The 72089-nt window shown below is 44.2% G+C and overlaps 2 long non-coding RNA genes across 2 annotated transcripts; one reads left to right on the top strand and one right to left on the bottom strand.

Annotated features, from left to right (window-relative positions):
- Positions 1-28826: 28826 nt before the first annotated feature.
- LOC142777300 (uncharacterized) lies at positions 28827-51647 on the bottom strand. Its single transcript, XR_012888020.1, has 3 exons — positions 51575-51647; positions 43755-43936; positions 28827-29031 (listed from the first exon to the last, which is right to left on the bottom strand). It is a non-coding gene; the product is annotated as an uncharacterized LOC142777300 (long non-coding RNA).
- A 13560-nt stretch (positions 51648-65207) lies between these two features.
- On the top strand, positions 65208-67392 carry LOC142776378 (uncharacterized). Its single transcript, XR_012887495.1, has 2 exons — positions 65208-65563; positions 67236-67392. It is a non-coding gene; the product is annotated as an uncharacterized LOC142776378 (long non-coding RNA).
- Positions 67393-72089: the final 4697 nt, after the last annotated feature.

Below are 72089 nucleotides of genomic sequence, written 5' to 3'. Positions count from 1 at the left end.
CAGCGCCCACAATGTTGCTACTCCTTTCATCATGCACACAACAGAACAAGGTACAAGTATGTCCTTCTTAAAAGGTTCTTGCGCAGAGGCCCCACTACGAGGTCAACACAAGCATCATCAACCGCTGTGGAAAAAACTTGAACGGGTGTCAGGCACCAAGATGGTGCTATCACTTCATCAATCACACTAAGTGTGTTCCTGTCTTCGCCACGGTAGTCTTCTTCGGAAAGCGAGGGTGGAAACAAATTGTTTAGTGATATTTCCCCACTACCACAGTCAACGGAAGCACCGCATTGCTCCAGGAAATCGATACGAAGAATGACATCGTGCGAACAACGAGATAGAACCAGAAATTACGATACAAATACTTTTCCAGCCAATGAAACACTGACAGCACATACACCAAGAGGATTAAGCCACTCGCCGCCTACACCACGAAAGGTGATTGTATCGTCCCATGAAAACATAACTATGCGACCTAAGCGGTTTCTGAAAGCGAGGCTCATCACAGACACAGTCGCCCCAGTGTCAACTAACGCCATCGTCGGTATTCCATCAATCAACACATTCACTTTGTTTTTGATCATAACAATAGGCAGAGGTATATCTTGAAAAGACCGTCCGGCGACCTCACCTCCATTGGCCGTGGATGCTAGTTTCCCGGCGGCGGAGAAGAACGACGCAGAGGAGACGGCGAGCGACGAGAACGGTTGGATGGTGGTGTCAAACTCCGCTCGGATGCTGGCGAATCACTGCGTCTGGTCTCGCGCAAAAAAACGGTTCCTTGGAAACAAGTCGGTTGTCTGCAAGTCATATGAAGCACCGGGTCTTGGTGGCGAAGACATGGCGGGTGTCCTTCGTGATTGGCGCCGTTGTTGGTGGCAATACCGAGCAATATGCCCAGTGAAACCACAGTTGTAGCACGCGGGAGGGTCACGGTTTATACTATATTGAATGGAACGAATCCTGGGCCGCTGCTGTCGGTGAGGAAGTTCATTATCACGCAAAAAACGGGTTTCTGCCACTCTCTGGAATTCATTGTATTCGTCGTAAGTCACATCTTGGTAGTAGGGTTGGTACTGTCCTTGCCGCAGCGGGACGTAGTCCGGCTGAGAACCCTGAGTATAAGAATGTGGCTGTGCTCGTCGTGATCATGCGTCATAGGCAGGGCTTCTATCGTATAGACGTGGCTGATACTGAGGTGTGGCATCAGAATCCTCAAAGCCCTCCGCCACTCGGTGCGAGGAGAATGAAGCAACGTTTCACTCGAGCTCTGGTGGCTGATAGGGAGGATGAGTGCTTGGGCGGTTTGCCCCTTGTGCGTACAGGCCGAGTTCTTCACGTACGATCTGCCGGATATTTGTTGCAAGATCAAGTGCCTGGTTGCTGTCTATGCTCGCGATGGTCGTCACATTGGGCAGCCTGGCGAACTTTGGCGTGATGCGCCTCGTCTTTAGTTGCTCAAAATTTCGGCAATGACGAATGACATCGGTGACAGATGTCAAGGTGTCTTTCGCGATGAGGAAACTGTAAACATCCTCGGCGATTCTTTTTAGAATGTGCCCGACTTTGAGTTCCTCAGACATTCCGGAGTCAATGGTCCTACATAGCTTTATGACTTTCTCGATGTAGGTCGTGCAAGCTTCACCTGGCACTTGAGCGCGTTGCATTAGCGTCTGTTCTGCTTTTTTCTTTATCGTTGTTGGGTCGCCGAAACGCCCTTTGATTTAAGAAACAAATCTGTCCCACGTCGTTAGCGTTTCCTCCCGATTCTCGTACCACATTAATGCAGTATCGGTCAGAAAGAACACGACGTACAAAAGCTGAGAAGCGGCATCCCATTTGTTAGCGGCGCTCACCCGTTTGTAATGGATGAGCCAAGCCTCGACATCTTCATCTGGTCTGCCGGCAAAGGGACGAGCATCTCTCAGTTGTGGAGCCGAACTGGTCGGCGCAGAAGTCGAGAGGGGTCGGTGTTCATTTGCGTTGTGGGACATGTCCAGCCCAGATGGATTCGGTGGAATTCCAGCAATGCGACGGCTCCGTCGAAGAACTTGCGGTTCACTTTCCGTCTTCGAGTGTCGATTACCCAGCACGTCCACCACAACTGTAACAGCGAGCTGTGATAAGATGGTTTTATTTACAGGGGGTGAACGATGGTCATTTGCGGCAGCACACTGCGATCGTGCCAAGACTCTTCGTCTTCCTCTGCTTCTCTTCTCTACCTTTTTCTAGTCTGTTACATTCAACTGTAACAGCGAGCTGTGATGAGATGGTTTCATTTACAGGAGGTCAACGATGGTCGTTTGCGGCAGCACACTGCGATCGCGCCAAGACTCTTCGTCTTCCTCTGCTTCTCTTCTCTACCTTTTTCTAGTCTGTTACATTCCCCCGCAAGCAGACGAAGCCCGTAGGGCGAGTTATGATGCACAAAGAGGGTGGAAAGGTTTCAGGCGAGCCACGTGAGTGAGCTGCATTCTGCTCGATCGTCAACCATTGGACAAAAGACGAGCTATTACGTAAGTGAGCTGGCTTAGACGCTCCAAAACTACAAATGGGCCTGAATATCGTGACAGAAGCTTTTGACACAATCCACGCTTGCGTTGCGGTGTCCAAAGTAACACCAAGTCACCTTTTTCGAATAAAACCGGTTCGTGACGGTCGTCGTATCGTTCCTTCGAACGACGTTGAGAGGCCAGAGTACGAAGACGAGCGATTCGACGGGCTTCTTCCGCGAGGCACAGGGTGTTTGATACAGAGTCGTCATTGTGTAGAATGAAGGGTAAGAAAGTGTCTAGAGGGCTTAGTGGCAACCTTGCGGACAACAGATAAAATGGGCTGAAGTTCGTTGTTTCATGTTTTGCCGTGTTGTACGCGTACGTGATAAAAGGCAGCACTTCATCCCAGTTCTTATGATTGGAAGAAACGTACATGGCAAGCATGTTGGTCAGTGTTCTGTTTGTCCGTTCAACGAGGCCATTCGTCTGTGGGTGATACGGTGTGGAATGACGGAACTGTGTCGTGCACATGCGTAGTAATTCTTCAACGGCATCGACAGTGAACTGGCGGCCACGGTCGCTGATAATAACACACGGTGGGTCATGGCAAAAGACCACGGAGTGAAGCAAGAAGTCCGCCACGGATGCAGCGGTAGAAGAGGGAATAGCTGCGGTTTCGGCATACCGCGTAAGATGATCTACGCAGACGATTATCCAACGCTTCTTATTGTTAGATAACGGGAATGGACCCATAATGTCAATTCCTACTTGTTCAAAAGGTGTGCTGGGTGGTGTTAATGGCTGAAGGGGACCTGGTATAGCGGTGGCCGGGCGCTTGTGACGTTGGCACGTCTCGCAGCTAGCGACGTAACGCTTCGTCGTTTCGTACATCTTGGGCCAGTAAAAGCGTTCCTGCGTGCGGTTCAGCGTTCTAATGAAGCCGAAGTGACCGGACGTCGCATTGTAATGCATGGCACGTAGAACTTCGGAGCGAAGGCTCTCAGGGACAACTAGAAGAAAACCTGCTCCAGGTCTAGAGTAGTTAGTTTTATAGAGCAACTTGTCTCGGACCGTAAAGCGACCGCTGTGTTGGGAGGCATTTGCGGCGGCAAAAAGAGGATCCAAGTTGAGATCGTTGCGTTGTTCTCTCTGGAAATCGGCCGCGTTGGGGAACGTGCTTGTAACAGCAGCAAGGCAGTCGTCAAAATTCTCAGCATCGCAGTCAGTAGTCGCAAGAGGAATCCGGGAGAGGCAGTCTGCGTCAGCGTGACGATGGCCACTCTTGTACGACACCGTAAAGTCGTATTCCTGAAGTCGCAGTGCCCAACGTGCGAGGCGGCCAGAGGGGTCACGCAAACCGACCAGCCAGCATAACGAATGGTGATCGGTAATTATCTTAAATGGCCTCCCGTAAAGATAACAACGAAACTTCTGTACAGCGAAAACAGCTGCCAGACATTCCTGTTCCGTAACTGTGTAATTGCGTTCTGATTTGCTCAGGCAACGGCTGGCATATGCCATGACATGCTCTGCGCCATTGTGACGTTGTACAAGCACCGCGCCTACACCGATACCACTAGCGTCCATGTGGACCTCAGTCGGGCAAGATGGATCGAAGTGACGCAACAGTGGTGCTGACGTTAGTACAAACTTATGTTGTGAGAATGCGGCGTCACACTGCGATCGTGCCAAGACTCTTCGTCTTCCTCTGCTTCCCTTCTCTACCTTTTTCTAGTCTGTTACAATATATATATATAAATATATATATTAATATATATATATATATATATATATATATATATATATATATATATATATATATATATATATATATATATATATATATATATATATATATATACCGCGCATCTGCGTACTTCGCTGATTCTGTTATCGAAAGACGACAGTCTTCTGCCGACCGTCTTTTTTGTGCCTTGCGTTGCGTTTACAGCGGGGCCAAAAAAGCACTAGGGTGTTTAGAATTACGGATTTATGTATTTCATATTGAAGCAACGCACCATCTTATACCACGTATTGATGTTGCACCTACGATCTGTGTTACAATTGCCTTTTGATCAACAATGTTCACAAGTATGAACGCAGCCAAGGGTTCAAGATAGATGGGCATTTTATGTTCAGAAAAGCACGCTTAAGCTTGGTCCGGGTGGCTGAATCGCGTGAGAAACAGGCAAGCAGACAGACAGACCAGTATTTTTGCATTCAAGTTGCCCAAGATAGACTATCGTTTTTAAAGAATTATAGCATATCCACGGGGTGAATGAGGGAGAGTGGAGCGAAGCTGGGTCCGCACAACGCTGCCGCGTCCCTTCGCCTCCTGTACTTGTACGCCGGGATGTTGTCGGCGCCGCCACGCAGCTTCACCACACGCTTCAGCCTCGCGCGCTCGCACATCAGATTTCGGTCTTCGAGCGCGAGCTGCCGCCGCCTTGCGCCCACGCCTTTCTGCAGCCTTGTTCATCCATCGACCTTATGAACGCGCGTGCACGTCGAAACACTTTTATTTCACTACACCACACTCGTTAGCGTACGGCGCCGCCAACGAACACGCGATTGCCAACGTCTTCTTGTGACGTCATTCTTAGTCTCTGAAGCGCTCGCACATCAGGGTTCCGTCTTCGAGCGCGAGCCGCCGCCGCCTTGCGCCTATCATACTTTTCATGGGCAAACCGTGAATCATCCGCTGGCCGCTTCCGTCCGTCGTAAGTCTGCTTGACGCATGGATGGACGGACGCATGAACTGACGATGGGATGGAGGTACGGACGGACAGATGGTTGAATGCAAGACTAGATGGACACACGGACACACATATGGACGCACGAGAGGGCGAAAGGACGCACGGATGGACAAAGCAACAACGAAGGACGGCCGGTACCACGAACGGAATGAGGGACGCTTTGCCCCACTCTTCATAATTCACTCCATGGATACGCTGTGATTTTTATTATTTGTCACACTACAACTAACGTTCTCGATAGTATCGTAACATTTGCATTTTGCAGCGTATATGCGTTTTGTTATATGAGCAAGTACCGCCCTTTACGGTATGTTCAAGAACTGACGTGAGATGGCTACTTAGGATTAGGATGGGACGCTCAACCCACGCCTTGAGGAGCTTCACTCCTAAGAGATATATATAGGAGCGTGCGTTAGTACCATACGTGATGCACGTTTCCGTAAAGAAAACTAAACTCACTCTTCCAGCAGTTTGAAGTTGACCATCTGTTCTCGATAAAGGCGCCGCCTCTGCCGCTGGGACTTGTCTGCGCTGGAAGAACGTTGGCACGTGGGGCACGAAACCAGCCGACCCGCGAACAATCTCTGCGCATGCGCCGAGGACGACGTAGCCATCGTTAAGACACGTGCACAGTTTGTGTGTCAATAAGTGCGTCTATACCACCCCGCGCCAAGGGACACAGTGCGACTTTGCGATTTCATGATTAACCGTAAGTAAGCACCTTAGCACTAACCGCCACCTTGTTCCATCCCACGCTATACAAAATGAGTAACACTTGAGTATAGTGGATATTGCCTTGTAGACCATACTATCTACGCAGGGCTTACAGAGTCTCCACTGTAGAACATTCGTGCACAGCTACAACTTTGTCCATTGTTTCCGTTTTAGCGCTGACTTGTTGTCTTGAGTTAATATGCGCCAACAAGCCCAGCCAACTGCGGTCCTTAGTAACATTTCCTTTATCATATTTGTATGGTCCAGCCATAGTGACTGGACCATGACCATGAAACCCCAAAAATTAATGGAGAGACGATGAAAGTCAGGATAGTGAACAGTTATCTCTCACGAAGAGACCACCAAGCAAACCAGATTGATATGCGCAGAGAGGCGTAGCCAGGCAAGAAGTACGACCTAAATATTCCTTCATCGTCACTGCACACGTGTTAAATTTTGTTAATGTAACTGTTTTCTTAATCAACTCAATATAGAGAGTAGAAAGCGCTGCATCGGAAGCCGAACATAGGTACTCACCTTTTCAGACCTTGCTGATGACACTGCGGTTTCTCGAGCTGGCGGGAGAGAAAGGGAAGGGGCGTGCTCTTTTGCTTTTCTCACTACAAAAGCTGAACCATGGAGCGGAAACGCGAGCCCACAGCTTAGCGCAGCGGCACAATTAAACGGCGAAGTCAACTCGTCAGCAGTGGAACAGAATAAGCAAGCGACAACTCCACAATCGACAATGAGCTTACCCGTGAAGCACGTACGTTAGGTCAGGCCCGGTCGAAGGCGTCGGAATACTTCTTCCTTGTCTTTCGCTCGATAGCACGCGCAGAGCAACGTGCGGAACGCGATTGTCATAAATGATTATTTTGAGAAGTCGCCCTCTGGTAGCTCCTTAGAGTTGATTTCAGATATTTAAATCAAGTTCTATTTATGTTCACTAGTTATTTCATGTTTTCATTTTTTTTCATAGCTTAAAACAGGGCTAAATTGAACCCGTCACTAAATATTTTTCTTGTCGTGCAAAACGAGCGTCTTTCACGGAAGAAGAGAACGCTTGCACGAGGCACTTGCAGGCGTTCACGTGCTAGACAAGTGGTGGTCCGCGAACTCGCCAAAGTAAGGTAGAAAATCGAGGGGGCGGGAGGGGGGCTGACAGATTGCGGTGAAAGAGGCACTCAAAAACGGCCTATGCTTTCACTACGTTTTCCGCATTGGTAGAGTTACTATAAATGCTACCTTTAGGTATCTAAAGGCAGCATATACAGTAACTCTACACAACGACGCTGCCCGGAGCGTTTTTAAGCGCGAGACAGACGTGCGATTTTCCGTGCGATGCGGCGTGCGGCGTGCCGCATGCGACGTTTTGGAACACACAGCGGAGAGAGAGCCATCAGCAGCTGGCTCCACCCCCATGCGGCTCCTCGGCATGCGTGGTCGGACGACCTTGTATCCTCGTAATTAAGCTCAAAACAAACACCATTGCACCGCCATGCTTCGTTTTTCGATAAAAAAACCATAAACATTTTTCTTGAAGCAGTCTCCATCTCCATATCTTTTTTTTAGATTGCACTACAAGATACTGTCATGATCTAAACTTTAAACGTCATATAACGTACAAAGTTAATGCTCACTCAACCGTACCATTTTTTTGTTGACAACTGCGTAGAAGACTAGGAGTAGCGCAATCAACGTCAAGATATATTGTTTGTTCGAATAAAGGAACAAGTTGACGAGGGCCTTACCATGGAGACAGTGGCTCGTTCTTTGTACTACATTTGCATTTTTCTCAATAAAACATTGAAATCCATCCTCTGTAATAAACCCAGGCAACTTTATGTTCACGGCAAGAGGTCTGTGACTGACTGCGAAGTGGTTGGCCCGACTTTGGAAACCAACGTAAGCCTGGTCTTGTGGATTGACAGCGGCCTCACGCCGGGCGAAACCGGGACGTAACGTTAGCCCAACAGCGTTTTCCAACGAGCCCGAGTGCATGCTACACACTGGCCGTTGCCAACGTTCCTTGCTCTGTTTTTTTGTACTTTGTGCACATGACATTGGCTCAGTGCACATGTGATACGAAGTTAAACGTTTCTAAAGTACGCACTTGTAAGCATGTAAGTACGTAACCGGAAATAAAAGAAAGACGAACGTAAGCTTTCTAATTTAATATGATCATTCCACAATTGTATAAATGCACTATGTTTTCATACAACATTGTTAGCATAGAACGACTTGCAGCAGGCATTGTGCAACTTAATTATACAGTCGCTGGAGTAGTATTCCAGATAGATCAGTTCTCTCTATCGGTCAATTTTTGTGCTCTTGACCGTCAATATGCTTTCAGTGTGTGACGTTTTGCCACCACGATGTGAGGCTTGTATCGCTCTGTTAATTTCTAGGAAGAGCTGAAGTGATCAAACAGAACGTATATTACTTAGAGAAAGGCAGACTATTTACATGACTAAGTGCACAGTCTCATGCGTTTATAAGCTCTATTCGCACAATTTGGCAAACCGCCTGTGCGGGTATATACACATTTGGTAAAAAATGTGCACTTACAAAAATTATGTCAGTGCGTTTGAGATTCTGAAACGTGCTTGAAGCCCCAGAGCACACAATATTCTCGTAATATGTCGCTGGAAAACAAACACTGCAACAAATAAATTAGGGCAACACATCTGGCCTTCAAGGCGGGTCAGGCAGACATTTTTCAGTCGACGTTTACAGCCCGTTTGTTACATAATGTAACGTGAGAAAATTGCGTACGACTTTAGCAACCAAGCATGCATCTTACCAGACTTCCTTTCAGTACGACAACACCAGTGCGTCACGCTATTCACACTTTATTGAGTCCTTGTTGCAGTGCTTCTTGAAGGAAAAAAATACCAACATTTGTCACGGTCTTTTAGTATAAACAAATGAGCAAAAAATTACCAAATGCGTAGATTTACCTATTTACCTGTAAACGATCAGCGACGGCCTATACAAGAGCCGTTCACCTGACCAATTCTTATCCGTCAGCTAGAAGAGTCTATACCAGATGGACACATCAGTTGCACAAATTAAAGTGAATTTTGTAAAGAGAGAAAACTGGGAATATGCGTCAGGAAATTAATTGCCACTTGAGATTACGTATGAAATCCTCGGCGGCGGGACGCGTCTGCCTCTAGGAACATAGCAAAGTAAATGCTGCTCAATGCATGCGCGTCACATTGCATGGCAGTGCTTCAGCAAGTCCCCGGAACAAAATAGCGTTGTCTCCTTTCTAACGAAAAAAAAAGAAAAAGAGAAGAAAGCGAAAGGCCCGACGCACGCACCACGCCAACTGGTCCCAGCTGATTGATTGATATGTTGGGTTTAACGTCCCAAAACCACCATATGATTATGAGAGACGCCGTAGTGGAGGGCTGCGGAAATTTCTACCACCTGGGGTTCTTTAACGTGCACCCAAATCTGAGCAAACGGGCATACAACATTTCCGTCTCCATCGGAAATGCAGCCGTCGCAGCAGGGAATCGAACCCGCGACCTGCGGCTCAGCAGCCCAGTACCTTAGCCACTAGACCACCGCGGCGGGTCAACTGGTCCCAGCGACTCCGTGGCTAGCGCATTCCTTTCTTCCTTTCAAATGTTGTCAATCGACATATTCAGTCACGCATCCGCAGGAGCCAAACGCAGCGTGCAAAGCATTTGCAATTATGGTGCTAGTGGTTAGCAGAAGGCGCCTAATTTCTGCAGCCTGGAGAGCACAGCGCAGCGCCTTTAGGTAATGTCAGGCCGCGTCCTTACGGCTGCTGCGGTCGCGCAACTAAATCTGTTTTCTAAAGTGATTCTTGAAGAGAAAAGAATCCTGTACAGAATATACAGATTTAGTTGACTCGCTCTCTGCCGACTGGCTGTGCCCCCGTTATCTCCAACGACAGCGCAGCTCTGGGCGGCTAGCTCGCCCTATGTCATCTGTTGCCGGCGACAAGAGCTATCGCTGAGTGGTGTCCCGTCCTCGGGTCCTCGGACTCCTGCGGGAGGGGAAGTGATTTTAAATGAAAAGAAGAGAAAAGTGAGCCCCGTAACTGTCTCTAAGGGGGAGGACACCTCAAAAGTAGCTCACGAGGCGTGAGGGAAAAGAAGGATTGAAAGGTCCAGAGAGAAAAAGGAAGGAGAGAGCGAGGCGAAGGAACAACGAACGACGAAAGTGAGGAGAACGTAGGAAAGATGGAGACGGTCGCAGGAGCCCGAGGACGGGCCCCACTGGATGCACTGCGCCGTGCTCCTGACCAGGCTGCAGAAATAGGTGCCTTTCTCCTAACCACTACCACCACTGGCGAGAGCTCTTGTCGGCGACAGGAGGTAGTGTAGGGCGAATCCAGTCGGCCAGAGCTATGCTGTCGTCGTCGTCGTAGACCGGCGTCAGTAAATGGCATAGGACCAGCCCAGCCGGCTAGAGCTGCACCGTCGTCGGAGATCGCGAGGGCACGACCGGTTGGCACGGAATCCAGCGAGTGAGTCCGGACTCCTGCGAGTGTGTCCATCTTTTCTATCTCCTTTTTACTTCCGTAAAAGGTTGACGTGCTACGTGCCGCCATACAGGCTCATAAAAGAGGGTTCCTCACTCGCCGCCCGGGGTGAAGGTGGCACTGACTGACACTCCCACGTTTAAATATACTTATGAAACCTAATCAACTGGCTGGGGGGGAATAGCCGCCGTGATAGCTCAGTGGTAGAGCATCGAACGCGTTATTATATATATATATATATATATATATATATATATATATATATATATATATATATATATATATATATATATATATATATATATATATAGTACCGATTTGTCCGCCAATACGTGCGTTCATGCTCAAATTGTTAATGCCGGAAGAGTTCACCGCATGCCGTCACTGGACTGCTCCAGCCGTGGCCCTGCCCATCCCCACCTTTCGATCGCATCGGAATTGACACACAGGGCCCAATCCCATACACACCTGACGGGAATCGCTGGGTGGTTGTCGCTATTGATCATCTGACGCGGTATCCTGAGACTGCCCCGCTGCCATAGGCTATATCACGTGAAGTCGGCTTATTTATTCTTCACAAACTTGTTCTTCACCATGGCGCTCCTCGCGAGTTACTCAGCGACCGCGGACGCACGTTCCTCTCAGAAGCCGTACAAGACCTCCTGCGTGAGTGCAATGTTCTTCATCGAACAACCAGTGCGTACCATCCCCAAACTAATGGCACGACTGAACGCTTCAATCGCACATTAGGCGACATGCTGTTCATTTTTCTGCTGACCACACCAACTGGGACCCCATACTACCATTTGTCACCTATGCGTACAACAGCGCCACTCAGTCCATTACTGGATTTTCTTCCTTCTTTCGTCTATATGGCCGTGAACCCTCCTGATTTATGGATACCGTTCTGTTGTATCGCGCGGATACATTACAGTCTGCAACTCTCTCAGAAGTCGCAACCTATGCGGAAGAATGCAGGCAGCTAGCACGTTCATTAACCACCCAAGACCAAGCACACCAAAAGGACCGCCATGACGCCAACCTGCATCCCAAGTCATATTCGCCTGGAACATTGGTGTGGCTTCGCGTTGCCTCCTCAGCTCCAGGCCTTTCTTCAAAGCTGCTGCCTAAGTACGAATGCCCCTACCGCATCCTGCGTCAAGCATCCCCGGTAAACTATATTGTCGAGCCCGTACAGTCATCCACAGACCGCCGCCATCGTGGCCGTGAGACTGTTCACGTCGACCGACTGAAGCCTCACTATGACCAACCAGTCGTACCTGTGCCTTAGGTCGCCAGGATGGCTCCTTTTTCGCGGAGGAGTGATTTGTAGAATGGACAGGGGGCAATTATCAGTGCCAGCAAAAGACGAGGAAGAAGACTGTGGTTCGTGCTCGTGATAGCTCGGATTCGGATCGCTGAGCGCTTGACCTGTGTTCATTTTTTCAATTAACGCGTCGCGGACTCAACGCTCAACGCGTACTACCAATATATATATATATATATATATATATATATATATATATATATATATATATATATATATCGTAGAGGGTAGGGCCTAGCTGAAGGCATTGCTCACATTCCCCAAGACATTGCACTTATAATGCAAGACAGCAGAAGTGAAGTATTTAGGATCGATTTGTTTCTATAAGTAAACAAAAACAGTTAAAAATCAATTTCCCACTTGCGAAAGCAAGAAGAAAAAAATTTAACCCATTCCATCATGAAAATCGGTGGTGCGCGAAAAAGATCTGGTCTAAACAAGAAGGCGTGACAATGCGCATGAAAGCACATAAGCACGTCGTCTTTCTCATTCTGTGCCGTTTTCGTGTGCCACATGTTTCACTGACAACAAGCCCATTCTGACATCTTGTCAATGCAACTCTCTGTAGGTTCTTCTGTAGTCTTGAAACGGTGACGTGAAAACTGGCTGTGGTATATTGATATAAACTACAAAGACATCATCCACGTCTTTTAAACTACAACTATAAACTACAAAGACATCATCCACGTGGTGCCCTCTGTTTTTCAGAATGACGCTGATCTCCTTCAATACACGTGAAATAAATGCCATCAAAATCAAGCCGGCAGTTTACAGAAAAAAAGTGGGACACATACTTTTCACACTGGCTTATGAGAGTGTTTTCGAAAAGTGGGAAAACACTGTCTCATGAAGGCATCATTCCGTGATTACGTCAACAGGTATTTTGGGATGAAAAGACCAAAGCAAGTGGCGCAGGGTATTACTTCTCAAGCTGGGCAGAGGAAAGCTGTGCGGCCCTCAGCAACCGCAGTTGGGCCTCTTATGGGCCTTAAAAATGCTGTGATCTGCTTCTGTAAAGCTTACTTCACCGCATGCATCAATCACTTCTTTCTCCATTGGGACGTCCTTGCTTATATTGTTGAAATTTCAAGTGCAGACGTTGTCCCTCATTTATGCTTACTTTTCACGAGATATACGATATCAAGAAAATATTTTGATGCATGCCCCTGATTTAAAGCATGCTACCAATTACACAGAGTGAGCAAGTATGCGAAAGTTTCACTGACACAAGCCATATTGAAGTCGGTACCCAGTAGAGTCCGTATATCGCTATCACGTTCAACTCTTGAAGGTGAAGCTGAAGAATCACCCAGTTATCATGCGAGGCGAGAGAAGAAGCGAGTAACAGCTGCTCTGGGCAAAAATTTATAGTTGAAGGAAGCTGCATGTGTCGCTATAATGCCTACTTTATCTTCGAATAAAGACGTTGCTAGAACTTTCTGCTAAGTTTTTGTTTCTACAGCTTGCATTTCCAATAAATGCTTACAATGGTACCTTGCTTTCAAAGATTTTCTCCCTCCCTCTTTTTTGCAAGTGCACCACAGCAGCCTCATGGGAACGTAATAGGAATGACCTTGGCCCTCTAGGTTTCTATTGTTTATATAGTGCCCACAACATTCATCCATATGACTGTGGCAATAAAAAAGTACAGCAAACTTTGACAATGAATGTAAACATTTGAAGGAAGTCTGTCTGGTTGGGTATGAAACTGGGAGATGATATAGGCTCCAACCAAAACTTTTTAAGAGACCCGACGTTTCGGAACCGAGTTGGTTCCAACGAAGCGAACCCAGACACAGCTAAACAAGCTACTCGCGGAAATTTTCAAGCAATACCCGGATCTCAGAACACTTTACCAGCGACTAATCTGCCGTAACGGATCCGCACCGAGTTTTTATCGACTACCAAAAATTCACAAGCCTGACGTCCCCCTACGACCGATTGTAGACTTCACTTCCTCCCCATGCCGATCCCTTTCAAATTTCCTACACCGAATCTTCACCCCACTAACCCGGAAGACACCAACTGATGTCCGCGACGCCAGCCACTTCGTGCAGCTAGCGTCAGCTGCGAGCATCGGTTATGACGAGAGCATGGTCTCATTGGACGTCGTGTCATTGTTTACCGACGTGCCAGTTCCCTTAGCTGTCTCCTCTGCCCGTTCTGCGCTCGAGGAGGACGCAAACCTGAGTTAAAGGAATCCTTTGGCGGTTGACGAGCTCTGTCCTCTACTGGAGTACTACCTCTCCAGCACGTACTTCTCCTACAAAGGAACTATTTTCAGGCAGAACAGCGGAACCGCGATGGGAGCTTCTATCTCCGTCACGATGGCAAACCTGACCATGGAGTACATAGAAGAAAAAGCACTCAGCTCCCTCGCCGCGACCCAAGCTTTTTCTGCGTTATATGGACGATTGTTTTTGCGTCATTAAGACGTCTGAAGTTGAAAACTTCAGACAACACCTGAATTCTGTGCACCCAGCCATACATTTCACGACCGAGTGTCAGAGCGACCACTGCCTGCAATTTCTTTACGTCCAGGTGGCAAGAAAGCGCAACGGCCTGGAGTTCTCCGTTCATAGGAAGCCAAAGCACACTGGCCGCTACCTTCAATTTGATTCTTCCCACCTTGCCTGCCACAAGGCCTCGGTGTTACCACGCCACTCGAGAGAGCCAGGAACTTATGGTCTAATTACCCGGAGCGAAAGAAAGAAGAGGCCCGCGTAATTGCTGACCTCAGAAAAAAACGAATATCCAAAAAACTTCATCCGAGCGGCCACCCGCCGCGCAGAGCAACAGAGGATTAGGAAACGCCATTCAACTTCAATTGGCAGCCCCCCGAAACGCGTACCGGTTCCATACATTCATGGACTCAGCGAGACGTTGGCGCGGATCTTCAAGAGGGATGGGGTTCGCATCGCGCACGTGCTTTCGTGTACGCTGGGCCGCCTCCTCCCCCGTCCGAAAAACCGGCCAACAATTGACAGGAGCCCCGGTGTTGTTTACAAAATTCCCTGCGCCGAGTGCCCCTCTTCGTATATCAGCAAGACGAAAAACCTACCGGAATGACTGAAGCAACGCGCCAACGATGTGCGAAAGTTCTACAAAGAGCGCAGTGCAGTCGCCGAACATGCGGAGACATTGGACCACAAGATAAATTTCAAAGCGACGGCCATGCTCGAAAGCGAGCCGAACTGGAGGAGAAGGTTGTTACTCTAGCCATGGAACATTAAGGGAACAGCCCACAACATCTACCGCTCTCTCGGAACCCTTCCCCCGTGTACAAACACGGACTGCGCTCCACGGCAAAACAAGAGAGAGAGAGACAAAGAGAGGGGTCATTAGCCAACCCTCGAGTGTTTTGAAGACGCTGCTGCTACGTAGCCTATGCAGTCACCCCTGAAGAAGGAACCAAGTCGGTTCCGAAACATCGGGTCTCATAAAAACTTTTGGTTGGAGCCTATAGCATCTCCCAACTTCGACAATGCATGGGTAGTCTCAACTCATTCACTGCAAAAGCAGCATTACGTCGTGTGGTCTTAAGAGAACTGCGACCAACAATGCATCTCTTCATCTTTTTTTTTCACTTTTTTTCGTTTTAAATATTCTACCACGCTAGTAGATGCTTCCAAGCAGGCTTACGGTTCTAGTGCGAAGTAGAGGAATCGGAGAACGGGTGTCCAACACACGAGAAATAGGACCTCTGAACTGCCAAAGGGTGCCAGAAAGAATGAACCTTTATGTACATTAAATTCGCTTTTCATATAACTTTCAGTAAGAGTGTTCAGACATCAGAGCAACTCGAAATTTTATAACTTTTCATGGTCACAAACGTCAACCTCAGATTAGACAGAAGTAGAGTGTCAAGTGATGAGTTGACCTATAGACAGAAAGTGGCGGTCTATATAGCAAATGAAACATCAGAAGGCTCAGGCCACAAACAACTTCACCAGACTGCAGGACAATTATGTCTAATAAAACTGTACAGAACAAACATTACTGAAGTACTTCAACCTGGTTGATATGCACTTACTCGTTGAACCATTCGGAGCAGGACAGTTGTGTCTGCCGCTGCTCCGACATGTCTGTTAGGGGTCATTTCTGTATGTGCTACACGAGGGTGGGAGGGATGCTTTGAGCAGCCCAAGCAAATGTAAGGTTAGTACTTCCTATGCGCCAGGAGTAGGAATTTCAGTAGCACGTAGGCAACATGGCATGCAATTTTTTGAAGAAAGGATAAACTCTACCTTGAATTTTACTCTCGTAGAGGACCCCCTTTCCTGTTGTGTTTGAGGGGAAAGGCATATGTTTGTAGCGTGAAGCGCTGATGCACAAGCAGGCCCTTGAGTAAAATTGCTATATAGCACAAACATCAGGGGCGAGAGCCAAGAGCAAGTGACACACGCAAGTTCCAACTTTCAAGTGAAAGTTTTTATAAAGAAACACATGAAATGTATGGTATAGGGTAACCGTGTGCCTGCGCAGATATATAGCACACTTGTGCTACATAGAAATTCAATGGAGTACCAGTAGCTTGAGTTAGCACTTTTCCGAATGTCGGTTTGCAATCTTCTCAAGGCCTGGAGACTTTAAACTCGGCAGGGGTGGCTAAAATCGCTGCTCCGAAATTTCACGCATGGGCCAAGGCATTCACCTCATTTCTTTCCAACCTTTGGAGAGCTGGGCACCAGAAGACTGCGTAGTCATTCCACACTATTATGAGACAAGATTCTCAGAGGATGCTGTCTAAAGGAGCGACGTGTATTAACATACTTTTTGCACTGAAAGTATGCATCAATCTATTATTCAATCACTTACGCAGCAGCATAGCATGCTGTCGTCCTGGTTGCATGCTGTTGGCGCATGCTGTTGGTAGCATGCTGTTGGTAGCATGCTGTTGGCGCTGTTGTCCCATGGTACTGAAGATCTCAGGAGCGTCTGCATTAGGAGAGCGCACGCCGTAGCCTGCGTCAGCGTGTAATTGCTCGTTCTTAGCGTGTTTAATGTGTTTCTGAGCCTTTATCAGTGTATGCACACCTGCTAAATGCCACGGTGCACGAGTGAATACGCAGGCACCCCAAATTGCGTCGATACATTCACTGTTTCAAGAACCTGCCAAATCTAAAAAAATGTCAATCGGAATTTGCACGGATCTGCCTAGCTTCTCACTCAAGCAGCGTTTTGAGCTATGTTACACCATATGTGACTACTGGCGAACTACAATGAGAGAAGTATTAAAACTGCAAATAAATTATACGCTCGTTTTGTCGGCAATCCCTACAATGGGCAGAACACAGTGTTCCTCATATGAGCCTACATGCGCTCAATCGTTTCATGAGAAACCATTGTATAAGTAACGCTGTTACAATACTTATATCAGTGACGACTCAGTTTTACCATGCAAGTTCTGCGGAAGATAACAAATATTGCTTTCTAAAAGGCTTATTCTATATTGAACATAATAAAAACAAAACAACACACAAACATATTAAAAAGTGCCTATTGTATATATAGCCCGTTTGTTAATCTGCGTAAATTCATTGTAACCACTCCTCGCTTTGTATCAACAACTTAAATTGTGCTGCTTTCCAAATATTCTATTGGCGTAACGCTACTGCAAGCAAGAAAATTTATGAAGCACGTCATGAAGTATATTCTTAGTGCTGCTGCAAATGTTTTGTTAAGCAATCTGTGCAAACAGAACAATGACAAGCTTATGGCAAGTAAGCAAGAAAAAAAGCGAAAGCTAAAAACACAGCAACCTTGATCTTTAGCTGCAAATGCAGACCAGCATATATTGTTTTGTAATTGTACTATTTGTCTGCATGTGAAATTATTTGTTTGTAGATACTGGTATGCCAGGTTCATTTTGAAGTGTTGAAGGATGTATTAAAGAAATGAATGAATGAAAAAGTTTACTTTCATTTGTATTTATATATGTCTTGCTGACATGTATATATGTCTTGCTGACATAGATATTGCTGCATCAGTCCAGTTTGAAATACTTTCTGCATCCAATCTCAAAGTATCAAAGTCAGCACACCTCTGTTTACTAAATTCCCCACCGGTAACGATTATCAGGAAACACAAAAAAAAAGCTTAGATTTGTTTAGATAAATGCCTGAAAAAAATGGGATAGTGGGTTTGCATGCTGATAGCCACTGATCCACGGAAGCTAACTTTGCGCACCAGAAAGAAGACAAGATTATTGAAATATGTTATATTTAAAGCCTATTGCGTAAGAAAGAACCGATGCTGAGGGTTAATCTAACCCTTTCAGTCACGAATTATGGTCCACTGTCAGAAACACGTCAAATTCGCGTGGCATAATTCAAAGCCACTCCGTATTACATTCCAAGTAAGAAAAAAATAAAGTAAAACGTTTTTTACACTGACTTAAAGCAATTAAATTTAATAAGTGCATAACTAATTATTTAATCATTTTGCCACGAGTCAGCATCAGTACTTGCATAAACAAAATCCTCTATTAAGCCCGAAATACATACATTGTTTGTTTTTTGGTTACACTTGTTTTGAGCGAAGAACAAAAATATTTTTCACGTTGGTCTTGGATTGCGTCACGTGGAAGCATCGTTGAACATGGTATTGCATCCAGCAAAGTGATCCTCTGCAGCAATACGCAATAAAATGAAGTTAAATAATCGCTAACTGTCCTCTCAGGAGGCCTGCACGTGTTTGTCAGTAAGTTTTTAAAGCATATAATAAAACACGCGGTACGTGACGTGCCATTGAATTTGGCATCTCTATTTGTGTACACCGGGACTGAAAGGGCTAAATTCACGGGGCAGTTTGCATGGGAAACGACAGGTAGCGAACTCAATACCGTTTTGGCACAGTGAAGCCGACTGCCAGGCCGATCTCGCCTCAATGATGTCACGGCGGCGTAGTGAGGCTTCGAGTATTTAGGTGGTGCTGGCCTAGTGGAGTTCAACTGAGGTGTTAACGGTGCCCCATTTACACCTCATTGGTGCCCAATGGTGTTTCATTTGTTATACAATATTACCTCTAATAAACACTGTCTTGAAAAGACAATGATTTTTAAAAATATCCACAAAACGAAAATTATGCCTGAGACAACTATTGTAGGAAAAAAGAATTTTATTCCAAGACACAATGGATGAGGGCAAAATTTTAATACCTTTCCGAACGTTCGGATTCGGGGCTGCCACTATTACTTTCCGAGCTCTTCACTGACGAAGTTTGACTTGGTTGATCTGTCCTTTCTATGTCACTGTCTTCATCATCACATAAAATAGGCCTGCTTGTGCTGGTGTCCTAGAAGAAAATGGGGTTTACGTTTCAACTACTGCGCTTTCTTGGTGAAAAAAGACGCGATGATAAAAAAGAGCAACTCCGCTCGTCCGAGTACATTCGATCGCAGCCAGGGCTTGAAGGGTGGTAAAAAAAACAGGGATTGTAAAACATTGTGAACAATCTCACTTGGTAAGCACCATGTACCTTGATTTGAACAACCACCAATATGATCAACAGGGCCCTAATCAAGCAAAAGCTTCGATTGAAAGTACCCATCCATGTTGAAAAATATTCAGACTTACGCTATCCAAGCAAGCGCATGAAGTGGTTCTTGGTAGCAGGAACTGCGATTTAGGATTCGAGTAAGTCTTGTAGTGTCCTTTCTTCCTCTTCTTTGGACGGTGCTTCATTGCAATGCCTCGAAGCAACAAGCTGACACGGCTTATTTCACTAGAGGATACAAAGGACAGAAAACAAACCGCTTCCAGATGGCCACCCAACAGCCATATTGCGACTGCGTGCACGCTGCAGCCCTGCAGCCAGCCGACAAAGCAATGATTAAAACGGCACAATATTAAACATTCAATATAAAACTAAAATAATAGAAAATGTTTCTAAGTTTTCAGCATTTCTAACAAATAGTGAATCATCAGATGTTTGTAAATAAACTGTGAGATGCGTAGCTGCGGTCATCCCAAGCGCAGCTGGGTTCTCACCATGGTTTTCACAAACTAGTTTTTTTTCTGGTTTTTTCTTTCTGTGTAACCAGCTGAAGTGCACAAGTGTAAGTCCACTGCCCGCGTGTGCACTTTTGTTGTTGAAGATTGCGTGATGATTATCCATGTCAGAGTTTGCTACGAGGACGATAAACAACTTCATACTTTCCCAGTAGGCTATGTAAAAGATTTTGAACCGCGTAACCACTAAGATTTCAAATCCAAATATCTCTATCTAGTTAAATGGACCGACGACGATGGAGAAACAGATTCTGCCAGGGAGGTAAGCGTGCTCTTGTTTGATATATTGTCAGGGAAATGCATCCGCTTTTTGGCCTGGGCGGCTGTTCAGCACTGTCCGCCCGTTCATCAACTTCAAAGTATTTTTTGCCATAATCAAAGCTGGCATACTCAAGAGTTCGGTTTGTGATTCATTCACCACGCATGATTACAAAATTGTGTGGTGTGCCATTATGCCTGAAAGCCCAACAGCGTGAAGTATATTGGCTCACATCACCAGTCTGTCGGGCACTTTGAGGAAGAGTATTGAACTTTCCTTTGGGGCACCAGTACTGTACGCTCCTTTGCTTTCTGCATGACATTATGTTATAACGGTACTATGTGTTTGCTCGAGGTTCAATTTTTATCATGCAATTCGATAACGCCAGCAAAAGTGAATGCGAAAAAAGATGAGATGTGCCATTTGAAGCTGATGTGCGTAGAAATGTTAACTTTACAACCCGCCGGCACGTTTTACAGGTTGAGAGGATATTATTTTTCTCACAGTAGTTATTTTTCTCACAGTAATACCATTAAAAAGCAGTAATAAAATCAATATTGAATTTGTGTAAGCATGCTGCAATAGTCTGGTTCAAGGCAAGGGAAGAGAGCAAGGTATACCGTATTTACTCGCATAATCGGCGCACCCCTAGTTTGGTTGCGAGAATTCGATTTTTTTTTAATTCTGCGCATAATAGGTGCACCCCGAACTTGGCTGTGATCAGAAACAATTCTACCCCTCAGCGGTGCAGTTGGAACGCGGTCCCCGTACCCTGAAGAAAAAAAGAAGGCAAATTGACGAGCAAATAAAAAAAATTCGAAGTGCAACGACCTAACCAACGTGTTTGTCGAAATAAAACTTGAAAAAAAAGCGTCGATGAGCAAAAAAAAAGGCTGTTCCATCAATTACTGATACCCCCCAAATCGCCGCGCTTTTTGGAGGTCACGTGTACAATGCCGGGGGCTCGATCGCCATCACCACCATCAGAGAAAAAGAAAGAAACGCCATTTTGCAAGCGGTGTGCGTATGTTGTGGTCGTGTATTGAACTTTGGTTCCACCATGGGGAAGTACGCGAGCTACACGGCTGGGTTTAAACTGAAGGCAGTGCAGTACGCGCTGGAGCACGGCAACCGGGCTGCAAGCAGGCATTTCGGCGTTGGAAAAACCACTATTCGGTACTGGAGGGACCAAGAAGAAAAACTTAAGGTGACGAAGAAGACACGACGGGCTTTCCGCGGTGCCAAGACCGGCAGGTCCCGAATGTCGAAGAGCAACTGGTCCGGCATATACGGGAGCTACGACAAGACAGCTGTGCTGTGTCGTTGGATATTGTGCAGACTGAGGCGCGCAGAATAGCCTGAGCGCAGGGCATCGAAGCAAAAGAGTTCAAAGCCAGCTCCGGATGGACAACTCGTTTCATGCGGCGCCATGGCCTCGCACTGCGAAGGCGGACCACCTTGTGCCAGCGCTTGCCCGCAGCATATGAGGACAAAGTGGTGGACTTCCACAGTTTTGTTATAAAGCTACGACAGCAGAAAGACTTCATTTTGTCCCAGATTGGCAACGCTGATCAGACCCCCCTTTGCTTTGATATGCCGTGGAAAACGACAATGGAAGAGAAAGGTGCACGGAGCGTAATCGTCAGAACGTCTGGCGCTGATAAACAACGATACACCGTAATGCTGGCGGTGACAGCGGATGGGCGTAAGCTACCGCCTTACGCTATTTTTAAACGTAAGACGCTCCCAAAGGCAAAATTCCCTCAAGGCATCTACGTCCGAGTCCAGGAAAAAGACTGGATGAGCGCGGAACTCATGGTGGATTGGGTGAAAACAGTCTAGGGTCGGCGACCAGGTGGTCTGTTGTTGCCGTCCATGCCTGTCCTGGACAGTTTTCGTGGGCACCTAGTAGACCGCGTACGAGATGAGCTAAAGGAGCTGCGCACAGATCTGGCAGTGATTCCGGGTGGCCTCACATCGATACTGCACCCTTTGGACGTGTCCTTGAATAAACCTTTCAAGGACAATGTTCGAAGGCTGTACACCACCTGGATGGCTGGAGGACAACATCAGCTGACTACAGGTGGTAAGATTAAGAGGCCGCCTGTGGAAATGCTGTGCGCTTGGATCGTGGAAGCGTGGCAGGCGATCTCCGACGAAGTCGTCAGGAAAAGCTTCAAGAAGACGGGTATCTCGAACGCACTGGATGCGAGTGAGGATGACATGTTGTGGGGTGCGGATGATTCGGACACCGAAAACGAATCCCCGCTCGGCGAGGATGAATGTGTGATCTCCAATTCCGACTCCGAATAGGGAAAAGGAGGAACAGCTACGACTTTTGTGTAAATAAATTTTACGTGTGTGTGTGTGCAGTTGACGGCTCTCGCTTGTTCATTAAAAGGTACGTAGGTATGTTTGTTTTATGCTGAATTATTTGGTAAACGATAAAGTCGCCTTTCACCTGACAAGTGTGCGGATTTAAACTGCGAGAACCGAGTTGAAAAAATTTTCGAAAGTTTTACCCCGCGTTAATGGGGCACCCCTAACTTCGAGCCGGATTTTCTGAAAAAAAAGTGCGCCTATTATGCGAGTAAATACGGTATACTTACTGCAAATCAAAAGAGATGTTTGAATTCATAAATGTGGTTTTTCTGAAGCAAAATTTTATAGTGAAACAACACCTATAGATAGAGTATTTTACATATTACAATAGCAATAACAGTGCAAGTAATCATGTTCTTGGGGTCTTCAGGAGTATGTTGAGTCATTCCTGTTCTGCTATATGGCAACAGACTGTCATAGAGAGACAAAATGTCTCATCAAGCTGACTCAAGAAGGGCTTGCTATTTGCTAATGATGCTTCAGTATTACAGAAGCAATATGAAAGACACTTCATACTATCAGCAGAAAACAATTAGTGATCTACCAGCTACATGTAAATTACTACCACAGGTGACAGAAACGGCTCGATGGACTAGTACAGCATAACTGATATGTGATTGTAGGATGATACAACAAAAATAATAGCATGCCAATGCCCTATCTCAACTCGACATGTCACACCATGTTCACCCTGTAGTCAGTGGAAAGAGGCTATGCATACACATCTTGTGCTTAGTAGGGCGAGGCATAAAACGTTGATGCAGCCCAGTGGGAAAGCCAGGGGTTGGCACACCGGCCTCACCCCCCCCCCTCCTTTTTTTTTGATTATTTTCTCCCGTAGTATACAGAGTGCAAAACGACGCTCGATCACATCCACGGACCAGGCCCCACTTAAGATCATAGTGGTGCCCCTCCTCTAATTTTCTGCCCGCAAAAAAAAAAATCTGCCTACGCCTTTGTGGCAGCCCACACACAATCTGGTGCTCACTTCAGCGTTCAGTGTTAATCGGTGCCATAGTCATGTGTATGCAGAATGTGAAGGCACACATTACATGCACATTAAGAATAGTAGGACATGTGTAGGGAAAAATAAAATGCTGAAGTTCAAGCCCTTTCACACCAGTTTGAATTCAGGATAATATGGCAGATTTTGCAAAATAGTCTAAACTGGTTAACTTGGCAGCCAAAAAAGAAGAATCACAAGTTGTATCACAAGTTGTCCCGAGGCCATGCCTTGTGCCAATAGAATGGTCTTGCCCAGTGTATTACGCTACGTTGTGGCTGTTCTTCTTTATGAAGCCAGAGTTAAAGCGAACAGAAGTGTTCTTTCTACCCACTGAGGAATGAACACATTTTGTATCTTCTGAAGCCTTACACACTTCAGCACATTTCCAATTTCAGCAAGGTTTCTTTGCAAGAACCTTAGAATTCATGAATCTCAGAATTGACAAATGATTTAAATTTACTAAAACAATTATGCCCCGAAAAGATTGCTAGCTGCAAAGACGTCTTAGAAGGAGACGTTGTGCGCACCTCAGCTGATCATAGAGGGAATGCCTTAGATTCCGCCCATGTTTTACTGCATTTTGCACTCTTCGCCAGCTAGCAGAATATGAAATGGAGGAATTCAGACTCCCCAGAAGAGACTTAGATATTGAGTTATGAGAAAGAAAGTTTACCTTGGAGTAAGCACAAATATGCATCAATGAACGAGATTCATGGTTTCATTGGCAAGAAAAAGAGTGCATTTCATTCAAACATGCCTTTCACTGGACTACTGTGAACATAGCCAGACGTTACGAGTTTTCGGAACCATTAAGCGTCCTTCATGTTCATATCATGATGTTGGCATGTGCAACCCCATATATTATTATCTGCTCTCATAACTTAACTTTTGAGCTTCGTATAATAGTTGCCCCGCCGCGGCGGTCTAGTAGCTAAGGTCAATTGGCTAAGGTGAGTCGGCAGCTAACCCGCAGGTCGTGGGATCTAATCCCAGCTGCAACGGCTGCATTTTCGATGAAGGCGAAAATGTTGTAGGCTCTTGTGCTCAGATTTGGGTACACGTTAAACAATCCCAGGTGGTCGAAATTTCCGGAGCCCTCCACTACGGTGTCTCTCATAATCATATGGTGGGATTGGGATGTTAAACCCCACGTATCAATCAATCAATCGAGCTTCGTATAGTCCTCACCGAGAACCCGAACTCAAGTACTGTGCACCCGATTTGGCTGATCAGGCCCGTAGCCAGGGGGTGGGGAAAGTGCCAAATCCTCCCCCCACAATACTAATCGAATAATGGACGGTGTTTTGCCGAGAATATTCAATGAAAATAAGTATTTTTAATGCTTTCAATCGGTGCCCTCTCCTCGCCCCTCCTCTTGCAAAAACTTCTGGCTACGGGGCTGTGGTCATTACTGTATCATTAATTGTTGTGTTCCAAACCACCCCTGGGTTCCGAGCGAGCCTCTAAGTGGTACAAAATGAAGCGGTGGACGACTGGTTGAAAACGACTCTGGTCATTAGGACCCCTCCTCTTTCTCCCCCTCCCTCACCCGCTCAACGCAACGATCCGCTGCTCGCCTACCCACCGCAGTTCGACTGCTAGCCCCGTCTGAGCAGGAATAAACAAGTGTTAGGCGTTCAAGGTTGCCTATGCTTTTTCACTACCGGTCCAGAAGCACGTGTATGGGACGACGACAACCCCAGACTGAACATTGGCGAGGAAGAAGTGGATTTGGATCTGCACTACACAACGCTTTTGACAAGCACGTCATGGCTACGCACGGGCTCCAGAATTGACTACCCGAATTCAACGGCTAGTCATAGTCATCATGGTTTGGACACCTGCAATTTTACTTTGAGGCTAACAACATCACTGATGCAGCAATGAAGAGAGCCCATCTGTTAACGGTGTATGGTGAGCAGGCATATGACACTGTCTGAGCCCTGATTCATATACACACTCCAGCAACTGTCGACTATGACGACATCGTAGCTGCGCTACAAAAGTACTATGATCCAAGGCCATCGGAGGTTTACAGCGGAGCCCGCTTCCAATGACGAGACCACCTGGAAAGCGAAAAAGTAAGCGATTACGTGGCGGCTCTTAAAAAACTCGCTGTACGACTTCAATTTCTGCCCGCCAACCTCAGTGTGTTCAGCTACTGCGCAGGAGAGAGGACAGACTACCACACCTGGTAACACCACTATGCTCCCCTAGGACGTTATGTTGCGGGACCGTTTTGTGTGCAGACTGCGTGACAAAGGCCTAAAACAAGGCATGTTCGCAGAGACGGGTGTGACATTCTCCAAAGCGTACGACGTTGCCCAGCGAGCAGAGAGCGCCGGTCACCAGCAGAAGGATATCCGACGAAACGTCAAGCTAGTGCACCACACCAGTCAGCAACCAGGCCAATATGCTACCACAGCCAACTCAAGGAAAAAAAAACAGCGCTGTTGGCGGTGCGACGACACGCACGATCCCCAGGTATGTCGATTCAAAACAACTACGTGCAAGTTTTGCCAAAAACAGGGACACATCGAAAAGGTATGCATAACCAAACGCAAACAGCCCAGCCCGAAGGGTTCAGCGCGATGTAACCACAATTTCGATGCTCAAGAAGGCCAGACACAAGATAGCACACCAAGACCATCCCTAATGTCAGCGGCTCTATATGCCTTAAACGCCGTTGCGAATCTCGGCATGAAACCGAACATAATGACAGAAATCCTAGTACACCATCGCCCCATCAAGTTTGAGGTGGATTGGGGAGCAGCATGCAGGCTCATTAATGCGGCCACTTTTCGAGCTACTTGGAGTGAGAACGCGCCAAAACTCCAGCAAGACGACACCCAGGTGACAACGTCGTCAGGACTTTCCCTTCCACTACTGGGTTGTGCCAATGTAGAGGTCTACTACAATGGCGAGACCCACCATCTGCCATTGCTGGTCGTCCACGGCTCCTGATCAAGCCTTTTAGGCCGAAGTTGGTTCACCCCCCATACAGTGGTTGTTGGCGGAGTTAACCATGCATCCAGCTATCCGTCAGTAGAGCTGCTCCAAGAGAAGTACAATGCGTTTTTTTCCGACAAAATATCAGGAAGCAACGAACCTCCAGTCACACTGGAGCTGCGAGAAGATGCAACGGCTCCACATCAAGCCTTTTAGGCCGAAATCGGTTCACCCCTCTTGGAGTGGTCGTTGGCCGAGTTTTCAATAGCCAGGCCCACCCTCTGCCATCACTAATCATCCACGGCTTTGGATCAAGCCTTCCAGGCCGAAGTTGGTTCACCCCTCTTAGAGTGGTCGTTGGCGGAGTTAACCATGCATCCAGCTGTAGAGCAGCTCCAAGAAAAGTACAAGGTGGTTTTTTTGAAGAAATACCAGGAAGCGACGAACCTCCAGTCACACTGGAGCTGCGAGAAAATGCATGACCAATTTTTGAAAGTTAGGTTGGTACCTTTTGCTCTACTAATGTTAGTCGAGAATGAGCTTGACCGATTGCATGATCAAGGGATAATCGAACCGACGCAACATTTAAAATAGGCTACACCACTCGTTGCCGTCCGAAAGAAGAACGGCACCCTATGCCTCTGCGGAAACTACAGAGCACCATCTACCTGTCTACAAAGGCATCATTCTACCCACTGCCAACACCGAAACAGGTTATTAGCAAGCTTCGGGGTGGAACAATCTTCAGCACCTTGGATTTGACACAAGTCTACCAGCAACTAGAGTGAATCAACATCTGAACTGCTCGCGATAAGCACCAGTAAAGGTCTCTATAAAGTGAAAAGACTATCATTCGGCAAAGCTGCAGCATCAGCAACCTTCCAGAATTTTATGAAGTGTACACTTAGCGGGATCCCTGGAGTTTGCATCTACTTAGAGAATGTTATTGTCGGAGGTGCTTCCAATGAAGAGCACAAATAACGTTTGAAGCTCATTCTTTAAAGGCTATCAAATGCTCATTTGCAAATCAGCAAGGAAAAATGCGTTTTTGTGTTGCCTGAAGTGAAGTTTCTTGGACACCAGATTGACGCGCAGGGTATTCACCCAACTGAAGAGAAAGCGCGAGCAATGGCTGAAGCACGATCGCCTACTAAGGAACAAGACTTGCAGTCATTCTTAGGACTATTACCGTTCGACGACTGGTTCTTGTAACATCGAGCTACAGTCGCCAATGATTTATACGAGCACCTGCGGAATGAAATCCCATAGACTTGGTCCCCACGCCACCAAGATTCATTCGTTGCCCTTAAGGAACTGCTATGTAAGTCTACTGTGCTGCGACATTACGACGAAAGGAGCCCCTTTCTGCTAGCCTGTAACGCATCACCATACAGAGTGGGAGCAGTCCTCTCCCGAGCTGACAACCAAAAACGGGAAGCCCCGATCGCTTTTGCATCTCGCAGCCTATCGCAGGCAGAGAGGAATTATACTAGCTATATAAAGAAGAACTTGCCATCGTCTATGCAGCAGACCATTTCCGACAATATATTTCTGGCAGAAAAGTGACCTCCATAACTGATCACTGGCCCTCATTGATTATCATGGGCCGCCAGAAACCAATGCCACAGACCTTGTCAACGCGATTGACACGATGGTGCATCAAGATGTCGGCGCAAGATTATGAACTCGCACATCGCACTGCCAAGAAACACCAGAACGCCGACGCACTAAGCCGCCTGCCACTACACCCACAATAGACGAACCACCCCCACCAGCTGCCCTAGTGAAAAAATTTGTACGTATGGAGGGTACGGATCTGTACATATGCAATTATGATATTATGGATTTGCATGAAATGGATCGGCACGATGCGGCATCCGCATAAAAGCCTTCACATATACGGCATCCATATAAATGGAAATGTGGTATTACGGAGGCTAGATGATATGGCTGGTCATGCAGAATTCTGGTCAAATAACTGTTGAAGATTATTGTCCCAAAATCACAATATTATTGTGAGAAATGCCATAGTAGAGGATTCCGGAAATTCCGACCAGCTGGGGTTCTTCAATGCGCTTTTAAGTTTAAATACAGAGGCTTCAAGCATTTTTGCCTCCATCGAAACTGTGGCTACCACAGCATGTATTCAATCCCACGATCTAGAAATTGTGGCAAGATGCAAACCGCATGATATGGCTTCGATATATACAGCTTGCGCATTAGATCCTTTTAGGATATTGTACCGGTCACTAGGGAAAAATGAAATTTATATTCTGTAGCAGGGCTTTGACATTGTACAGTTGTTTCTCATGTATCAAGTAGAGCAAAAAAAAATATTTATTTCACCAGTATAAAATTACTGCACTGTGAGATACAGCACAATGTCCCAGCACACATTTACACGTGTAGAATAAGTATAAACAGTGTAGCGTGAGAGATGACAGAGCCAAGTCCCCGCACGCACCTCCACACAAGCATTGTCTTCTCTTCTCCACCACTTTTATGACATATTCAGCTTGTCTGCTGGGTATCAGCTCATGCTTCTGTCACCGCTCTGCCGTTGAAGAACTCCTTTCGCAACTTGTCCGAGTCAAATTCGAAAGCACCTGAAACAGGCCAAAGTCAATGCTATGGTCGAGAGCAGAAAGAATGAAATCAATTGCAAACAAAAGTTAGGTAAATGTGCTATCTACAAAAGTGTAGACACTTTGGCACATACTATGTGCACATACCATTTCAACTAGTAATATTTAAAATAACTGCACAATTCATAATTTAAAAAGTGCAGTAGAATGAAATGACCCTTTACGAAGTTGCACATAATGATCATACTTGTTTATAGAAAAATGCCTTCAGACTTCTGAGTATTATAATACAAGATTTTATCTTTGAGAGAACAATTAACTTGCACATTGCAATTTTACTAAAGCTACCATGATTACAACAACCAAAAAATCAGGCTCAAAATAGCCACCCATTGGTAACTTTTACTGCTTCAAAATTTTGAAGCAGTAAAATTGTAGCCATGCCTTTCTACTTTATCTGAAAACTGAAAGACACTGTGGCTATACGATAATGTTGCTGAGTGAAGAGGTGTGCAAACGAGCCTCAATACATCTTTAGTGCTCTCACCTGCTCAAACTTTGTGTTGCCTCGTGCAGTGCATAGCTGACACATGGCTTTGCAACCACTAAAGTGCCTATGTGGTGCGGGATTATGCAATCCATTGAACTTGTTTTAATTAGCATGCTACATGGCTATGGTCTTCAACTTCCCAAAACTAATGTCAGTTCACTGCTTTTAGAGTGACGAATTTTACCAAGATGAAAACAGTGCAGCAGCAAAGCTTTTGAACCAGGCAAGAATTTTATTAAATGCGATGGTAGCCACCAGAACGTCTGCACACCAATTTCCATGTCTTAAGACATGCTAATTTCTAAATATCCAGAGTGCAATATTCAGTCTATATTTATTGACACCCATTTGAAATACTCAAATTCTAGCATTCCTAAAATGACAATGTGCACCAATGGCTGTAATACACACCAATGAGGTGACGTCACCCCAAGATATTTGAAATCATGAGTGTACTATTAACCTTCGCTTGCTAGAAAAAAATAAGTTTATGCAGAAGCTAGGAAGGAATAAAAGAATACTGCAACTTTTTAGCTCCCAGTAGTGCTCCAAATGCAAAGGCTGACTGTGGTGGAGTAATAGGAGAGGTGTCTGAACGGCGCTTGCCCCAGCTTTTGTGCTTGAGGGATATACATTTGGACGCATGCTGCAAAAGCTCATTTTGCAACTTTCTATAGCAATCAAGTCACCCTCTCGTGCATTAGTGTCAGATGGACGGCACAGTTCGTATGTGTGACGTCATTACGGGGCCCCAGTCGAAACGGTACGATGCTCTGAATGTTGGCAAATTATTGCTCAGTGGACCTCATGTCGTGTCCCCATGTTTAGTAAACGAGACTTTTGATTGGCAGATTCAATATGGTGTGAGCTGAAGAGTGGAAAGGAACACAAGCTGAAGTATCAAAACAGTTCTTTTATAGCTATCACTGGGACGATGAAACAAGTTGACGTAGAGTACTGAATGGACAGCCAGGATTCCAAATACACAAGTCATTGAAAATTTTCTGTTAAGCGTTTGATGGCCCCAATAGGACTATGCTCACCTGGCCTTTCATGAACCGCACCACAAAAAGCGCAGTGCATATGTGGATGGCCTCAAAATTAGAAGAAAAAAAACATCCCTGTTTGTTATCCTCGATTCCTTTGCATTTGCCTCTATATAAGCTAGCTTTTATGCAACCTGTTTGTGTAGAACTATTTAGCTGAAAACATACTGTGCCTGAAAAACTAGCATGCCGCTGAAAACTGTTGAAGTTAAAAATTCAACAAAAACTTAAATGCTTACAGGCATTTGTCGCCTTTCTCCCTGCTATTTTTTCGTTCTTTCAAAAATCAATGTACCAACTTTCTGAAACTACCGTCTTCGCATAGGGCTGCATAAAAAAGCAAGATAAAGGCAGGCAGATCTGACAAAATTCACAATGAATGTACACGTTTGATTGGTTCTTGCTATGTATGGGCATTGGTGCACCAACGTTCTGGTGGAAACCTTTGCATTAAATGAAGTGCTCGCCTGGTTCAAAAGCTTTGCTGGTGCACTGTTTCCATGCTGGATAAATTTGTCGCTGTCACAGCAGTTAACCGACATTAAGTTTGAAAAGTTCATGACCATAGCCGTGTAGCATACTAATTAAAACAAGGTGAATGCGTTGCACAATCCCGCACCACATAGGCACCTTAGTCATAGCAAAGCCATGTGTTTTACTATGCCTTGCACGAGACAACACAAAGATTGAGCAAGTGAGAGCACTGATGATGTATTTAGGCTCGTTTGCACACCTCTTCACGTAGCCATGGTATTGCGTAGAAACAGCGTCTTTCTGTATTGAGGTACAGTAAAACCCACTGCTAGACTTTTCCTTGCTGCGTTTCCCGGCTGGTATACCCTTTACCCCTGGTTCCAGCACAGCTGCTACAGCATCCAATCTATTCTGGAACTGCTCCTGTATGATACATCACAAAGTCCGCTCTGAGCCGATCGAGCGACCAATAGAGCTGCCACAAGGTTTTTTCTCTCTGCTTGGCCTGGCTCGACTGTTTTGTTGGATGAGCGATGCACGCAACAAGCGTCATAATTCTAGAAACCATAAAAAAAACTGCTGCCTTCCAAATTCATAATGTAAACATAGCATCTATAGCATGATTACTTTTAAAGATGCTTTTTGTGAGGATGTAAGAATGATTGATTGATTGATTTGACTGATTTGTGGGGTTTAACGTCCCAAAACCACGCTATGATTATGAGAGACGCCGTAGTGAAGTGCTTCGGAAATTCGGACCACCCGGGAATCTTTAACGTGCACCCAAATCTGAGAACACAGGCCTACAACATTTCCGCCTCCATCGGAAATCCAGCCGCCGTAGCCGGGATTCGATCCTGTGACCTGTGGGTAAGTAACCGAGTACCTTAGCCACTAGACCACTGTGGCGCGGCAGGATGTAAGAATGGGCTTTTTGGTAGTACATCATGAAAACATGCGGAGCACAAAAAAGAAACGGACTAAGAAAGACGACGAGACAATGCGCTGATTTCAAACTGTAGTAGTGCGCCTTTAGAAAGAACGAAACAACCCGGGTACGGCAGTCAACAATGGCTGTCAACTTAACGAGCGAAGTCAGGTGGAACGTAAAACAAGAGACGCACAATGCACTAGAAATGTTACTTGAAAAAATGTGAGAATAGACTTGTTGGTAGTGATATATAGTGAAAATGTGTAGCGCACAAAAATAACAGGACGACGCGCTGAGTTCAAACGTGTGTCACGTTTTCTTGATGTATCACCACCAACAAGCCTATTCTTACATCCTGTCAATTACATTTCTAGTACACTGGGCCACTCCTGTTTTATGTTCAATCTCACTTCACTCATAAAATTGACAGCCATCACCGTCAGCCGCGCCTACGTTGTTTCCTTCTGTCGACAAGCGCACTGACTACTGTTCAAAGTGAGTGCATCATCCCGTCTTCCTACTTAGCCTTGTAACGTTTGGCCTGGTAGTTCGTCTGGGCAGCCGCCATTAGGCGTAAGCCGGTCTACTAGGATGCTTTCAACGCCATCTGCGCCCTGTCAGCTAGACGCTGCCCTGTAGGTGTTCCAGGTAGTGGTCGTGTCACAACAAAAGCTTCGCGATCCAACCCTTTTGTTGAACGGGTTCAAACAGCATGGGATGATACTACTGTGGCAGTTCTCATGGAGTCAACCTAGCGACTCCGCTGTCGCCGCTGACGCGAAATCGTCACAAAAGCACGGACAGCCCGGAAGCATGAGAAGGCGTCGCAGTCGCAGTTCTCAGAGATTCAGCACCTGGCCGGCCGAGTTCAGAAAACCTCTGGCAACTCTGTAGCAAAACGCTACTTTGGACCACTGCTGACGTTCGTGTCAGCGGCCACCTCCCCGAAAGGAGTTCAATTTTCCCCCTCCACCGTACTCTACCTCCTCGCCCTTTACCGTCTTCAAGACGAGGGCAGGGTGCATCATTGTGTGGTGCGCTCGTGCTACCATTGGACCTTTTCACCTAGCTGAGTAGTTCAATATGTGCACCCTTTCTGGTGCAACGTTACTAGATTATTTTCAGTTGTAAAACTGGCCGGCGCTGCCCGGAACCGCCACCGATCTTTCTCTCTGTGGCGCTGCAGTCGCAACCGGCTCGGTTGCCGGGGCGCTCGCAGGCGGTTTCGCTTATGCGCCGCAGTAGCCGGCGCATTCGGTGCCCCGGTCTTCGGCGTTTCTTGTTCGCGCGGTCGTTTTCAGAAGTGCTGAATGAGCGATGCTGTTCGAGTGGCACATTTAGTGATTTTCCAGCGACTATTTCATTGCTGTGGGCCTCTGCATGTGAGGCTGAGGCCGACAATGCCGACCTGCTTTGTTCCCGGGTGTACCGGTGGCTACAGCAGCTAGAAGAACAACACGGACAGGCACTTCTTCTCGGCTCCCAAAGATGCGACGCTTCACTCGCTTTGAAATAAGGCCATCCCGCGTGCGGATAAGGAGCTTTCACTGGATATTTTTTTTTTTTGGTGACGCGCATGCATTTCTATTCCAGATTCCTTCAGCGAGAGCGTGCCTTGAATGTGCAGGTCAAGTCGGCGCGCAAACGCGCTAAGCTGCTGTAAGCACGCTGGCAAAGTTGTAGAGTTTGTTGTAAATGAAAAAAAAAACCTTGCATACATGTATCTATTCATTACTTTTTTTCTGTCAACATGATTTCGTATTTTGTAGCCATATTCACCGTAAGCAAAACAGATGTGGAGTTGATTTGTAAATAAAAATGCTTGCATGTATCTATTCATTACTTACTTTGTTTCTCTTAACATGCTTTGGTATATTGTAGCAATATTCACCTCAAGCAAAAAAGGTGTGGAGTTGATGGTAAATAAAAAAAAACGTTGCATATATTTTTCTACTTTGTGTCTGCCGTAAAGTGTGCACTGTGAAAACCAATAAATTGCTGAAAAGAACATTATGCTTATTGACATGTAAGCTGGTTTAACTTCGTCAGTTAATTGACTCAATAATTCTTTCAATTAAAGCTATTTCGCCTTTTGCATAAATGTCGCTTCTTGGTGGCGTTTGGTAAAGCTAACTGTTGTCAGAGCAAGACATGGAAAAGGTACTATTCCAAAAAGGACGTCGAGACAATCGGGAACTTTCGTCTTCGAGTGGCCATAATTACTACAGCCACTAAATGACGTAGCTGCAATGGTGACCTTGCTTCTTTGGCTGGAAACAAAATGAGCGGTTTCGTGATTTTTTATAAAATTCGGAAGAGACAATTAAAATAAGTTTTAACGGAGGCTTATTCCATGCTACCAGCTTGCGGCAGACCGTTCACGTTCGTGGTTGACTGCCGGCGAGCAGCCGACGCAAGCGCGCGCAAACTACGATGCGCTTCGGCTGACCTGTTGTAGAAAGCAATGCAATGAGCCGTAACGGACGGCTTTTCTGCCCCACATTAAGCGATCCTGAGCAGCTACTGGAAAGTACTCTGGCCTAGATGTAGTCTGGACGCGGACAACTTGACGGGTAGCGGGTAATCTTTGATGTTATCGTGCGCTAACGTCAAGAGAAGACCGAAGCGGCGTTGGGAGAAGCGCCGTTGCACGCGATGAACAGCGGCCGGGTAGAGCAAAATGCGGCGGTCCCGCCCTCTCGCGGCACGCCGAGAAAAGGAGACGCCGGCGGCGCGCGGCGCATGGGGAGAGTTTTACAACTGAAGCTATCTAGTAACGTTGTTCTGGTGGGTGGACCACTAAGACTTCTTCACCTGATTTGTGGCGAGAGTGGTCACCGCCTTCTTCGGACCTCCGTGTAAGGAGACGGCGGGCTATAAAAGCCGAAGACATTTTGTAAATATTCACTGAATCTCTGTACAGTTCCATCATTCAACTAACACGTGAATAAAGCTTCGTTCTTTCTCTCTTAACACCTCCCCTCACTGGCAAAGATCGGCTATGCGGACGACGGCGGGGAGCCAGCTATTCTAAACAAAACCCACCGTACCTACTATCAACCTCGAACCCTTACCAACTGGTTCGCAGCAGTGGGATGGACCTCGCGACATGGTGCTGTGTTGTGCTGAGTGATTGGTCTTTGCTTTGACTTTCCAGGCTTCATTTATTTTAGTGTTAGCAGAGTATAAGCTCGAATGTGTGATTCGGAGTTAGGAAGATCACGTAGTCTGAGGACTGAGCGAGTTGAAGGGATCTCCTACATTGGTGTGAGATGCAGGACCAAAGGATAACAGCAATCATGGAGGGTAAGTGACTACTAAAAGATGAACTTGTGTATATTTGTGAAGACCTAGGTATAGAGGTTGAGGAAAAACTGGGAAGGTCACAACTTTTAAAGCTGATTTTGCAAAAAGCCAGTGAGGAGGAGATTGAATTGGCGTTGAATGCTTTCAAAAGGGAGGCAGAGAAAGAGAAGGAAAGAGAAAGACAGGAAAGGAAAAAGGAGGGAGAGAGAGGAACAGGAAAAAAGAGAGAACGCTGCGGAAAATTGCTCTAGATAATGACAACGAACATTTGGCTCAAGCGAGTGGAGGGGCTCCAGAACGAGCGAGCAAGATAGAATCATACTGCATGGATAAATGTCTCAATTTCAAATTGGGAATGACGTAGGTGTATTCCTTGCGAGTTTTGAACAGACCTGAGGGAGGTTGAACTTAGCTCAGAGTACATGGCCACAGCGGTTGCTTTCTCTGTTGCCGTATAAAGCCACTGAAGTGATCACGAGACTCGGTGCGCAAGAGGCAGATGATTATGAGAAGGTTAAGGCTGCCTTATTCAAGAAGTACCGCCTTTCAGCCAAGGGATTAAAGCAGAGACTTCGAAACACAGAAAAGAAAGATAGTGAGGGATATTCAGAGTTTGCTTGCGGCACAAGGAGAAACCTAATCGAGTGGTAAAAATGTGCGGAAACCCACGAGAGTAGAGACAAGGTTATTGAAACCACATGCATAGAATAGTTTTACGGAAGCATACCTCAGAATATGGGGCTGTGGGTGCAAGTCAGAGATAATGTAAACACTGTAGAAAAGGCGGCCGAGTTAGCCGAAGAATACACAATGCATAGAAAACTGAGCATCGAGTACAAAGGGCCGGACGGATGAAAGGGGTCACAGAAAGAGTTTACATTCAAGAAAGGCTTGCAGGTGAAAAAAGTTAAGCGATCCTGAGGTAGAAACAAGTACGCCAAAAAATAAGACGGAAAGCTCGAACAGTGGGACATGTCAGCAGTGGCAAAGAAAGAAGCTTGAGGCTTTCAAATCTATTAAATGCTATAATTATCAGAAGACCGGCCATATCGCAGCAAAGTGCAGAAAGTCTAAGGTAGCTTTATCCGACATGGATGAAAGTGACGATAATATAGAGCTTTTACGCCCATATCTTCATGAGCTGTAGATAAACGGTAAACCCTTCAAAGTACTCGGGCACAGCGGCGCCACCACGGACATTGTCCACCCTTCTTACATTACTGTAGATGACTTCACGGGAGAAGTGGCATGGATCAAACAGGTTGTAGAGGAAAACAGCGTCCGTCTTCCTATGGCAAAAGCAACGATCACTGGGCTGTTCGGAAAGCTTGTGACAGAGGCAGCTGTCTTAACATCACTAACGTTGCAGTACCCGTGCATATTTTCGAAACGGTCCGACAGGATACTGCGCAAGCAAGGTCAGAAACTTGGAGAAGGAACTGTTCAAGCGCTGACTCGTGCCAAAGCATGTGAATTGGCGTCTATCGCACCAGAAAAAACAATTTTAATGGCAAGAGACACGGGCCTAGGTCACCGCTCAGGGGCACAGAGAGAACCTGCAGCTGATCAACGAAATGAAGTTTTATCAACAAAATTAGATCATAACCTAGATGAAAAGCCAGCTGATCGGCAACATGAGGCTTTATCAGCAGAGCTAGATGGGGATCTAGAGGGAAAGCCAGCCGACACATTCACAAGCAAAAAGGGGTCAGTATAGTCGCCGGCAGCTAAGAACTTTGACCGGCTAGTGAAGGTAAACAGACAATCGCTGGCCGCTGAGCAAAACAGTGACCCTAGCTTAACTAAACTGCAGTTTAGCGCTAAAAAGATGATTGCTAGGGGCAACGTGACGTTGCATAAAAAAGAAGGCCTGTTGTATCGGCACTACACGGATAAGACAGGAAGGGGTCTAGATCAGCTGGTCGTTCCTAGAAAATACAGAGAGGATCTTTTGAACCTCTGCCACGGAAACAGCTGGTCTGGTCACCTAGGAATAAACAAAATGAAAGAGAGATTGTTAACTGAATACTATTGGTCGAGGTGCTTCAAAGATGTAGAGGAAGTCGTAAGATCATGTGACACGTGCCAGCGCGTTGGTAAGCCTGGGAAAGGGTGGAAAGCTCCGCTGAAAACGGTACCTATATTGTCAGAACTATTTCGACGTATGGTAATTGACACGGTGGGTCCCCTGCTGAGAGCTAAGTCTGGTTATAGGTATTTGTTCACCATGCTGCGCCCAGCCACGAATTTTCCAGAAGCAATCCCTCTGAAGGAGCTCTCTTCGACAGAAATAGTAGATGCGCCCCTCTCAGTCTTCACAAGAGTCGGCTTTCCAGCAGAAACACACGCTGATCAAGGGTCAGTTTTCACAAGCTCATTGACTGCAACTTTTCTGCAGAAGTTCGGGATAAAACTGATACATAGCTCCGTATACCATCCTCAATCAAACAGCGTCGAGAGATGACATTTGGTGTTGAAACAAGTGTTGCGCACACTCTGTTATGAGTAAAAGGAAGACTGGGAAAGCTATCTTCTGGTTACTTTGTTTGCCTTGCTTACGGCACCTCATAAGGCCGCAGGGTTCTGGTCAGCAGAGTTAGTGTATGGCAGGACGTTGCGCTCCCAACTAAGGATGCTTAGAGAAATGTGGGAAGAAAATGGGGAGAGTCAAACAGTGGTCGAAAACGTGCTGAAGTTGCTAGAGCTTCTAAGTACGACACAAGGGCTGGTAGAAAAGAACATAAAAAGGGCTCAAAAGACGGCCAAGCATTACTACGACAAGAATGTGAGACTGCGAACCTTTAACGTAGGGGATTAAGTAATGATTTTAAAACCGTCGCAAAAAAAACAAAGTGGAAGTTCATTGGGACGGGCCTGTCAGGGTGATGCATAGGCTTTCTGACACAAACTACAAGTTGAAAGTGCCAGGTCGAAGAAAAGAGGTGAAAATCTACCATTGTAACCTGACGAAGCCCTACATAGAACGTCAGGGAGTTGTGAACCTCTCTCTACAACAGCCCAAAGAAATTCAATCTGAATGCACGAGAACTTCCGACTCGGAAATGAGCCTGGAAGAGGTTGTAGCTTCCTCTATAAATGGTAAAACTCTTGAGACTGAACAAGTAGAGGAACTAAAAGAACTTCTAGAGCAGTACATCGACAGGTTCATTCGTCCGCCGGGTAAAACAGAATGGATAACTCACGAAATAGAATTGACATCGACCGAACCTGTAAGATCCAAGCCATACCGAATGTCTCCAAGGCAAAAAGATATTTTGGAGGCCGAACTACGGCGCATGTTAGAGCTTGGAGCCCGCTAAAAGTGACAACACATCTCCACTAATACTTGTGGAAGCCCCTAATAAAGACCCCTGTCTATGTGTAGACTACAGGAAATTATCACTAGGAATCAGTTGTGCCCCATCCCAAATATTGTGGATCAGTGCAGTGAAGTACATTTCCACGTCAGTGCGGTGAAATACATTTGCACGCTAGATCTTGTAAGAGGATACTGGCAGCCGCTATGCCGCATTCATTTCACCTTTCGGCACCTTTAGACCCTTGGTTCTTAGCTTTAGGCTGAAAAACACGCCTTTCAGCTTCTCCAAGTTAATGGACATCGCAATGAAAGAACTGTAAGAGTTTGCACTCCTATACCTTGAAGATGTCGCAATGTTTTCTGACAGCTGGGAGGATCGCCTTAAGCACTTAAAAAAGGTATTTTCGCGCTTGAGAGAGGCAGGTTTGACAATGAAAGCTGAAAAATGAAATTTTGGCTGCTTTGAAGTCAGTTACCTAGGTCATATTGTGGAGAAAGGAAGGAGACAGCCGGCCGAACTAAAGACAGACCGGTTTTTCATGGCCACGTACAAAGACCGATATTCGGTCATTCCTGGGACTTGTGGAGTACTACCAGTGTTACATCACCAATTTTTTGCAGAGAGCAAGTCCACTAACGGACGCCTTGAGAAAAGGGGAGCCTAAGAGCGTGAAATGGGATAAGGACGAAGAAGCCGCATTTCAGGGTTTTAAAGCCTTACTCGTTTCCCGACATGTGCTACGTGCACCGGACTATGGTAAAAAAAGAATTTATAGTTCAGTGCAACACGAGCAACAGGGACATTGTGCTTTGCCAGGTTAACGATGACCATGAAGAGCACCCTATTCTCTATGCCAGCTGAAAACTAACAGTCTGAAAAAAAAAGCCTATAGGGCTTCAGAAAAAGAATGTGCCTGCTTAGTTTGAGCAGCCCAAAAGTTGTCATGTTACTTGTACAAAGCGAGGTTCATCTTTGAAACAAACCGCTGTTCCCTGACATGGCCCAATCAAATGTCCCACAAAAATGGTCCCTTGCTCCGATTGAGCCTCACCCTCCAGCAGTATAACTTCGAGGTTCGTTATGAGAAAGGAAAATTGCACAGCAATGCGGATGGTCTGAGTAGACTGTCTGAAAATAGCCGTTTAAGGGAACGAAAGGCCACTTCATTTTTGCAGCTTTTTGACATTATATGACAAAGCGGTTCATTTCAATTTTTAAAAATATTTACGTCTTCTTTCACGAGTGTTGTACCTATTGCAGCACGAAATTCCGTCAAAATTTTAGTGCAGCGGGTTATTTTCCTACGATGCTTTCAACCCCATCGGCGCCCAGTCAGCTAGACGCTGTCCAGTAGGTGTCCCAGGTAGTGGCCAGGTCACAACAAAAGCTTCGCGAAACAACCCTTTTGTTGAACGGGTTCGAACAGCGTGGGACCGCGCCACTGTGGCAGTTCTCATGGAGTCAACCTCTGGACTCGGCTGTCGTCTCCGACGCGAAATCATCAGAAAAGCACCGACAGTCCGGAAGCATGGGAAGTCGTCGCAGTTCTCGGGGATTGAGCATCTGGCCTGCCGAGTTCGGAAAACTGGCAAAAATGTAGCAAAACGCTGCCTTGGACCACTGCTGACATTCGTGTCAGCGACCAACTCTCCAGAAAAGTTCAACTTTCCCCCTCCACCAGACTCTACCTCCTCGCCCTTTGACGTTTTCAAGACGTGGGCTAGGTGCGTCATTGTGTGGTGGGCTCGTGCTACCATTAGACCTTTTCGCCCAACCGAGTGGTTCAATATCTGCACCCTTTTTGGTAGGTGGACCACTAAGACTTCGTCACCTGGTTTGTGGCGAAAGTGGTCATCGCCTTTTTCGGACCTCCGTGTAAGGAGACGGCGGGCTATAAAAGCCGAAAACATTTTGTAAATAATGACTGAATTTCTGTACAGTTTCATCTTTCAACTATCATATAAATAAACCTTCCTTCTTTCTCTCTTGATGTGTCCCCTGACTGGCAAAGATCAGCTATGCGGACGACGGCGGGGATCCAGGTACCCTAAAGAAAACCCGCTGTACCTACCATCAACCTCGAACACTAAATAGCCTGTGCCTTTTTTGTGTGCTACATGTTTTCATGTTGCTTTTTATACTTATGAAAGTAAACCATTCAAGACTGATATTGGTTTCTGCCAATGTACTGATGTTGACTTATTATCAACGTTACTTCTCGAGGGAGTGTGCGCAGTTCGTGGTTGCATTTATCGTGCTGGTTCCTTCGCATGTGCTTATTTCTTGCACACCTACAACTGTTGGTGCCAAAAGAATTGCATATGTTCATTGCATTTCTGTGAATGATTTTGCTTCCAGCTCCGTTGTTCTCTTCGTCAACGAGGCTGTGGCTGCATGCTTGCTAACGCATAACACAGTGACAAATCTTAATAATTGACAATACAACAACCAATTTTTTTCAAGAATTCTTTTTGGAAATGCTTTAACTTTCATGAGAAGTTTGAATTATTACAAGCCTTGACAGTCTAACCACACACTAACACTACAAAGTATTGCTTCAGGCATCTGGTGGCAACCTTGCAAGTGATCACTAGTAAAGTGTTGGCCATGGAGACATTCTATGAATATGACAAAGGAAACTCAAAGGATATGACACCACAGTTGCTCAAACAAGTTTTCGTGCTACTTGGGCACGAGCACAAGGCGTCGTCGCAGTTTTTTTCAAGCATAAGCATTGAATGAAATGCTACACTACTAAATATTTTTCCAATTCACGACACTGCCTGTTGGTCATGTTTTGGAGACCTACAGCCTTTCGAAGATGTCACTTTCTTTACAGGGTGGTTTTGCTTAGAGCGCAGATAATTGTGCTTCCAGCAACTTACCGTATAAGCAATCTATGCTGCATTGGTTTATTCAGTGAAAAAGTTTATGTGGATTTCTTGCAAATAACATCATCTCAACATTGAGACCATATATTTAAGGGGAGATACTGGTCGAAAAACACGAGTTTTTTTTCGAAATTACCGATTTTTTTAATTTTCGCCTGTTTTGATAAGATTAGTACCTCTACTGTTATAAAAAAAATATTACAGGTCGAGACTTAACTGGTAATGCTTTAAAATTTCATCTAAAGAACACAAGGTGCCTGTTAAAAGGTCGAAAGTGTGCAGTCTTCGAGCACCTTGCCGCCGATATTGCGTCGCTGCTAGCCATTGTTGATCGCATGAATCGAACAGTCGGGCCTCACTCTTCAAATAACAACAGTTTCTCTCGCTGATGCAGCACAAGAAGTAATAAAAAGAATCACTTTTCTGCGCATTTTTCGAACGCCGCGACTGGCTTATCACATGGTACGAATCGGGTCCGCCATTGGCCGCTGCGTTCCTGTATGTGCTGTGAAATTTATTTGCGGGGTCCATGTCTAGTCCAGCAGCGGAGCTGAACAATGCTTTTCTCGTGTAATTATCTCCATTATGAATGAAAAAAGGCATTGCTCGCAAGTGACAGCCGTTGTGCAGCCCGCTTTGTAGGAATAGGCTACGAGCAGCTGGTACGATTTGCGGCAGTTGTTGGCTTGCAAAAGCCAATGCATCAAAGTCATTCAAACCCGTCAGCCGGAAAGTTCGTGATGCGGCAATGGTTGACGTCAGTGCTAACCTTGAGAGGTCGAAAAACCTCGCAGTGAGAGAACTTAGCAGGGACGACAATGCCATTATGTACGACGGTATGTAGCACAAACATGGCTGCAAAATGGCATGACATTGGACTTAGTTTGGATTTCGTAATCCTGTCGAACTTCTTCCTAGCTCGCAGTTGGCACAAGACTCTGCTAGATGGAGCAGAAGTTTGGCAAGCGTTTCATGGCCCTGGCTGTGAGCGAAATGTCTGTGAGGAGTCTGCTCGAAAACGTCGAGAGGGACGAACTCATGGTGCTGGCGTATTTTAGTCGAAGTGGCCACTACAAGAAGGATTGTTCTTTTTGGTGTGCAAATATATTCTGATTTAATAATTATTTTATAAATAAAAACTCAATTTTAACTTTAATACTCATTTTTCTCAAAACACAAATTTTGCCATTTTTTCTAATGTCTTCCTTCTTTACCGGGCACTTCTAGTGCTCGGATCTGCATGAAATTTTGCCCAAACTTTTTCCAAAGTATGACAAATGCAATTATCTAGTTTAAATTTAAATATTTTGTCGTATAAAGAAAAAATCGTATGTATACCTTTACTAGGGTAGGTGAAATATGGACTTTTTACGTCTATTATTTTTCACGCATATTACAGATTTTGTATGTGCTTCCTAATTAGCTATTAGCACTCTATACTTTATTTGAAGCATTATGAACTATGAATGATAAAAAATTACAGAATTTCAGGGATGAAAAGAGAGGGGCAAAAGGGTTAACGTTTTTAATTTGTCATGTTGCAGAGCTAAAAGTGTGTAACTTGCGAGGAAGCTAATTATATATTTGAAATCAGCATAAAAAGTTTCATATACAGCTCAAGTTTCATTGCTCTAGGGTGAATATTAAAGAAAAAGTGTCTTCGAGTAGCATCTCCCCTTAAAAGAGTTTTTCGCTATCTTGTGAAAGAGTCAGTGTGCCACTGAAGCTGGTCCACTAGACATGATCAATTCGTTATGTAGCATCCATGGTGCAACGGGCACCCAATTATTCACTATAATTCCCTAAAATGGTCATCCTGGCCTAACCAAGATACTCATGATAACAAACACAAGTCTGCATGTAAGGCTTCCAGGAAGTAAAACTACAGCATTTCATCTCCGATCAGTTCCTTTACTTGAGTTTCATTCATACATGAGAATGTATGCTGTAAACTTCTGGCAGCTCTAGAAGAAAGCAACATTCCTCGACACATCTCCACATTTACCGAGGTGACAAAGCTGCAATAATTGTCATGGCAGCCACAACCATTTTGTAACTTTTGAACAGCAGCACCATTTGGGGCCACTAACACCACCAGTGAAAAAGTAGACACTACCAAGCTAGGCAAACCTGTCCGCTTACCAACCCTAATAATTCTAGCAACCCCAGTTGAATCTCACCCCGTATTTCAGCACTTATGACAGGGCAATGCTTAAATATACACACTTTCACACTGCAAAGTGTGAAGTCCCTCTGGGGATGGTCCACTTCATTCTCCTTGATGAAACAGAAGCAAAGTACCCCGGTATCGCACTCCTGGCACAGGTTTTCATCTCCCCACAGAGCTTGGGGGTCCTTGGTCTCTACTTGAGACCTTTGCAGCTTGTGGCTTTCTGCTTGAAGTAAATCTGCACAAGGTCGTAGATAAGGTCTTTAGAATTGTAAATCATGATATCTAAATTCGTACAGCAGAAGAAAACGCTCCCATTTTTTAGACAGATCAAGGCATATTTTTTTGAAGTTATGGCCCTGCATTTGCAACCTCTATTTCAGTTCTTTTTTTTTAGGCTGCACTTGCTTTTGATGGTGCTAACTTACTATGAAATTGTGCACAAAACAGCTCATCCACCACAACTCGAAATACACTGGGAAGCAACATCAGCTGGATGCTTTGCACAGCTTCTTTCATGTAATGGCTTATGTTGACCTTGACGGTGCTACTACACTGAAAAATATGCAAAAATAATATTCGTTCAAGGGTTTGAGAACTAGCCAGAATGTGCAATTACATCCTGGCAGAAATAAAAAGACCACGAATCCTAGCACATGCTTTTCATATTTAGGTAGGGTTATAATTTCAAATTGCGTTCAAAGCTCCCAATAAACAGCAAGTCATGAAATCTAGCAGAAGAGGCTTGGTGTCGTGCTTCTGAGTCATTTTGTTTGCTGTACATGGTTTTATGCTTTTCTGTGCACCATAATTAGTGCTCAATACTGCTCGATATTACGTTATTACCTATCCACTCTCTATATTGATCTGCTTACAAGACAAAGCAGTTGATGCTGAGAACTTTGCCTTCGTGACTAGTGTGACATATCAAGACGCAACACATGCTTTCTCAATGCATGCACGTGCCTTAATACAAGCATGTGCACTAAACTCTAGTGCACAAACATGTACTGCTGTCCTGCTCACTGCCAACTTTTTGTAGCCTGTTGTGTGTATAAAACTTTATGGTGGCCACAGACTCCAAAATATGAAGATGTTCCACATTGCACTCAGAGTTATTTTCCATGATTTGACACTGATCAGTTGACTTTCCATTGGACCAAATCAAACATGTACCACAAAAATGGTTGTCAGTGCCTTTAACTGTTTTATGTTTAAACCATGTAAATATATAAAATAACTTGTCCTTTATGAGACTTTTTTTCCTTTGAATTGAAAAAATGGAGTCTCATATATCACAAGGTGGTCTGCATAAGCTGTGAAACTGGGAACCCTATGCTGAAAAACACACATACAGCTCAAGACAAATATTTTAAGTGAACATAATTCTGTGATGACCATACTTGGCAATTTCTCCCTTTTTAGCCTTGCTCGTTGCATGTTTTTCATTCCACTAAGACCTGTGACTTCAAGCCCATGCAATTCTGCATGAAAATGGAATGCAAAATTGCCCAATTCAAAGCTAACAAAGTGAATTCAACATTAGATCATTGAAGCATTTCTCATGCAAGTGGCAGAATGACTGAATCTGCAAAACATATTTTACTTGCAACCATGACAAGTGCCAACTCTTAAACACTGACTCATTCTGCCAGCTTCAGATTATGGGGCATTATTTGTAAAAAACAATGGAAAATCTACGAATCACTTGGCATGACAGGTGGTGTGCACCCCTTCTACATGCGCACACGCCCAAACACTTAAGGAAAAAGGAACTGACTCACACAGTCAAGACGAATGAGATTCAGTGTTTCAGAGAGACGAGTAGGCTGACAAAGGTAGGATATGCTACTGATGCTTTTTTTGGCCACCAAGTGATGACATGAGTTAAAAAGGACACAAGCTGTTCATTCCCACATAGTAAATAAGCCACAATGTTTTCTTGGAGTGAAAGAAAAATCTGTTTACATACTTTTACCATGCTTTTGCAGACATGCAAGTGCACACAGTTTGTAACATTAGGTATATTATTTCTTGTGAATTATTCAAGCCCATTCCCTACTGCATTCACGTCTCCCATTACATGTTTTCAAAATACATTACCTCTATAGTCAACAAAGGTTTAAGAGCATTTATAATTTATCAAAAATCAACATACAACACAGGGTACGCAAACCATTTGCCTAAAGGAAATGGGCATATAGCAATACTTGCACCACAACTATTCTAAGTGTTTTTCAGCAATACAGGTCAAAATGACATCAGTTTGTCCTAAAAACCCCTCTCATTGCAACATGCAAGCAAAGCACCTGAAGGAACTTTAACACTGCCAATAATGTAATGACCACCAGATGATGCCTACCCACATCTCAGAAACATCAAAAACGCAAAGAGCAACAACTAAGCCTGGTCCTGTTTAATGCAAACCACAGCTTTAGAATGAATCTGTTGCCTTTCATTACGATATATTCATTGTGAATGGATTATGTACAGCCGTATTAGCAGTTCAGTATATTTTTCACAGGTTTGGGATTCCTGCCATAAGACCAATGAGACTGAGTTTATTTTCTTTTTTTTCTCTCGTTAATATGTATACCCCGTCCCAAAAACTCGTTGAAGCAGTGTAGAAAGTACAAGGTGTGAGCAAGCTATGTTTTTGGCTAGCTAAGCATATTTCTGGAAGCATTTGCTTAAATAACTGCTAAAATACCTCTGATAATTTCTTTACATATCAAGTAAACACATGCATCGAGTTCAGAATGTCATCACGATCAACAATGGCAAAAGGAACAGCCCTACAAGTAACAGGCACCCTACAAGTTCCTAGAAACAATCCCTTCTCCTGTCCAGAACTCGGCAGTGTCCAGCTTTTTACTGTTCTCCGTGATGTCCACACTTTCACCTGCTCATCACCCACAAAACCTGTTCGTCAACTCACAGCTCTACCTTCTCGCATGGTGAGGAGGCGCACTTGCCTAGGAGGAGAGACAAGCTAATCAAATAAGTATAGACAGAAAGAGCAAAATGAGTGAAGCCTCTTTTGTATCACAAAATGCATAGAAAAATCCGACCATTACAGATGTGCACAACTGCACTGCAACACCACAAATAAATTTCGACCTTTGGGTGGTTTCAGGGCCATTCAAAGTGGCAAGCTTGAGACATTTGCATTTGTTTAAAAATTATGTGACAATGTTATGCAACTTGTTAATCCTGTTTCAAATGTACATCATGTGCCTTCGATGTATATGTGACCACCGATAGCCATCGTTATTAAGCAGCAAGGCACACCCCATGCAGCCATGAATGCCCCTTTTAATACGAAATCATATTTGCTACTACACTACTATCAACACACTCAAAAACAAATAAGTCAGTTCTAGCCATGAGCTACATTTCATGTGTTTTGTCATTATTGAAATACTTTGTTTAGCCACATTTAGTAGGCCTCGTTTTCATGTATGGGAAATTGTATTAAGGAAACAATGAAAAAATGGTCACAAATACATGGCTGCTTAAGCATCAGGATGCAAATATAAAGCAAATGGAAGTTAAACTTTAGGAATTACAAGCCACAGAGTGTACGATGATGTAATCAAAATGAGGTGGAAGGCATGTGCTTGCTTTAGTTACCCAGCTTGCTTTACCAGCTTGCTTTAGTTACCCAACATGACTACTGAGATGCCATGAAAAGACCAAGCAGCGAATGTGGCGTAGGTGAACGGATGTTCAGGGATTTCCACCCTTCCCACTGGCAAAGCAGCTCTGTGGCCTCCACACTGCTGCAGCCAATTGGACAGATGAGCATTGTTTACCTAATGTTTAGGAGTCACTGACATACATGCAAATGCAGAAGCATATTATAGAGAGCTTGCACCAACAGTGGTGGAACAGTAGGTGTCTAATTTCTTGCCTTAGCCAGTTGAGATGACAATTGGGGAAGCACACGCGGCTGTGGGCTGTTATAGTTGCATGCAAAGTAAGGCAAAGTTATAATGACAGAACGATGCTGATGAAAGACGCCCGCAGCCGCATAGTACAGTAGCTATATATGCTCCCTACAGGACAAGAGGTGATATACAGTAACTTGATCCGGCAGTGCACCATCGTAATAGAAGCAAGAGCTTCTGCCGCCCACACATTCTCTATTGCCACCTCGACTGGCTATGACAAAATATGGCTACTTGCACCATCATCGTTCGTGCAGGCTCCTTTCAGGCACCCTGATATTAAAAAAACAGAATTCATACAATAGTGAATGTTGCCCTCAATGTGATGTGTTACTTTCAGTGTGGTGAGGAATTGAAATGTATTTCAAACCAATAAAACAGGTGGAAAGTAAGCGTGCAGCAGCCTTTTGTTAGGTTTCAATGTAATAGCCCAGTTTCCTTTGCTAAAAAACGTGTGTATACTATGCACCATTTATTTTTATATGTACTATCAACATCGAATGAAACTCTAACGGCAAATACTGACAATGGTATAGTGCATACCGTCGAGAAATCACCGTGGACAGGCGTGAGTGTGCGCAATGCTACCGAATGTGCGCACCTGTCAATGGTGGTGACTTGGTGTTGCGCACTATCCCATAGCAAATGCTTGCTGCTGTTGGTGTTTGATTCGACACAGATGATACATGTATGACATTCTGCCACAAGTAAAAAAAAAACAAACACACAAACAAGACACGAGCACGACGACATGGGTGGCCATGTCATGTTCATGTCTCTCGTGCGTGTGTTACTGACTAGCGGCAAAATGTCATGCAGTAAGCAATACCAACTAGGTTAGGAAGAAATATTTCTGAAGTGCGTTGCCCATAGTACAGTCGTGAGCAATATGAGAGCTAACACCGAATACAAGTTTATACTATGATTATTAGTAATGTATTGATATAAATTTCAATTAGTTAACATCAAGAAATAAATACCTTTTCGTTTGAGTATTTAGGGTTATGAACCATACTACACCTGCCAGGTGCATAGTCTCTAAATAGTCTGAAATGGACCTGCAGGTGTGGATGAAATGAAAAAAAAAACACACCAACGGGAATGGCGAAAAGAATAAAAGTGGAGAGAGGGACACAACTAAGGAAAGTCGCTAACTTCAGAGCAGGCCAGTATTTTCTTTTTAATTTTAACATTAAGAACTATAACCTATAATTGACTGGAGAGTTTCTTTTGTTTGCATAGTAATAAACAGCACAATGTAAGAACAAGGGACAAAACAAAAGAACGATGTGGGTCGAGCACGGACTGTCAACTGAAAAATATGCTGCTTAATAACTTGAGTGAAAAATAATGTTAGCTGCACACCTAGTGTGAATGAGAGTATGGCTAAAAAAAATAAGTGCCACAATTAACTAAGATTTTACCAGACCCACAAGTGTACTAGGTATGTAGCTAATGTTATTTAGCGCAAGGTTTTGTGCAATAAATTTTTCAGATAGCAGTCTGTGCTCATTCCGCATTCTTCTTATGTCTCCCATTTTTTACTTCGTGCTAACACTACTGTGCTTTAGTCACTATGACCTTTAAAACCGTATTTCAATGTATCCACTTGTATTGCTCATGACTGTACTGTATCATAAATTAGGCAAGAAAAGCATGTTGCTATAAGTCTGCTAACATATGTGTTCTAGTGCAACCAAGACGAGAACAGAAAGACGATGCAAAAACAATTGATTGATTTGTGGGGTTTAACGTCCCGAAACCACCATATGATTATGAGAGACACCGTAATGGAGGGCTCCAGAAATTTTGACCACCTAGGGTTCTTTAACGTGCACCCAAATCTGAGTACACGGGCCTACAACATTTCCGCCTCCATCGAAAATGCAGCCGCCACAGCCGGGATTTGATCCCGCGACCTGCGGGTCAGCAGCCGAGTACCTTAGCCACTAGACCACCGTGGCGGCGTGATGCAAAAATGCGCGCTGGTCCTGTCATTAGATGTCTTTCTTATGTCCTTGTCTTGTTTGTGCTAAAACACTCACATGCCTGATGAGCTAGTCAGATTAGAAATACTCCTGTGTCATACCTATCCTTGTATCAGCAACAATCCAGCACTGTGAGAATCACACCACTGCCACACAGCAGTGTAATGCATTTTACTACGTGCTGATAGCACTATAATGTATAAAATGCTAAAATCTAGCATAATATGAAGTCTCACATGGTGCATGCAAGTTAAAAGTCAGACGTCAAACATGGATGCTGGCTGGTACAGCATCACTGGCAAGCGAAGACGACGCGCATGCATACGCACGATTGCATGAACATCTTTCCCAACACAGAGCAAACACATGATTACGTTTAACTAGCTCAAGACAGTGTTGAAGTGCACAATAACCACTAACCACTTTCTCACTTCATTGTGAATGTAGGCTTCTTATAACCACTTAGGTAGTTCGCTAGGTGAATTGAGTCAAGTTAAAGATTATACCCTCCCTGAAAGCGAGCAAAATGCTGTCCAGCCGCAAATGGCACTGCAGGCTCTGTTTTATCAACAAAGCAAGCGCCGCTAGCTTCCTGCTTACTACAATGCACATAAGAAAACAACTCCATCATTACACACACACATGTTCTCAATTTACGGGAACTCGCTTCCGTGAAGCCGTACGGATGAGCCATGGCTCCGCAAGTATCAGCGTAGTGAAAGCGAATCGGTAACGCGCACAATGTCCGTGCATCGCAAGAGAGCGAGGTGATGACGGGCGACAGCCATCGGCAAGGTTCCATTTGGCGTTGCATAAGTGGTTGCCAGACTGGAAGGGTGGTTGTTGCCAGACTGCCGCTAAATTTGGCAAAAAATTTTTTTTGTAGTTGTGGCTTTTTTGCAAGAGCTTGGTGCTATCCGCGGTGCACTTCTTGGCTGAAAATTTTTCTCCTGTAGTTGTGGCTTCTCCGTCAGACAGACAGTCGGAAACAGCACAGAAGCGGCCGCCGACATCCGAGTGATGGGGAATTCGCAAGGACCTCGGCTTAATTATGGTGACCCACGATGCAGTAAGTCGTCACGTACAATCGCCCCGGCAAAAAAAAACGAGCAGACCCACACTTCAGGTACAATGGTTGCAGGAAACAGCTAGCTGTCCCAGCTCCGCGGGACACTCACGATGCAGGGTCGACAGGGGCAAGGCTCCTTTTTTTTTCCTCTCGAGACGTACTTGGTCGTTGCACGTCTCAACGTGAAAGACCTTTTCCTTCGATTAATGGAGGTGATCGCTCGCCGATATCCTGTGGTCGACTTTTGCTAGGCTCGGTTCCTTCCGTTAATTAAAACGGAATTGAAACGGCCTCTTAATTGCACGGCAGCACCGCGCTCGACTTCTGCTAGGCGCGGTATATTCCGTAAAGAAAACGAATTCTGTAATGCGCGGTTCATTCCGTTAATTAAAACGGAAATAAAACGGCCTCTTAATTGCGCAGCAGCGCCGCGCTCGACTTCTGCTAGGCTCGGTCCATTACGTTAATTAAAACGGCCAGCGTCGCTCATGCACTCGCGAAATTCACCGCGGATAGCATCAATCTCTTACGGAGAAGCCACAACTACAGGAGAAAAGTTTTCAGCCAAGAAGTGCACCGCGGATAGCACCAAACTTACGAAGAAGCCACAACTACAGGAGAAACATTTTCTGCCAAGTTTAGCGGCAGTCTGGCAACAACCACCCCAAAGTCTGGCAACAGACTTATGCAACGCCAAATGGAACCTTGCCCAGCCATCACCTCGGAGTCCTTGGAGCACCACGCATTTCGCCGATTCCTTGAGAGACTCGAACTTCATCGGCACCCCAAGAAACACGGGAATTGTGCGCAATTTCGCAAATCACACAAATGAGGAATGGAGATTCCATGCGCAAATATAATGCTTTTACCTTGAAACTTCTACACGACGTAACGGGGCGAGTCACCACACTATGGTGGCTAGCCACACCACAGAAAACCTACACGAACCAAAACAAGTAACAGCTGGCTATGGCTGTGAATGGCTTTGGCTTGAATTACTTGCAAAAAAAAACATTTTCTTGCGAAATAAAAAAAGAGTGCATTGTCTTTAGTGAAATAATTTTTAAACAACAATATTGGCCTAAAATAAAGAACAATTTTTAAAAAACCAGCTAAATAACTTTTCAACCATTTTTTTTTTGTTCTAGCAGACGATAGGGATTCGCCGCTTCTTCCACGCACGTGTGATGCGGCTTTACGTTGGATACTTGCCACCTAAACTAGTTGTATCTGCGTTATCAATGCATCAAAGGATGTCTATAAAGTAGTAATGCTTCTACCTAATGCAGTATGTTATCTTTCAAGGCAAGCTATTTCGATGCCTTGAAGCAAAGGGAAGCCGCCGTGATCAGTTTATTTCACCGATACGCTCGGCACCGCCGTATGCATTAGCGTCGTTCCCCGCGCTGTCTTAACTGTTCGAGGTTGCCTATTCCTTTCACTACCGTTCCTGGAGTACATGTAAGGGACGACGACAACCACGGACTTAACAATAATAATATTATTATCTAGGGTTTTACGTCTATAAACAGTGATAAGATTACGAGAACTCGCAGCGGAGGACTCTTGAAGTTTAAACCATCTGGCGTTCTTTAACGTGCACTTACATCGCACAGTACACGGGCCTCCACCATTTTTGCCTTCTTTGAAGTGAGACCGCCTTTGCCGGTATAGAACCTAGGACCCCTGGGTCAGTACGAGCACTGTAACTACTGATCCACCGTTGCTGACGTCACTATATTGCTATGAAGTTAACCATGAATTCACCATCGCAAGTGCAGACAATCCACAGAAAACTGAGGTGTCAAACAATTATAAGTAACCAGATGTAACAACTCTTTAATTAGACAGACTGGAATGTTATTTCACTTCTCTGCACCACCAATAGGCAAAAGAAGTATTTGTGATTTCACGACGCTTGCGTGACGTGCCTCAATTCGCGTTACTGGCGTCATTCAGGGGTGGAGACAGTGAGCCAGATAACTGTGGCAGTGGCTTTTTTTTTCTTTTTAATAATGTCAAAAAATGTTATATCAATTTTTGGCATTGACAAGACCGAAAGCAGCGCAAATAAATAGGACATTTCCGCGTCACTCCATGTTTCTTTTTTGTCTGCATTACCTTCGATCATGTCACATTGAACCATCTTCCGACACGCACGAAAAGTTTCATCGTCTTGGGACACCTAGTGAAGGGAATTTATGGTCGCACACAACTTCAACGCCGGTCCCAGTTTCACATTCATCATCTTCACGAGGTGGTGTTCCTTGAAGAGGAACAACGCGACGCCATCAATCTTGTGGTGGCGGAACTTCTCAGCGATGTGTTCGCAGCCTGGGATCCTGGAAAGGAATTCTGCCACGTCATCCACAGTCCACTTTTCCGGCGAGTTATCTCCATTATGCAGTGGAAACGTGGTTTCCTGCCGGGCAGGGGCGGCGCCAGGATGTTTTTACTGGGGGGGCAACCACGAAAAGTGAGTTCCTCCGGGGGGGCAAGCTAGCTCTGCTCCTACTAGGTTTTCAATATATGCTTCCAGGCACTTGGGTGGGTATAGGGGGGGCAGGCGAGAATTTTGGAGAAGCTCCAGCCCACCCTTGCCCCCCCCTGGCGCCGCCCCTGCTGCCGGGGTGTCACTAGCAGCGCAGGCGATGCCTGCGAAGCCACCGAATCCCGGGGAGACGACGACAGGACCTTTGGTGGCGTGCCATTGACGAGCTCCGACTTGGAGGTGGCAGTGGCGCCTGGGACAGAGGAGCCGGTCTTGCTCGGAGTTGTCTGGAGTCTTCCGTTTCGGTGTGACAGCACCCGGTAGTGGCTCGATCATGGCCGGCGTCTCGACGAAAGAAGAATCATGCTGCAGGGGCTCCGGAGGTTCACGCTTAATGGTGACGGCTCAAGACGTACCCGGGTCGGTTCCCGGCATCGTCGATGGCGGTGCGGCCATGCTGCTGACGCGATAGCAAGGCTGCGCCCCCATGATACTGGTCGTCGTTGCCGTGGTTGTACTTGAGAAAGGTTGCAGATACTCCTCGATGACAAACCCGTCGATGACGTATGTCGTGACGCCACTCTTCGGCACTATTCGGTCGGGCAAGTCGCAAGGGAGTTCTGGTATGGTTAAGGCCCTGCCGGCTTCGGGGAATGGATCTTCCGGTCGAGCCTCGGCTCGCTGTTGACGTTGCCCGAAATACGGTGGTGTGCCTCTAGGAGTCATGCGGGAGCCCGCGGAAGCGGCTTGCCCACGTGTTCTCTGGCCCCTCATTGCCGACATTTCTGGTAAGAAGTGGTGTTAAGCTCTTTCGACGTAGGTCACTTACGGCGATTCGCATCGTCTTCCTCTATACAGTCGGCCCTATTGGCGTCTCAAGACTTTCCAGTTCACAGCGGTCACGTTTCACTTGGTGATCCTCACAGCGGGTGTTGGAGAACGTTTCTTCGAACGCCGGCCGTGTGCTGATGATGATGCTGATGACCTCTTATGGATGGCGCTCACCCACAGAGGGGGATGGGCCAAGAACCGGGCGGCAGGATACTTAAATGAAACTAAAATGAAAATGAAGCCAATCTGAAAAAGTAGTTTAAAAATAATACTACCAAAAACAAAAATGTTTGCTGAGCAAGCGGTCAAACCATCTCTTGTTTTTGATAGACATAGCTATGAATTATAAAGTAAAGATTTGAAAAGATGATGGTTCACTAGCACGGTAATCTTTTAGTGGCGTTGATGTAATCAAACACAGTGGAGCCTATATCCCTGTGGCAGCTAGTGCGTCGCGCGCGGATGTTTCCTAGCGTGTGCTAACTTCGCTGCCATTTAGGTTGAAGATAATTAAGCTTCGAAAGTGACACGCACAATGTAAGAGAAAGTAATTTGGACGAATGTGTTTACCTTTTCATAACCCCGCCTTTTTGATGCGACTGTTCGCAAGCTTTTGTTAACAAAATAGTGGCGGTGGGGTCTGTGGTGTAGCTTCATTATCGTCGTCATTACTCATCATCATTCTTTAGCCACCATGCCGTGCCTCTCACGCAGCTCGTGCATCGCTCGCGCTGCGCGAGTACTGAGCGACTTCACGCGGGTAGCGTGTCGGACGCTGGCAGATATATGCAGGGCCCCGTTGGCCACCTTCACGACGTCGTCTCGCTTCTCGTGCGCATATTGAGATACAGACCTAGCAACCGCGCTGGGGTGGCTAGAATGGGGAGGTGTGATGCAACGTTACTATATCTGGTAACGTTGGTGTGATTAGCTCAGCGCTTTTTGCTTGCCTGAGATAGGGTCCTTCGGCGCGCTGATGCCGCTAGGGGCACTGAGGGCAGCGGCACAGGCATAATGTGTATTGGACTTCGCAGGGTTTGCGCCCGGTGCTCTGTTATTTTCTTCACAGGCGGTGGCTTCTTTACAAGTACTTCGCCGATCGGTGCTTGCGCTGGGGTTTCTCTAAAATGCCTGAATATGGCGACGGCAAAAAAAAGGACCAATTGTTGGTGCATTGTGCCTGGGTGCACAATTTCATGCCTCAGCTCAGCTGTAGCTCTTCTGTCTGGAGATAAAGGCTGCGTTACACGGGATATGACAAGAAGGACAACGAAAGACTTTTTTCTCAAGCACTAGGAGAGTCGGTTGCTCTTGAATCGTACACTGATGAGCGGCGGATGCTCACTCTGTATAATGTGTGGGAAGCTGTGTTGCGAGAAATCTTGTACTTTGTATTATGCGTGATGAGTGCAAGAAAGCCTGTCTTGTTTCCAGTGTTGGCGGTAAAGCGTTACAACTAACACCATTGCTTGAATAGCACGTAAAATTTTGGTAATTTAGTATTTAACGTGATAAAATTATCTTCTAAAAGTAGAGCTGTTGCTTGAATTCTCTGAGTTCTAGTGGTCAGCAAGTCGTGCCTGTTACTTAGCGCTGTTTATCAATCCTGTTTGTTTTCAAAATAAAATTTGCTTCTGCTGCTTGCAGGTAGCAGTTGTTAAATACCGGGGAATTCGGGGCTCACCTTTAACGCCTTCGCATATAAACATTTGAAATTTTCACGGGAAGTGTGTACGTGCAATTATCTTTTTCCGCGAAGCTATACAATTTAGTGATTCCTTTATTCGCACAATACCTGCGATTATGTATTATCCGCGATGTCAATATCTGCAAGCTGCCAGGATTACTGCTGAGATATCAGTGACCATTCCTTTTCGTAGAGAGTTTATGATAAAGCATCTGCTTTTCGTGTCAATGAGAAATGAATTTAACATGTACCACAACGTTATAATCAAATGCAACTGTCCACAAGTTATATGACTAGCCACGGTCAGGGGAAAGTATATTACGCCATCGTATAGACTCATCATCACAGAAGAAGACCGTGCAAGCGCTACTGGGCTTCTTGCAAACTACTGGCCAGTGTGAATGACTCTGAGTGAATTTGGATAATCACATTGAACAATGGAAGTGCCTCAGACTGGCTGGCCGACGTTTCGATAGGAGGACATATCGAAACTATAGTGTACTAGAATATCGAAACGTCGGCCAGCCAGTCTGAGGCACTTCCACTGTTCAACGTGATTATCCCGCTACTCTGTTTCCATCTGTCGGCTCCCATCTAGATTTTAAATTTCTGAGTGAATTGAGGTGTTGAGTGCGTGTGTGTCTGTGTTTTCTTGTTCTTATTTATTTTTATATCTCTCTCTTGTGAACCCTATTCCCCAACCCCAGAGCAGAGTAGCATACCGGATCCTATAGCATCTGGTTAACATATCTGGCTTCCCCTTTTCTCGTTTCTATCTCTCTCTCAAATACACATTCCCAGTCAACAAAAGTTAATGGGTCCAATTGGATGTTGCACTTGGGAGCAATGGGAGCCGAAGGGCGCCTAGTTACAGTGTACTAGAAGGAGGCAGTGGAGTGAATGAGGAGGCTGCGCCGCATCTCGGCTGAATTTCCGGTGGGTGACAGTAGCGGCGGCGCGGTTGTCCCGTGGTACTGAATATCTCAGGAGCGTCTGCATTAGGACATCGCACGCCGTAGCCTGCGACAGCGTGTGATTGCTCGTTCTTAGCGCGTTTAATGTGTTTTTGAACCTTTATCAATGTATGCACACCTGCTAAATGCCACGGTGCACGAGTAAATATGCAGGCACGCCGAATTGCGTCGATACATTCACTGTTTCAAGAACCTGCCAAATCCTAAAAAAAATGTCAATCTGAATTTGCACGGACACGCCTAGCTTCTCACTCAAGCAGCATTTTGAGCTACGTTACACCATATGTGGCTACTGGTGAACTACAAGGAGAGAAGCATCAAAACTGCAATTAAATCATACGCTCGTTTTGTCGGCAGTCCCTACAATGTGCAGAACACAGTGTTCCTCATATGAGCCTACATGCGCGCGATCGTTTCACGAGAAACCAATGTATAAGTAACGCTGTTACAACACTTATATCGGTGACGACTCAGTTTTACCATGCAAGTTCTGCGGAAGATAACAATTATTGCTTTCTAAAAGGCTTATTGCATATTGAACATAATAAAAACAACACACAAACATATTAAAAAGTGCCTATTGTATATATAGCCCGTTTGTTAATCTGCGTAAATTCATTGTAACCAGTCCTCGCTTTGTATCAACAGCTTAAATTGTGTTGCTTTCCAAATATTATATTGGCGTAACGCTAATGCTAGCAAGAAAATTTATGAAGCACGTCATGAAGTATATTCTTAGTGCTGCTGCAAATGTTTTGTTAAGCAATCTGTGCAAATAGAACAATGACAAGCTTATGGCAAGTAAGCAAGAAAAAAAAGAGAAAGCTAAAAACACAGCAACCTTGATCTTTAGCTGCAAATGCAGACCAGCATATATTGTTTTGTAATTGTACTGTTTGTCTGCATGTGAAATTATTTGTTTGTAGATACTGGTATGCCAGGTTCATTTTGAAGTGTTGAAGGATGTATTAAAGAAATGAATGAATGAAAAAGTTTACTTTCATTTGTATTTATATATGTCTTACTAGATATTGCTGCATCAGTCCAGTTTGAAATACTTTCTGCATCCAATCTCAAAGTATCAAAGTCAGCACACCTCTGTTTACTAAATTCCCCACCGGTAACGATTGTCAGGAAAGACCAAAAAAAAAAAAGCTTAGACTTGTTTAGATAAATGCCTGAAAAAAAGTGGGATAGTGGGTTTGCATGCTGATAGCCTTTGATCCGCGGAAGCTCACTTTGCGCATCAGAATGAAGACAAGATTATTGAAATATGTTATATTTAAAGCCTATTGCGTAAGAAAGAACCGATGCTGAGGGTTAATCTAACCCTTTCAGTCACGAATTATGGTGCACTGTCAGAAACACGTCAAATTCGCGTGGCATAATTCCAAGCCACTCCGTATTACATCCCAAGTAAGAAAAAAAATGAAGCAAAACGTTTTTTACACTGACCTATAGCAATTAAATTTAATAAGTGCATAACTAATTATTTAATTATTCTGCCACCAGTCTGCTTCAGTACTTGCATAAAAAATTTTCTATTAAGCCCGAAATACATTCACTGTTTGTTTTATGGTTAAATTTGTTTTGAGCGAAGAACAAAAATATTTTTCACGTTGGTCTTGGATTGCGTCACGTGGAAGAATCGTTGAATATGGTATTGCATCCAGCAAAGTGATCCTCTGCAGCAATACGCAAAATAATGAAGTTAAATAATCGCTAACTGTCCACTCAGGAGGCCTGCACGAGGGTGTACGCTAAGTTTTTCAAGCCAATTGATGAAACACGCGGTACGTGACGTGCCATTGAATTTGGCATCTCTATTTGTGTACACCGGGACTGAAAGGGCTAAATTCACGGGGCAGTTTGCATGGGAAACGACAGGTAGCGAACTCAATACCGTTTTGGCACAGTGAAGCCGACTGCCAGGCCGATCTCGCCTCCATGATGTCACAGCGGCGCAGTGAGGCCTTGAGTATTTAGGTGGTGTTGGCCTAGTGGAGTTCAACTGAGGTGTAAATGGTGCCCCATAGGAAGTGCATGCTGCGATAGGACGGTCCAGTTGGACTGTCTACGTAATGGCTCCAAACACTCTAACCACTTCTGTCTATTTAGGGTACCTGCTGCCATGATGAGAGGTTCCAGTTTGTATTATTGGGACACCAATGGAGTTCAATGGGAGCCATGTTGCAATGAGATATGTCCAACTGGACTCCACAATTACAGGAGATGCATGAACTTTTTTTCACCAATTCTCAATGCGAGTGGTATTGCTAGTCATTATGGAAATCCGCAGTGATGCCACCTTTGAAACACTACATTGAATTTTTTTTATATGTGTTAGCCAAACAGGATTCAAAGTAGTATTATAGCTTGCAATTCCAAAACATAGAACGCGGTCACTATATCATCTTAGGTTCTAGTCTGCATTATACTAAGCTCGTTTACAATAATAATCAAAAATATTTATAAGCTGCAGCTTTTATTAAAATCTGGATACGCCAACCACATTTTAATCATGAAAATGCAGCAATTAAAGTACAAGTACACATTTGAACTGAAATTTCAGCTGTGTGCAGCCGTACAATGTACCCACAATGTCTTGCTCTCAAACCAAGGAATATTGTTCACTGCCAGTGCACACTTGTTCTCACCTGTTTCATTTATTATTCATCATTACCTCTAATAACACTGTTTTGAAATGAGAATAATTATTTAAATATCCACAAAACAAAAATTGTGCAAGAGACAACTATTGTAGGAAAAAAGAATTTTATTCCAAGACACATTGGATGAAGGCAAAATCTTGATCCCTTTCCCAACGTTCGGATACGGGGCTGTCACTATTACTTTCCGAGCTCTTCACTGACGAAGTTTGACTTGGTTTATCTGTCCTTTCTATGTCACTGTCTTCATCATCACATAAAATAGGCCTGCTTGTGCTGGTGTCCTAGAAGAAAATGAGGTTTACGTTTCAACTACTGCGCTTTCTTGGTGAAAAAAGACGCGATGATAAAAAAGAGCAACTCCGCACGTACGAGTAGATTCGATCGCAGCCAGGGCTTGAAGGGTGGTAAAAAAACAGGGATTGTAAAACATTGTGCAGCGATCTCACTTGGTAAGCACCGTGTAGCTTGATTTGAACAACCACCAATATGATCAACAGGGCCCTAATCAAGCAAAAGCTTCGATTGAAAGTACCCATCCATGTTAAAAAATATTCAGACTTACACTATCCAAGCAAGCGCACGAAGTGGTTCTTGGTAGCAGGAACTGCGATTTAGGATTCGAGTAAGTCTTGTAGTGTCCTTTCTTCCTCTTCTTTGGACGGTGCTTCATTGCAATGCTTCGAAGCAACAAGCTGACATGGCTTATTTCACTAGAGGATACAAAGGACAGAAAACAAACCGCTTCCAGATGGCCACCCAACAGCCGTATTGCGACTGCGTGCACGCTGCAGCCAGCCTACAAAGCAATGATTAAAACGGCTCAATATTAAACATTCAATATCAAACTAAAATTAATAGAAAATGTTTCTAAGTATTCTGCATTTCTAACAAATAGTGAATCATCACATGTTTGTCAATAAAGGCCGCGTTTGCTGCCACCGGGTGGCACGAACCTTTTCGAGGCAAAACGGTTCGGTTCACCCAATAGCCGCTTAAAACCGGCTTGACTTGGCTGAAAACGTATGAATAGACGGCGACAGAATCGCCGTGTTGGACATTTTTTGGGGGACGTTTAGGTGGTGGGAACGAAAGGTCTAAAGTTCCTCACTAGCTTGTGAGGATCTTTACCGGGCGGTGGTTATTTATCCGTGGTCTTTGCTTGGCCGGGAGCCTCATGCATTCGCGAGAACCGCCTCTCTGCGCATGAATACGTGGTCTCGTTCTGTAATACTGTCTATAAGCAATGTGGTAACGACTTGCCCGATCATGAACACCGTGTATTATGCTATTTGTGGATGTATGCCGTACGTGTATGTCTGGTAAGTGCGTGTGTAGCGTAAGGATCGATGTGTCGCTTCGGTGAAGTGTATGCTTGCGCCAAAACTTTCATTGAAGCTTCTTCTTGCGTAACTGCGTGAGACAGATACGAAATGCACAAGTTGGAAGCGATGGACTATTACCAGGCGTTCACACGACGTTATTTTCCAAGTGGCTTAAATATGTTGTCGCCGAATACGATAATCGGTTTTCTAAGCTATGTCTTTTCTTGTGGGTGTATACAAAGAAAAAAAAGAAATAAAGTTGAAGATATGCTGGGAGCACTATAAATATTCGCTCAAAATTGCCACCTTAAGCGTCTTCTTAAAATTAAACAGTGCCGCAAGGCAGTCGTGCCTTGCGGTGAAGTGCACGTTGTGTATTGCGGTAAAGCATACATATTGCGCGCGCTCGTGTTTAAATTGGAAATGTAGCACTGACATTGGGCCTCGTGTGTGCACCTAAATTGTACACGCGCTATCCTCTGCCTCATCAGTGACGATGCGGCAGTCAGTATCGTCATCATCTTCAGCTTGTGTAACAAGCACAGAACAATTTACCTAGTAAAATATATTTTGTGGCAGGCAATTCGCAAGGCATTCAGATGTTAGTTCATTGCAGGATTAATTCAAGATTGTTAAATGGCACGTTCAAATAAACGAAACATGCATATGAGAGGCTTCAGTCGTACTTCAAAACTTGTGCCATGCCTCAAATTGAAAATGATTATAAAGGAAATATATGCTAAGGCTGGGTGTAAATTACCATTCACAATTCAATTACCATTCATATTTTAAAAAATTAGAAAATTTGTAGCTTATGTTTTCCTATTGAATAAGCACAAAAATAACTGTTGAAGAATAGTCTACAATTACTCACACAGTTTGCAAGAAATAGATCTTTGAAACGTATGTCGTGCCAGAACTAAGTGCAAGGTGGTTAGAGGAAACTGGTTATGACCCGACATAATAGCGCATGTTCGAACGTTTCACATGGGCTGCTTGTTGGCAAAATGGGGTGGGAATTAGGTAAGTGCCTGCAGGGATCTGCACCAAGAGACGAAACCTGCTACATCTTTTTCATAAATTTCATTATTTGTGTCAAGCATGCGTGCACTCTTCGTTGTTGTGTTCTCTCAGGGTGCAAGTATATGGCATACGCTTGAAATCCATACGTTACCCCTGCGATTTGAAGATGTTATCACAGTGGACATGAACGTGCAATGTACTTGAAAACGTTGCTGGGCACCAACTTTCTTAACAATCTGAACCCGCTTATACTACAAAAGTTACCACGTGACTTCAGCCAAATAGTTTCTAACTGTTGTGGTTACTGTCAGATAAAAGTAATAATGAGCTAGTTGTGCTTGGACAACAGTCTTGCTTTACTGTATTAAAATACACTAATTTAGTACCTGCATATAGAACTGACCACTTATTTTTTTTGTGGTCCTATTTGTTACAGTTTACTTTCAAAATATTTCATACAAGGTGGTTAAGTTTTAAGTCCATACAGCGGGCAAATTTTATCAGCAGTACCGCATGCTGTACAATCACTTTTACTTCTCCTAAAAAGCATGGTGTTCCACTATTCCGGTATGTCTCGGCTGGGCTTCTCGACCTCGACGACTGTACATGTCAAACAGTTTGCCAAGTGTAACTACTTACTCCCCCATAACTCTAAATTTTGTCGAGCCCTAATAAATAATTGGCAGTAAGAACCAGTTACAAAACCCTTTTTTATGAAGTGCTCTTTAATCAGGGACCTAACAATTCTGTACATAAACGATGACAGCAACCACTTCTCCACAGATTGAACGATTAGGTTGTACTCATAAAAGCATTAATATAATCAGACTCTTTTTTTTTGGAAAGTAAATACAATGCATAAATAGTCTTACCAGTCTGTGATTCAATATTGTAGCTAAACTATCGTTGAAAGCCAGAGTCATTTACAAATGCCATGTGAATTCCCGGAAAGCGCTAGCTAGCTTTATATAAATTGGGGATGTCTGCAAAAAAGCAAAAAGCCTACGTTTATGTTGAGCAGAAGTCCAAGTGAACATGCATGCATATGTTCATGAACTAGTTCCCTGTAACATGTGGTGCAACAGCTCTAGCTTAAAAGCTTCAGGCAGCTTTTATGCTGCTCCAAAAAGATTTTAGTTGCACCACAAGCTCCGGATATGCCTTTCATGAGTCACGTCACTGTGCCTGTTCAGTGTTTAAACAACAGGTTTGAAGGAGATGGTAAAAATTTTTTTTGAAGGGGTGAGTAGCAGAGAGCATTAATTTATTAAAGTCTTCAATTTTATTATGTTAGCTCTGAGGCTTGCAGGTATGTTAAATGAGCATGGTCATATGAGTAACACCTCATAGGTCAATAATTTTTGGGTTGACAGCAAGGTATGAAGAGACAGGATTATGAAAATTGCAGAAGTAGAAGTAATGAAGTTGTCGAGAAGACTTTGTTAACAGTACATTTACAGGCTTCACGCACAATTTGCTTTCCAGCAGGGTGAATTTACTTTTGCTGATGCTTCCGATGGTGTCATTGCACTTCATAAGCACTGGTTTTATGCACTGCACGTGACGATCTTGTTTTTTCAAGGTTCATGTACTGATTAAAAAGTATAGGATCAAGAAACTTACATGCTGTCTTAAGGCATAATCATGCTCACCATAGAGGTAATTGGTGACATTTTAGTGAGTTGTATGTGGGAGGTCTGTGTACATAACATCATAGTAATCTTGCAATGCTGTAGCTTTATTTGTGTAACGAGTGAAGCTTCTTTTCCTGTTAAAAATTTCTGCCAAGCAAACAAGTTCCAACAGCAGGATTGGCCCTTGGACAAAACAGGTGGTAAGAGTGAGCTCATTCCCAAGCCCTTCGAGAGTACCCACTGAAGGAACTAGTACCTATAGGGCAAAAATTCCAGTGCACCAAGAAGGGCAAGGGAGGACGGTGCAGGTTAACATTTCAGGAGGGCATCTTCTGGACATAATCCTTCTCTAGCCACAAGCTTGTATGGCCAATGTTTAGCAGACTCCTACTAACATAAACTAGGTATAAATGTTGCTTCTCTATTGCAAGATGACACACCATATACCTTTTGAGAGTCTCCTCACCACAAGCCCTTACATTAGCCTAAAAATATTTTTTTCTACGGTGCCCTTTTTTTGTCCTAAACAGTTGTCTGAAGCAACAATATGCACATTGTGACAGTCTAGCTGGTGACCACAGAGATGGCTCCCGCCATCATGATGTATACTCCACTCAAAATGTAAGACACTGCAAAATCCTAGTCCGGTGTGCGTGCATACGACCTTGAACATGCAAGCAGTGACCACTTCTCTTGTGTTCTCTGCACTGGCGCATGCTTGTTGCACACCTGTTCAAGATTGTGACAGTGAAATTAGTTCTGGCAATGCTGTCTCAGAGGTAAGACTGTGTACGCCCTTAGGAACACCATGGTGGAGCGAGCAGAGATTCATATCAAATGTAGTAATAAACTGGCAACACCATGGTGATATAAGCACACTTGCATTAATTTATTACATTTTTATTGAGGCAGACATCACACAGCTAAGCCTAGTTGTGATTTCTTTTCATTATTGTCTACATAGTTTTCCCGTTGGTCACAGCACAGGAAGAAAAATTTCTCTGTGGGAGCACCATATTTTAAGCTTGCATGACTCCAATGAAGCACTGTGCGAACAGATATATTGAAAATGTCTATACTTCGGGTCCTATAAATGGTGAACTGGTTGTCACATTCAGCTGGTGATCCTGCAGGAGCTTTAGCATATACTCTAAGGTCATTTTGCATCAACAATGCCACATACAATAGTTTAACAATGGTTGTTAATGGGCAAGATGATGCATAGCTTCAGGGAGGTAATTAAGCTAAGGGGGAAAATTATAGATGCCTAAGCACCACTGGAAAAATGAAAAAGCACAGAAAAAGAGCATCGGTCGCAGCTGAACTACAGAAAGTATTTACACTGCACCACACATTCGCATCGTCTAGAATTTTCCCTAATAATGTTATACCAACCTGCCTAGCAGCAAATACTTCTAAGGTAATAAAGTGCAGAATGACACTTGCATAAGACAGGGAACAGGACGCGAGTTAACTGCCATCTATCTTTGTTTGTGCAGGGTGTCTACCAACCTGGGAAAGTCGGGGAATTGGGGCCTTGCTGGAAAACTGTAGAAATTTTGGTAAAACCTGGCTAATTCATGGAAACTGGCGGCAGTCTGTGCCACCATCACAAAAATAAGCATTACTCTTGATCAATACTCAAAAAGTCACTCCTTCGACTGCAACTACAGTGAACAGCTAGAAGAGGCCTAAAAAAAGGCAATGCATAACTGTTTTTTCTTAGTGTACAAACAAAAGAATACACCGACCAAAATAACACAAAGTTTACTGATGTTTGGGCACCTGATATTGTTCTGAATGAGAGCCATAAGAAAGGTACATCGTATTTAAGTATGACTAGGTGCGTGATGTAAGCACCTAAAGTATATGGTCAGCGTTCCATAAATCTTATTGAGTATATGTGCAGCTGTGTGAATGTGCAGGGATTCCAGGTGCTGGCATGATGCAAGCTTGTTTTCTTCGACCAGAACACGGTTGCTTGACCAGTCAATTTGAAAGCCTGTATATTCCGCATGTTCAGCGAGGGCATCCAAGGCCACCCATGATTTGGTAACTTCATTTTGAACTGTTGTGTTGTTTAACTCTTTCATTGAAATCACAGGTCTCATAGACTGACATGTTGTCACACTCGTGGCAGACTACAGTGTAAAGAAGACTACAGAAAGTTCGCTCGGCAGCTTATTCTTCCCATTGACTAAAGCATTCCTTAGCTTCCATGTTGGTACATGCACTATTTTGATGTATGTTTCTTCTACATATCACATATCATATCTGACTTTCCAAGCACAGCATTTCTCACATCGGTAAATTTGTGCATATTTGTCGTGGCCACAAATTCGGCTTGGCTTGAAGGCCTTTTAGTTTGGTGCTTATGTTAGAACTGCCATCACAAGAGGTTAGCTGGGCTATGTTTTGCCTTGTATAATATTATTGCTATTATTATTATTATTATTGGCGATGCAGCTGCAAACGTCCTCCGCTATGCACTTATTGCAGATATTTCAAGAGTAGCACACTCTCTTCTCATTTCATTTCCTTGAGATGGTGTTATTAAATCCATGAGTATTCTTTATCATTATGTTCATAGAAGAGTACGTAAATGAAGGTAGCATGAAGGTAACCAAAACACGCAACTTAGCTTCACAAAAAAAGCTTACTGGCTTTTTCAGCTTGCCTTTGTTGTACATAGCCTGGTCACTCCTCACAACGGTGTTCATGCTGTCTGAGACGCATCTGGAAGCTAAGTTGCATGTTTTGGTTGCTGACAAGGAAGGCTTCTTTTCAACTCTAGATGGCTCTATGTATAATGATAAGGTAGCCACTGGTTTGGAAAAAAGCTGAATAAATCATTTTCTGAGCAACTGCAGCCAATCAATTTATGTGGATGGACATGCATCTTCACTTTCACATGCAAAGTCTGGTGTTCCCCAGGGATCAATCATGGGACCAGTTTTGTTTCTCATTTACATCAACGACATTGGACATGGTTTGTCATCTACTATCAAATTATTTACATACAACTACATCATTTATAGAAAAATTGACAGTACCCAAGCTAACGAGTCATTATAGTTGGACCCTAATAAACTCGCATTTTGTGTCACCATGGCAAATTAACACTTCCAAAACGAAGGCCATGACGTTGACAAGAGCACATAAAACAAAAATGAGTCAATATGAAATTCAAGCTCTCCCCATTGAAAAAGTATCCCTATTTAAGTATCTTGGAATTCATTTATCCTCTGACCTGCCTTAGAATAAGCACATCGATATCATAACTAGTGAGGTGTCAAAATCACTTGGATTTATTAAAAGAAATCTTTACTTGGTGAACTATACCTCTAAAATGCTAGCGTACACTACACTTGTCCGTTTAAAGATAGAATATGCATCCATCATCTGGAACCCACATCAATCATATCTCATCGATTAACTAGAATCAATACAAAATGAAGCAGCAGGATTTATCACCAAGTAGTATTCTCGCAACTGCAGCACTACAGATATTACACACTCACTTTCATTACTCCTTCTTGAAACACGCAGACTGTCGTTGCTGTTGTTGCATTTTCATAGATTTCATCGTAGTAAATCTGCCTTCGTAAAGCTTGCACAAACACACCTCATAATATTTTGAAATATATTGACAACCAATTCAAAATACAGCCTTTTTTGGTACACACAATTATGTATCAACACTCACATTACTTCGAAGCACACATCACTGAAACACACTGCCGAGCGACATCGCTTGATTCATTGATCATGCCGCCTTTGTAAACCAATTCAATATTTTCTTGGACATATGACTTACCTATCTGTGTGAGTTTGTAAGTGCATGTATGTGCTTATTTTTACTCTTCTTTCATTGTAAATATATTTTCTCCTTAAAGATGATAGTCTTGCTTGGGATATTCCAACGCAAAAATTTTGGTCTGTCTGTCAGCAAAAAGGCTCAAGTACGACCACATCCACAGCATCCACCGGTATTGCTCAAGTTTCTGCGTTCATACTTGTACGATTGTCAATAAAAAGCAAATATTGAGCATATTTGAGGCACAATATCAACACGTCAATATTGTGCACTGTGCTTATTTATACTAGAAAAGGTATAAATAAGTAATTCTAAGCACTGCAGCTGACAATGCGACGCTTCGCATGGAAAGGCGAGTCTCCTACGCTTTTCTAAGACGATACTGTGCTGTTACCTGTCTTGAAATCTACAAAGTATGGCCTCCAAGATTGCACGCATGCTGCGTGCTGCGTGCTCGCTATAACAAAGGCCATCCTTTCGTTTTCTGAAATTACCGCCAGATGGCACTCATGTCTCACGCAACACCTTCAGGATCCCATTCACCAGTTTTCTCATGCAAAACATCAAATAAATATTTCTGTCTATTCACTCTTTTCAGGCGAAATACAATAGTCTTTCGACGACATTTTTGGTCAAATATGCAGATAGGGGGCAATTTTTTTCATGGCAATTTTCTGTATATATATTTTTTTGCACTATAACTGTGTCTCTCTTATTGAGTTTTCATTCCTGCCACAATTTTTTTTTCCTTTTGCATCTTTGTCTATGGAACTGTATTTTACATTGTTTACCACTTTAATTTTATAATGGCAATGTTCTGATTTGCAAATTTATTGTATAACTAAAACCCCCTGCGTAATGCCTGAATGGGCCTTTAGGGTATATAATAATAAAAAAAAGTGTTGATGCACAAAGCGGGTGCATCAACACTTTAATAAATAAATTTCAGTTCTCATAATCATATGGTGGTTTTGGGACGTTAAACCCCACATATCAATCATCAACAAAGCGGGTGACTGAACGAATAAGTTTATGCCCTGTTACTAACGATTAATCAGGAACATGTAGCGGCAAGTGTGAAAAAAGCAAAAAGGCAAAAACTATCAGTTTTTATTTCAGTGAAGATTCATGTTGCCACTAAGAGCTGTTGTTTCAGAAAAAGACACTTGGTAAATAAATTTTTCAGAGTATATTCAAAGAAATTTGGAGCGTTTGAAGACTTGTGATCCGCTATGAATTTCTAACTCAGAGTCTATCATCTTATCACTAAGTGAACAACCTTCTTTGTGCCGTAATGCATTCGGTATAGACGTAAAAGATTTATATTATTGTTCGCCCCAATGTGAAGATTTGAAGTGTATAAAGCAGTGCATGAGAGAAGATAATGATGAGTTGTTGTTTCAGTGCCAGTGTGGCATCTCTATTGCATCGTTTTTAGAGCTCATGCAGGCCACCTAAATTCTGCCGTTGTGTTTTGGAAGGGAAATAATTTTGTCCAAAAATCTGGTATATGCATTGAATCATGAATATACCTGTAATTAGTTATATTTTTCCTGGGTATGTAGACGGGCAGCTGCAAAAGCATTTGAATTGGTTATCATCACATGCTGTTTGATATGTCCATGACTTCTTATTTCTACTGGACATTAACAATTGCTCTTTACTGGTTGCTAATATAAAGAAAGATGTTAAGGAAAACGGAATGTCAGCGTTTCACTTTGGAGTTTCAAAAAATTGATGAGCGACAGTTTCTCGATTTAAGACAGGCTTTCGTAAAAGATCACATATATAGCAATACCAACCTAGATTCATAAAGCCAATTCTGGCCACTCAAAACCACTCAAAACCACTCAAAACCATGCCATACCACTCAAAACCATACAGGGAGCCATTGTGTCAACTTTGCTGGGTGCCGCTCTTCAGAAGTTACGCGAGCACCTTATGGCGCATGCATTTGATGCACAAGTTGCTCGCCTTGCAAATTCTGGCTTTCCGAGTGACGTGATTTGCTCCTTGTCGAAAAAACTTATTTCAAAGATCGAGAAGTTTTATCATTGTGATTCTAGTGCACTAGAAATTAGCAAGAAAAAGAGGCAGGCAGTTATCCCATACATACACACGATAGCACATGGTTTGAAAAATGTTGGTGCTCGTTATTGCATAAACATGTCATTCTCAGCATGTAATAAAGTGCATAATGTGTGTACTTTGGTGGATAGAGCATTGTGTCAGCAGCCAGGGAAAGGGAACAAACGTGTCTCCAGTCATGTCCACAGATATGCTCCTTGCACTACTGGCGTGGTTTATGGGATTCCACTGTCTTGCAGCTGCGAATATTTAGGTGAAATGGGGCATTACATAAACGTGTGCTTAAGAAAGCATGGGCTGATGCCATCAGATGCTAAAATCACGTCTAATTTGGCAGCTCGTTGTAGGCCATGTGGATGTGTGCTCAGGGCTGGGCAGAGATGCCCGAAAAAGTATTCCGGAATGCAGATATCGAAATGTGTGGTTTGGAAGCATAAAATACAGATACTGAGATAAATTTGTAATTCATGTGACAGGATCTTTCAGATACGTTTGCAAAAAGACAAAAAAGTATTCCAGAATACATATACTAAAATACTTTTGTCTATGTCGGGGATAGTTGTACTCCATACAAACATTTGTTATGTGCAGCATAATATTTAAAATGTGCAGCACATTGAAACTTGCAAATGAAATTCATTTATTATATTTTAACCATTCACCGAGTGTCATTAAGGCATTACAAAGGATACTTACACTGCACATAATTGTTAATAACCACTTATTTACAGATATTAGTTGCAATAAAAAACTATGCCATATGAGAGCATCAGTCACACGCATTGTACACTGAAATCCGGAACTCGACAGCAACACTATTAGTTATGCTAGAAGGAGCATAGTTCAAGCGAAGTGCTGGAACCATAAACAAACGAACTTCCAGTTGAAGGTTTAGTGTTTTCTAGAATCATCTTAGAAAAGGCAGAAAGAATTAAGAACGGACAAAACAAGGAATGCGAAAGGAAACTCAAAAAGACCTCTTTCGAATCGCTGTTTGGCCATGCTGGCGTTTTTCAGAAATGCTCTGCAGAAACAAGTATCGTAGATGGCACACGGCACCAAATTCTCTTTGGGTGGTTTGTGGCTTCCGCAATAAGCTCCAGTTTTTCAAATGGGCACTGCAAAAGAAAAGTAAAAAAAACGAGAAAAACAAACACTACTCGTTCAATTGGCATGAGGGAATACATTTAAAAAATGGCGCCCATTGTGCAGTATACAATACTCCTCACAATGAAAATATCTGTGCTGGAATTCAATATAGCAGTATAACATTGTTGTCACGCTGAAGCAGGCCATCATTCAAACACATCATGGGATGCGGGTAGCAAAGCAACTAGCTCGCTTTCAAGAAGGTAGGAGTCAGTTTTGCCCTCAGCAGAAATGTAGAAATGGTGGGTGCATATCTTGCCGTGGACTGCCAAGGTCACAGCAGAAATTTTTTTTTCCCATTGTCAACACGTCTCAGCTCATTTACGAAAAAGAAAAGTAACAAGATACCCGTGTCCTGGATAGTATCGCGATACATGCGATACACCGTAAAAGTATTTCACTACTGAGATACAAATACATTTTTTAAAAGTGCCTCGATACAGTAATACAGACACTCAAAAGTATCTCTTAAATACTATTTCGATACTACCGAGCCCTGTGTGTGCCCCACTTGTAGAAAACAAGTATCAAATATTGACATGTTGATTAGCGCATGTGTGAAGTAGCCGAAGCATTTTCATTAGGTCTAACAACAAGTGCATAAGTATTTCATGTAACACTCGTCTAGATGAAGAACATAAGGTCTTAGAGAAGACATGAATCATTCTGTGTTGTAACACATGTGTACATGTGCATAGTTTTGATGAGTCAATATTTTTTATATATGTTCTTTCCTTTTCCAAATAAATTTCAGTTGTGAAATCAGTGCTGTGACCCTCTCTGACTGCTTCTAACCCGTTCCTTTGTAAAATATCCTACGGTGAACACTCACCAATTTGCCTAACTCACGATTCTGCATCTTTTATTTACCTATGGAATCGGGGAAGCAGTTGCGGTCTGACAGATTCCTTTTTTCCACCCCATATTCAAACATCAGCGCTTCAAACGCTACCGCAGCTTTTATTGCAGGTGTCTCAGTACTTTCATTGTGCTCCACGTGTCAGAACCCAGAGAAATAAAACACCAACAAGCATGTGTGCATTGTGTAAAAAAAAAGAGAATGAAAGAAAGGATAAAGTAAATTTTGCTGTACAGTTTCGTTGTTGCGACATTGTTGTTAGTTGTTGTCAAGACAAGGTCGCATAAAATACGTAAGTACTCCTTTTTGCTGAAAAGTATATTTTAGACATGTACAAATGAGACGGGGATGCAAATCATTAGTAAATACAGCAGTCTAGATCAAAATAATCTAATCCAATCCTAAATGGCCTGCAGGCTATAGCCATTATAATGAACTAGAATGTGCTCCAGTAAGCCAACTGGCCGGGCTGTTGCATCCTTGTTTTATACGAATGCCACGAGATAGCGCCACCTTGACGTTTCCTAGCAGCATTGGCTGCACTGTTGGACTATCGCAGGCTCCTTCAAACTTGCAGCTGCAGTTGATTTTTTGTGTGGTTGTGTTCTGGTTGTTCCGAAAACCAAACAGCCAACTTCCTCAGTGCCTGGGTCACAAGTTTTGTTTTGACCAGATACACACATTTTTTCATATTTACCACATACACTCACAACATTATGAGTGTGTGTGTAAAATGTGTTCATTTGTTTTATATGAGTGCCTCTTATTTTATTTTTTTACTGCTAAAGTGTTCTTTCCACTGCACATTTTCCAAGAAGACATTATGGTCATGGAGTT

The sequence above is a fragment of the Rhipicephalus microplus genome, chromosome X, assembly GCF_043290135.1.
Source record: "Rhipicephalus microplus isolate Deutch F79 chromosome X, USDA_Rmic, whole genome shotgun sequence".
In the NCBI taxonomy this organism is placed as follows: Eukaryota; Metazoa; Arthropoda; class Arachnida; order Ixodida; family Ixodidae; genus Rhipicephalus; species Rhipicephalus microplus.
Note: the sequence above shows the minus strand (reverse complement) of the source record. Positions and strands in the feature narration are given on the sequence as shown.